At 44.0% G+C, this 72,089-nt stretch overlaps 1 protein-coding gene and 1 non-coding gene across 4 annotated transcripts; one reads left to right on the plus strand and one right to left on the minus strand.

Annotated features, from left to right (window-relative positions):
- Nucleotides 1-3,119: 3,119 nt before the first annotated feature.
- Smyd2 (SET and MYND domain containing 2) lies at nucleotides 3,120-52,757 on the minus strand. Of its 3 annotated transcripts, XM_048356999.1 has the most exons (13): nucleotides 52,492-52,757; nucleotides 30,414-30,477; nucleotides 20,975-21,085; nucleotides 18,665-18,725; nucleotides 18,145-18,153; nucleotides 17,875-17,999; nucleotides 13,530-13,597; nucleotides 10,405-10,507; nucleotides 8,375-8,485; nucleotides 7,586-7,706; nucleotides 6,494-6,668; nucleotides 4,528-4,636; nucleotides 3,120-3,547 (listed from the first exon to the last, which is right to left on the minus strand). In XM_048356999.1, exons 1-13 carry the CDS (start codon nucleotides 52,662-52,664, stop codon nucleotides 3,467-3,469), a joined length of 1,311 nt encoding a protein of 436 aa, XP_048212956.1. In that variant the 5' UTR covers nucleotides 52,665-52,757; the 3' UTR covers nucleotides 3,120-3,466. The 3 variants fall into 3 exon arrangements, with proteins under 3 accessions (XP_048212956.1, XP_048212957.1, XP_048212958.1); XM_048357000.1 differs by lacking the exon at nucleotides 18,145-18,153; XM_048357001.1 differs by lacking the exon at nucleotides 30,414-30,477 and having other exon boundaries at nucleotides 52,492-52,717.
- Nucleotides 52,758-68,221: 15,464 nt separating this feature from the next.
- Nucleotides 68,222-68,329, plus strand: LOC125360344. Its single transcript, XR_007212729.1, has one exon. It is a non-coding gene; the product is annotated as a U6 spliceosomal RNA (small nuclear RNA).
- Nucleotides 68,330-72,089: the final 3,760 nt, after the last annotated feature.

Here is a 72,089-nt window from a genome sequence, read left to right on the forward strand (position 1 = left end):
AAGATTGTGCCGGTCAGACCCACTCTCACTTCATTATCTCCAGTTAACCACCAGAAAACCAGAAGTGGCACTATAGCCCAAAGTTGGTAGAGTGCTAGCTTTGTGCAAAGAAAGCTCAGGGACAGTGCCCAGGTCCTGAGTTCAAGCCCCACAACAACAACAACAAAAAAGTTGAACAAGAGGGATTTGTCAGGAAAATCGGAATACAGAAGGCTGAGCCCTAAGCAAATACTAAACTTTTTGCCATACAATCATAATCAAGAGCATGTTCACTGCACCAGACTATATAGCTGGATGGAATGAAGGAAAGCAAAAACCCAGCCAAGTCTTAGGAGAAAGCCTGTGTTGCTATTCTGAGTCACAGGAGTCAGTAAATGATGCAAAACAAGGGAGCAATGATGACAAGTTGTTCAAAGAGAGCAACTTGATACCTTATTATTAAACGATTACAGATATATCAAAGTCTTATTTTTAAAAGTTTGGTTCATTAAAGATGAAAAATCATCTGCCTTTGCACAAGTGTGAAAAAGGATAACCAGGGTAAAAATCATTTTCAATAATGCCCCTCCCTCTACACTGCACGAATAAATTGTGGAAAACATGGGTAGATAATGGCCATTGTGGTATCTTAGAAAAGATATTGGGTCCTTGGTCCTCTGGTACACAGCTCTTAAAACCCCTGGAATTTCCTAAGTCATAAACATGGTAGGAGCTCCTTTTGTTCTAAGCAAGCACTGCACACTGAGCTCCAATGGCTGCCCTACTTCTTTTGCTGTAATGAAGCCACTCTTGGCAGACCCCTGGAGAGCTTTAGATGGAAGCTTAGAACTCCCCCCGCCCCACCCCACCTTCTGGAGCTGGATTTAATGGCCAATTGCCAGTGATTAATCCATCACGTTTACGTAATTAACCTCTTAAGTTCCCAACCAATGGGGTTGGGAGAACATCTGACTTGAGCATGTGGTAGGAAGGAGGTCCATCATCACCTCTATACGGTAGCCCAGAGCTCTTGTGCTCAGGACTCTACCAGGCCTCCCTGCGTCCTCTAAACGGCTAGTATTAAATTGAATTACTTCCTGGAGTTCTGAGAGCCACTGAATGATGAGTCACAAAGGGAGATGTGAAATGGAAACATCAGTCCGAAAAACGGGGTTCTGTCATGGTGACTTGCTAGAAGCAGCAAGGGGGTTCTTGTGGGACAAAGCCCCCAAACCCACTGCTGGATACCCACTCTGGGTTAAATGCAAGACACATGGTACCCAAGGAGTGAGAGAAGTGGCTGGTGAGCCCCCCACCCCAACATCTCAGGCATGAATTCGTGGAAAGTCATTTCTTTTTTTTTTTGCCAGTCCTGGGCCTTGAACTCAGGGCCTGAGCACTGTCCCTGGCTTCTTTTGCTCAAGACTAGCACTCTGCCACTTGAGCTACAGCGCCACTTCTGGCCATTTTTTATATATGTGGTGCTGGGGAATCGAACCCAGGGCTTCAGGCATACAAGGCAAGCACTGTTGCCACTAGGCCATATTCCCAGCCCCGAAAGTCATTTCTGTATATAACTAGAGTGCTCAACCTTGCTAATAAATGCACATGAAACATTATTTTACAGGTATAGACTGATGGAAAAAAAATTCTAATGATGATAGAGTCCTATGAAGAAAATAAACATCAGCTTGTTTGAAGGGAATATGACTACATTTATTCAAAAACTGGTTAAAATTCAGTCTGATCCTGAAAGTACGTTTTTAGGCATCTTAAGTCCCCCTCCCCCTACACCAGCACACATCAGCATTATATGTTTAAAGATACACTGCGGTGTGGTAATAACACCAACCTGGGTAGCAACATGTCCGTAAAGAGGAGACATGCGAGTAAACTATGGCCTGTGTATGGGATGCACTATGCTGCCTCTAAAAGGAATAAGGAAACTATCGAAGTGGGAGCATGAAAACATACCCACATGGCTACCTTGGAGCAGCAAGGCCACCTCCATGTGGGTGGTGCCTTTGTGGAACAGGTGTGGAAAACACTAGAATCTCATCAAACTGTTCACAGTGGCTTCACCACCAGAGTGCAGGCGAGGAAGGGCAGCCCTTTTATTTAGGAATGCATTGTTGGAATGAACCGAGGGCAGATTCTGTAACACCTCTAAGGATGGGGAAGTAGCATCAGCACCCCTGAGGCTCGGCCACAGAATTGTCCGTGTGTATCCTTCAAGCATTCAGCTCCTGGCCCCAGGACGTAGTCTCTGTCTTTTCTGTGCACTGGAGAAATACAGTGTTTTACATACAGTAAATGGCTTATTGGATATACTAGAGAATGCATTTTACCGGTTACCTTTCACTGCGTGTAGGGGAGAGGGTGACGAGAGGAAAATGCCGGGTTATGACAACTGAAGTAGAAATTCCACCAGGCTTGACTTTCTGTCTCATCGGGGAAGCTCTTCTGTTTGGAGCACAGAACACTTTTCTAAGGAAGCACCCCCGACCTGGGCGGTGCTGGGCCCTGGCATAGCACAGTGGCTGCCAAAGCCCTTCCCCAAGTTGCTGGTGCCTGGGCTGCAGGGCTGCAAGCACTGGGTTTCCACCGGCCCTGTGGGTAGAGATCAGTGTTTGCTCACAACACTGGGTTGGTAAGGGACTTTTTTTTCCTTCCTCAAGCTTACTCTGGAGTCTTTCCAAAAAAGGAGAGCACTGCCCAGAACCACGGATGGAATGAGAGATGGGAAGGCGGCTCTCCAGCTGGGGAGATGCACCGAGAGCCAGGGGGAGACCGCAAATGGACATGTCCTCCTGCCAGGTCAGCAGGCTGCTCTCCACCACTGACCTTGCTTTCCTTCTGGTACTTTCCCTCTTCCTGCTTTCTTCCTCCACACACTCTCCCTGGAGAGCCACGGGGCTCACTGAATGAGGGAGGCCAGGTGTAACTGCCACTCAAAGCTGGCTCCCGCCACCACACAGAAATCCGCCTCACAAAGCCACGTATGGTGGCGCATGACTGTAATTCCGCCACTTGGGAAGATCAGAGTTAGAAAGAGGCCAGCCTGGGCTATGTAGTGAGATGGTCTCTAAAATTAGAAAAGAAAAAAAACACCTAATGGCAGACAGAAGAAAACACGGACCTCAAGTACTGTATGTCTTTTATTCTCTTTCATCATTCAAGTTTGCTCCAATATTTTTGTAATGACAATAGGCATGAAAGGAAAAGAATTGCATTTTAAAACTTGATCTGCCCAAATCATATAAGATGTAAAAACCATGCCATTACCTCTTAGAAAAATAACATAAAGCATTCAAAATAACTTAATGTTAAGGCTGAAGATTAAGATCAACCTCCATGTGTGCAAGGCAGGAGTGCAAGAGGAATTTCATTCCAGTGAGTCTGTAGAAATGCTGGAGTACGCAGAGGACTGGAAGGAAGCCCTCGGTCCTGGCAGGTTTCAGGGTGAAAGCGGGCACACTGCATAGTTTCAGTGGCTTTCGATTTCCTGTTTGATCTCGGAAATGTATGGGTGATCTTTGCCGTGAGCGACTTCCATGATTGCAAGAGCCTAGGGAGAGAGACAAATGGCCATGAGCCTACATCCTCTCCATCTTGACGCCGTGGAATCCCAACGGGCCCTCCCTGCTCTACGGCACAGGGCACACGCAGGCGTTTAAAGCCTTGTTCATCCCCAGTCTGGCTTTTGACAAACAAGGAGACATAAAGTATCTGTAACCAGCTATCATCCAGTGTCTTTGGCCGAGTACAACTTTCTGCCAACATATCCAAGGCGTAGACACAATGCAGAGAAAAATGACTTTGTGGCATTCTTTCCCCCACTGTTCTACATGTTTCTAGACCAACCTATGCTTTTCAACTATGATCTAACTGGCTACATTTCTCTCCACCTCACTAAGACAATGAAGGTGTTATTATAGGTGATAAGTTCAATGGTTTAAACAGGAACTTCTATGTTTAACTCTCGTTTCTGTCCTGCATGAATAGGGGAGGCGGGTGGAAGGATGCAACCTAGAAAGACCTCTTTTTCAAGGCAGGCCCACCATATACCCTGGGCTCCTTCCTTCACCCACTTGGGCCTTACGTTCTTCCCCACAGAAGTCTATCTCATTATAGTGATCATCGTAGGACCTACAGCAGACCTTGATAAATGATGATTATTAAATCCACCACAGAAACCGCCCACACTCCCTCCTAACACAGCCACAATCCATATTCCCAACTCTCTGATTCCACAAATGGCTGGGCATTGTAATTCTGAATCCTACGGTATAAACGGAGAATTCGCCATCATAGTCTCCTGGCCCAGCCAGCTGCCTCCTTGCATTTCCATGGCAATACCAGGGAAGGGGAGGGGAGGGGATTCAAGCAGTGGAGAGTCAACACCCCTCCTCCCTGGCCAAGGGATGGGCCAGCCCGATCGGGCCCCCTGCCTTAGCCCACCCTTCCCTGCAGAATGCACTCCTATGTGCTGTATTCCCCAGGCTCTCTCCCAAGCCCTTGCCTCCCAGCCTGGAACCCCAACTGTACCTTCTTCAAGGCTTTCTCTCCAGCAGCTTTTTTTTCTAGGCCCATGTACAGCCTGCCCAGCTTGAGCCACATGGAGGCCACGTTGAGGGAGTACACAGGGTAGTGCTTGCTGGAAGAAGGAGAGAGAGCACGCGGCCCTGTCAGAGGCTTCCCACCCCCTGCTCTGCAGGCCAGGGCTCATGACCAAGCTCTTCAAAGAAGCCAACCCCGCTTCCGCCAACCCAACCCCGCCAGGTCCTGGCAGAGTGAGGAGGGGTCAGAATGCCTCACTAGCAGAGAGCCCACCCACGTTTGTAGTTTGTGTCGGGGGGGTGGGGGAAGACATCAAAACTGCTGGAGAAATTCTATTTTATGAAAACGTAGCAATGTTTTATATATAGACCTAGTCCTGATTTTTCTATTTCAGGTGTACTCAAACGAAGGTACTAGGAAAACGTCTTTTAAAATAAACACCCTTTTTATGAAGGCAGCAAGGAGGCCTGTCTCCTTCCATCAGAGATAGTCAGTACCCACAAACACACAGACAGCTTTCTATCACACCTATGATACAAATTGCATTTAGCAAAACTGTATGCTCTTTGAAGCCAGTATCTTCTAGAATGTTCTGTATAAAGGGCTATGTATCTTGTAGGATTTCTTTCTCTGCCATGACTGATGGAGTCGGCTTAACAAAGAGCCATTTGTCTTGGAGCAGGATCCAGCTTATGAGAGGGTGTGTGTGTGTGTGTGTGTGTGTGTGTGTGTGTGTGTGTGTGTAGAGATGTTTGTTACAGCTAGCCTGATCAACGCTGTCTAGGAGATATGTTCTAGCTGAGTTGCTGGGAGCGCTGTGCTCCTGGAGGAAGCCGGAGGACCAGGGGCCTCTAGAAGGTCACATCTGGCTCACTGAGGAACGGTTTAGCACAGCTAGTCCCTGCTGGACAAAAGGCCACTGGGTGAGACACTCTCTGTCTCTTCCTCTATGTCTCAGAGGGAGGTATGACCGAGACCAGCGTACTTCCTAACCCATTCCTGGACCTCTGAGGGAAGGCTGAGATGATCTCCAATTTATTGCCTTCTGTTTCCAAGAGCCGGCTTCCCCTTCGGCTCCCCCTGCTGGCTATTCAGCACACCGTGGGGTAAATGGAAGGCAGAGTGGGAAGCAGAAATTCAGACTTGACAGCAACTTTGCAGTCCCGGCTTAAAAGGTGAGCTTCTCAAACGCATCAGAAATGCGTGGGCGGTTGATATTACACAGGGATTTCTGGGCCCAATTCCCCAAGATCTTAATTCATGTGGTGGGGCAGACGCTACGCATGCACATGTCCAGGCCTTTGGGAATGTTCCAGGGATGGGAAGCACCCCATCCCAGCCCAGAGGCAAAGGGAGACAGCAGCCCCTCTTCCTCCTCACCTTCAGGCGCAGTAACACCCCGCAAGGCATTCCCCTGTGGCCCCAAGTCATTATTTCTACAAGCTAAAATCCATCTTGGTTTACTCGAGCCCAGAGAGGCTTTCAATACCCTCGGCAGCCCACCGTCCTGGAGTCTCAGCGGAATGCAATGTGGGAGTGCAATTTGAAAGAGCCAAAGAAAAGGATGGTGTGAGCGGTGATGGAAACACAGGGTTTTGAGCCTGTGGAAGCGGCGGATGGGAAAGGAAGCAAACCGGTAGCCTTTGAATACTGGCGGGAATTAAGTGGAATGGAGACAGGCCCTGGATGGGCCTCGCCTCCGTATCCCCCTGCATTACCTCAATCTCCATCCTGGGCTGTCCCCTTGGGGTGGCATGGGGTACCAGCGTGGATCAGCAGGGCAGCTCCTGCTCTTACACCTCGACATGGGGGTGCCCAGGAGCAGCAGCCGTTCTTGGCCAGTTCCAACACGGGACAGGAGGACAATGAAGCCACTTGTGCACATCCCGACCCTCTCACTCCCATCCCTGGTTCCACCCCATGCCAGGAGGCATGGAACAGCCATGGCAATCACCTGTAGGGCTTAATGATCTTCTGTCCGTATCTCAGGGCCCCTTCCCAGTCCTGCATGTACAAGCAGACGCCCATGGCCTGGTACATCATGTGTAGCATGTACACGTTGCTGTCCTCAAACACAGAGCTCATCTTCTCCTGGCTGAGCTCGCAGATCTCCAGCAGCTCACTAGGGGGTGCTGTGGTGTCAAGGAAGTGACTGGCAGGTCCCAAGAGGGGTACAAGGGGCACCACCACCAGCTCCACCCATTCTCCCACGCCATGGCAAAGTCCGTTACAGAAGAGGAAAAGGAATCGCCATTTTCTCACAGAAACAAACTAGCCCTCACCTGCTGCGCAGAACTGAAGCATTTAGCCACAAGGAACAGATGCTCCGTCCCGATATGAACAATGGTAACTAGAACCCCGGGTTCTCAGACATCTAATAACACCGAGATCCTCACCCACACTGGAACCCTGAGATCAGGGATGGCAGGCTGGTAAGGAAGCCGTGCCCAGCACAGCAAAATTCACAAGTCTCCATTTCTTTCCTTCTTCTCCCCTTTCTCTCTTCTGTGAAATCCTTTCTTAGGCTACTGAAACACTATGTCATTATCACTTCCTTTCACTGGTTTGTAGTTCTTCCTTCTGAGGTACAAATCCAATCCCTTTTCACATGCTAAGGCAATGTAGTGGTTATGGATAAGCGTGCTGGTAATCAGCAGAGCTGGAACAAAAATCCCAGCTACTGCCATCATTAGCGGTGTCCGGTGAGCAGGACACCCATGGGTGCATTCATTCCCTCGTGTGCCGGATGGCGCCCCTACTCAGTAGTCAGGACCACGCAGAGCACTCGCGCTTTATGAGCAGAGTTATCACAAGCAAGGCTCTTGTTGCTGTGCCTGGCCCAGAGTAAAATACTCAGTAAATGAGGGCTTCCTACGCAGACAGGAACAAAAGACACCAACCCCACTGGGGGAACTAACTCAGCTCATCTTCACACATTCCCCAGGAGACCTTTTCCTTCGCTCTGCAGCTTCTTCACCCCATCTGCCTCCTGCTCCCTCTTCCCAACTTCCTGCCACCTCGTCGGGTGGAAAGGTGGAAAGGATATACTTGTAGTGTTTGGCCCTCCGGAACTCCTCGATGACGTTGCGTGCGTACCTGACCATGTCCCGGATGGCTTCTGCCTTTGGGGGCTCGTTGAGTTTCCGCACCTCCACCTTGGCCTTGTCCTAAAGGAAGTGTGCATGGGTGTCAGGTGCCACCTCCAGTGCAGATCTCTCCAGGGGTGCCTCTGCAGAGGCAGGGGCTGCTCACGCCGGAGGCCAAGTGAGGAGGGGCGGCCCCGCCAGCCAGGTGAGTGATGCCAGAAGAAACTCCCCCTTGCACAGTTCTCTTCCTTTCGTCTCCCTCCCCTTTCTCTCCCTCCCTCCCTCGTTTTCTTTCACTTGGGATTGAGTCCAGGTTCCTTGAACTTGCAGGGCAAGGATTCAAGTACTCCTCAAGCTTCACCCCCAGAAATTGTATTTTTGAGACAACGTCTTGCTAACTTTGCCTGGGTTGGTTGGCCTCAAACTTGTGATCCTCATGTCTCTACCTCCCAAGTAGCTGGGATTACAGGTATGTATTACCATGCCAGCTTGGGCAGTTAGTTCTTTTTGAAGTTGGCAGAATCTCCTACTTGTACAGTGTTCTGGGAATGCTTTCCCCAGCTATCGAGGAGCAGATCTGGGCAGAGACTGGTCTAACAGGATTCTTTCTGGCTGTCTTTGTACGGAGGACTAGAAGGATCAAAATTCCCTTCTGTAAGAGGACACATTCTCTGAGCCAGGAGAGCTCACTGTACAGCAGCAACCTGGAGCAGATGCAGCCCATGCCGGGGGCCCCTGAGTGAACTGACCTTGTCTTTGGTGGTGCACTCCTGGCACTCACACGTAAAGAAGTAGGAGTCTCTTAACCGGTCATTCCTGTCTTCTGTTGGGTACAGGAGGTCGATATAGCTGGTAAACACCTAGGGGCCCAAGAAGGCAAAGCTTCAGTCTGCTGTAGAAAACAATAGTGACCATCACGTCGCTAGGAAATACACCATGTCTTACTGGTGGCCCCGTCAGGTTCTACCATTGTTGGTTTTTATCACGGGGTCTGGAGCACACGGGGAGGGCAGCACCCAGATGTCCACCATCCCCCCACGGGGACAGCACTGGCTGCTCAACTTGCAGAATTAGTCATGCGTCTGCCCAAACAGATGGATTTCACAAAGCCATCAAGTGCACTAGTGACCTCCGGCCCTATCAGGCAGGAACCAAAGCCCAGCTCTTGGGGCTGCAGAGAAGGTCAAGGTCTCCCCAGCCGCCAGGGCAGGACGGGGCATGCCACAGCTCATTCAGACAACCCCAAGGGATAGTTCCTTCCTCTTTGCAGGGCAAATCACCTCCAAAGTACTGACTTCCCCAAACCAAGGTCACCACACTGGAGGCCTGTGAGCAGGCAGAAGCAGCAGCTGACATGGTCTTGCATGTGGCTATACAGAGTGAGCGGGATTTCTCTGAAATTACTGATGGGCGCAGTGCAACAAGCAAACAGTTCCAGAAGATGGCGACAGAGGCCACTCCAGGCTCACTGTTCCTGGCTCAAACTAAGCCTGTCCAGGAGTCAGGGGTTCCTGATGGGTATATTCGACCTAATTGTTTTCCTAAGCAGGCATGGGGTAATCTCCCGGCACTGCGAAACCTAGACAGTCTGGTTCCCAATAGGATACCTTCATCGTGGCGCATTTAGAAAAAGACAGAAAAGCCATCTTGCCTTGGCTGTGGACTTGTTAATACCTTCCAGCATTCATCCTTTAGCACACCCACCATTACTGGAAAAAATTCAAAATATCTAGACATGTACCTTAAAATAGCATTGCAAGTAAAATGAAATAAAAACCAAAAATATGTGACTACTGTTGCTAACAATGCACGGGCGTGCTAGGGATTTTGCTTAAGAACATGGGTCATCCCTACAGCAATCCCGCAGGCAGACAGACTTCTCACAGAGACCTCTTATAAAAAGGTCACTCGCCCATACATGGGACAGGAAAGGGGGGGGGGGGAGCAGGCGATGGAATGCCTGGCTGTCTCCACACGCCTAAGTTAAGGAGGGAGGCTTGGTAGTGTCTTTTGCCCAGTGGCTGCCTCAATTCTCCCATCAAGACAATTCATCTGACCACCTGCATTCCATTCCTCAAAAGTAAACCACAAGTGCCAATGCGGAAGCCAGGCCGCCGCTTCTTTTTCAGACAATACTTTGGACCTTTCCCTGGGGCAGAGGGGGGACAGATAGGCAGGAATTTGAAAGTCAGTTGTCTGAAAACAAGGATTCGCAGAATCTAAAGAGAATCATTAATTTCCAATCTAGTCATTTTGACTGCTTCCTTTCTCTAGGCACCTCTTTAAATCTTGGCTAACGATGATGTAACTTGACTGTACCCCTTGCCTGTACCCCTTGCCTGTTCCTTCTTGACTGAAGAAGGAAATGGCTAGCACCCAAGAGAAGCCCCAGCTTGGGATTTCCATCCCTGACCATGAATGCCTGGAGGGGATAAACATACGGGCACCACTCACTGACACTACATGGGTCTGTCTGTGCCACCTTTTCATTGTTGTTGTTAGTGGTGATTACGGGGCTTAAACTCAGGGCCTAGGCACTGTCCCTGAGCTCTTGTGCTCAAGGCTGGTGCTCTGCCCTTTTGAGCCACAGCACCACTTCTGGTTTTCTGGTGGTTAACTGGAGATAGTAGTCTCAGGGACTTTCCTACCCAGCTGGCTTTGAAATGCAGTCCTCAGATCTTTCTCTCCCGAGTAGCTAGGATTACAGGCAGGAGCCTCCAGCATCCAGTACCTGCATGACCGTTTGTGACAACTTGTGCTCAGGACACGACACACTCACCTCTTCTCCTGGGTGGATTTCCTGCACAGCCCTTACTTCCGCCAGGGTTCCCTTGTAGGTCACAATGACATTGGGGCAACAGCTATGATTCATCAGTGCCACACTGTCAATCAGAAGAGACAGAAGAGAATACCCTTTTTTTTTTTTTTTAAATGACATCAGGGATGGGGAGCCTTTTCCTTGACAAGGACCATGTGGATATTCATCATTTGTGGGCAATGTGAAATTATCTATTTAGGCAGAAAGGCTGAAAGGAACCAACAAGAAGCATGTACGTCTGTTCTGCCATATAGCAGATGACCTCTTGGTTCTTCTACAGCCTGCAGAATGGAAGTTCCTCACTTCTAGCTGAGCTGGAGAAATTGAATTTTCCTAAGGTTTTGTTTTTTTTCTTTGACTGGTCCTAGGGCTTAAAATCTGGGCCTGGGTGCTGCCCCTGAATTTCTTTTGCTCAAGGCTAACACTCTACAGCTTGAGCCACAGCCCTACTTCTGGCTTTTTCTGAGTAGTTTATTGAAGATAAGAGTCTCAAGGACTTTCCTTCCCAGGCTGGCTTCAAACCATGATCTTCAGATCCTGCCTCCTGGGTAGCTAGGATTATAGGCGCGAGCCACCAGTGCCTGGCTTTTGTAAGACTTTAAAAGATACATATAGCCAGCTTAAACTGTGCTGACAAGTTGTTCTGCAATGCATTTATAATACCCAACACTTTTAATCACACTAAAAAGCGAAATCCATAATTCAAAACAATGTCTAAGCTAAAAGCAAAACCACATGATAATAAAAACAAAAAAGCCCTCCATACATATTCCTTCCTGGTAGATTCAGGACTCAAATCCCAACCCCTACAGCTAACTACCACTCCACTGTACACGCTACAAGACAAATGGCTTGCGGCGCGCAAGCAGGCTTTCTGTCTAAGTGGCTTGTCCCTCCCACGTGTGCGTTCTTCAGATGTGGAGAGATGCCAGCTGCGGAGTGAGGGAGAGCTTGTGAACCCTGGAGGGCCCTGGAGACGCCTGTTTGAGTCTCTCTGCACCTCAATTTCCTCATCTGGAAAATTGGGACATTATTGCTCCTGCTGCTCACTGTCTGCTTTTCAGGGACAACGAGAAGGAGAGAGAGAGAGAGGGGAGAGAGAGAGAGGGGAGAGAGAGATTCGCCTATGCGAGGTGCTTTGAGCTTTCTGATTATATCAAGGTCAAAGTTCTGAGAACAGAAATTTCTAAACTACAGGGAAAGAGTGCTTGATCTCTGAAAATACTGCCTTTGAAATCACAATGCCGATATGATTTCAGCCCAAGGGGATTTTTTTTTCCCCAATTAAAACTGCCCAGAAACTGGGGCTCATGCTCCTGTGGGTACAGGGAGACATAAGTACTGCTGTTTGGATGGCCAGTGCTACCTGCCTGACCCTTTAGAGACCAGAATGCTTTTCGTGCTTGTCCTAAGAATGTGGGGGAAAAGGAAAAAGAAGGGGGGTGGGGAATGATTGCATAGATGGGTGAGGATGAAGATGTTCTGCCTGGGGGTGGTAAGTCCCCGTCAGTGGTTTCCTCTCCCCACTGCTTGCCAGAGGTCTGCGTGAAGTGTGTGGTGAGCCTTGTGCCTGGGACAGACAAGGAGCCAGTTACTGGTCATGTGGTCTTCTCCTCGGGGAGAGACCATCCTCCTTGCACACTTACTCCAGCTCCTTGACAGTGAGACCTGGGCCTCAGGACATCCATTAAAACCAAAGGCAAGGAGACAGTGCATATTACAGGAGAGGTAGATTTCTAGAATCAACGTATGCAAGAAGGATTAGGTACTCCATTTCTCCATAAACTCCTGTGAAATCTCTGCAAGAAAGCGGGTGGGATGCAGTAAGGCAGAGCTTACCACAAGTCCTGTTCCTGGATTTGCCATTCCCTTTACTCCCGCAGGAGAGCTGACACCCCCAGCACCACCCCTCTTAGGATGAAAGTCTTTCCAACACCGAAAGCACAGACAACACTGGAGTTTGTTTCACTACTGAAATTGTAGAGCTGAGCTTTCTTCTCAGGGACCCAAGGCCCTTCCTTTTTAGTCTTTCCTTTTCCTCATGGCAAAAGTCTAAAGAATCTCACCCCAAAGGCACTTGTTATAGGAATTCAGACTGCAAGATGACAACACTTTGGCCTCAGGGAAAAGAAGATGGCTTTTAGTTACTCTGGTCCAAGTAAGCCTGTGGCAGCTGCTCAAGAGACGCTGATGAGCCGGTGCCTGGAGCCTGGCAGCTCAAAACACGTGCGGCAGGAGAAAGGGCACGGCTGCAGCGGACACGTGTGAATGGGAGCTGTGCCGTTACTCCTCGTGCTGAAGCGTGACATCCGTGACCCCTACAGGACAGTACATACTGTAGTGTATACTGAGCACTCTTCCTGCTCACAGAATTCATCTACAGTGTGGATTTCTTCAGGGTCCAGAAGGGCTTCCCTGCTCCATCTGTGAAGCAAGGGCCCCGGGTTGCAGAACCAAATCATTCTGTAAACCCTCCCCATTCCAACAGGAAGACAAGGGCAAGCCACTCCTGGCAATCCACGAAAGAGCCATGAAGAGCTCTGTCCATGGGCTAAAGAAAAAGACAGTTTCAAGGGAGACCAAGCTAAAGGAGAGAATTATGTGAGGAAAAATGTCAAAGAACCATTAGATTTTTCTAGTGAAATGTGTTTTTTTTTTGAACCAGCAGTATTCAAAAAGGAGAGTTGACAAGATGCCCATACGGTCTCTACCAAGCCCATGGGTATTCTTGGGTAGCAATTAAGGTCTCGGTTTGAGCCGAAGAAACCCAAAGATTTCCAGAAGCGGCAACCCGCAGAAAGCACATCTCTCAGCAGGGCAGTGCCTCTGCCCACCATCAAATATCCCTTAGTAACAGCTCTCTGCCTAGCAGGACTCAACGGCAACGGTTCTCTTAACTACTGCCTTTGGATTCTTAAGTGGAGGGGGAATATTTTGAAATCTGGCAGATTAAAAAGCTATCTTAATTTACTTGGAGTTTCATGTCTGCCACATGCAGATCAGTGGGTTATGTAAAAATTAAAAAAAGGAGCTCAAATTACTGTTACAAGTACAAAGGACAGAAATGGAAGTCAAATTCAACCTACTCAGGAAATATCGCTGATCCTAAATGAGAAAGTTCTTCGTCTTCAATGGTGAAGCCATTGCAGTTAACCTGTAATGACAAAGAGGACAAAAATGGTCAGCGAGGGCTTCCTTCCAGGTGGAAGTCATGAACTGTAACTCTTCACAATGAACTAGGAGGATGTTCCAGTTCACTTCCAACGTCTCAAAACCTTGTGTGTGGCCCTAGTAACTTTTGTTCCAACCAAGTTTACTCTGAATTCCTATGTGTCAATAAAGAACTCAATGATGACATTGTTTCCTCTGGCTGTTCTTGGTAAGTTCCAGACTCAGAATCTTCATATCTAGAAAATGAATCTGAGGCCAGAAAGAAATCTTGGCTGGTCTAGAGTCTCAAAGATGAAGACCCCAGCTCACCTTAGGAGGCTGAAATGACTTTCACCTCCCTTCCTCCCTCCCACACCATGAGACTCAGCGCTGCACCACCTCAGCCAACAGACATGTGTGACATGAGCACTGCCGAGCACTGTATGGACAGCTTCATCTCTGCAAAGTTTCACACTAGCATCATGGTAACAACCCATTTTACAGAGGGAGAAATGAAGGCTGAGGGCCAGTGTAGTGTGTGGCAGAGAAGGACTAGAATCCATATTAGACACCCTGACAATGAAGCCTGGCTTCACACTGTACTGTGTTTCTTCTAAGAGTGATTATTAGATCTACTATGTCTCTAATGTGGTAATTGTACATAAAATTAAAGAGCCATTGGCAAAGGCTTGGGAATCTTGGGTATCCACTGAAGTAGGGCTATGATAGGTTTTACACACAGAAGGGGGAGTAGAAGAACCTTGGAGGAAGAGGGAGAGGGAGAGAGAAAAGAGAGGGAGAAGGAAGAGAAAGAGAGAAAGAGAAATGGGGGATGGGAGAGTATTATAGGTTAGTACAATTACCCCTAAAAGCTAGGGCAATTCGAAGACCTCGTACCCTATTTTGTTGTGTTAAGTATCCTGACCAATTCTGTCTTTCTGGTACATATCAAATACCACCAACCAACATAAGGCAGGAGTAAATTAGGATTTTCATTTATTCAACACATTTATTAGCGTATGAACTAAGTGACCACTTAACTGGTCAAGGCACTATCTTCCCCCAGATGCTAACAAGCCTTGGCAGTGTCTGATACCCACAAAGGACAATAAATGTGTGCAAAGAGAACAAATGAAAGACTTTAGCAAAATGGAAACAGATCTAGGGACATCTGGGGGTGGGATCCTTGCGCTTTGCTTTCAGCCCCCTCCACTGCAGCAAGCCTGACCGGCGCAGGCTGCGACACCAGGACCTTCTGGCCTGACGGTTCTCTGACCACTGGTCCCTTTATACCTTTTCCACACCCGCTTATTGCAGAAGAGGGAGTGCGTTTCTTCCTAAGTATCATTACTGCTCCTTCTGGGGAGGCAGCGATGGTGTTTAAGCCAAATTGCATAGCAATTTTCCTGCCAGCTTTCCTTCCCTTCACAGCTATCCCCAGGGAAGGAAAGGGAACTTGCATGTTAAGAAAGATGCATGGGCCACTGTCTTCTTTTTTCAAGTCAAATCAGGCGTGAGTAAGTGCCTTGCTAAAGCTATTCTCATAATTAGCATTTAGACTAGATGTAGGCTGCACACCAAAAATACACTTCCCGGCCACGCATATGTTCTGATGATGAAAACACACCTCCATGCTGTTGAACGGTGCAGTCACCATGGCGGCCAGCCGCCGCAGGACTGCAGGTCAGCCTTGGCGGCCTCCTCTGACCACGCGGAGGAGCCGGTTAGAGGGAGATGAGAAGCTGAGTGGGGCTGGACTTCATTGGAGTTACAGAATGCCACTTTTTAACTTCAGAGATGAAAAGAATAGTGTGTGTGTGTGTGTGTGTGTGTGTGTGTGTGTGTGTATCCACATGTCCAGTTGTCTTAAAATACTTAAGAGAAGTCCACATGTCTTAAAATACTTAAGAGAAGTCAATTCTTCAGATTTCCACTACCACTCAAACCACCATCTCAGGATGCTAGAGAAAACATGGTGGAAACCCAGGCCAATGAAAATCCAGAAGGCTTTCCATCGCTTCTACTTTAACATTCAATTCAAAGCCTTATTCCTTTTTACAAGGAACAGCAATTATTTTCTAATTAGAACAGTGGCATAGTTGAAGTATATCAACATAATGTCTATAAAAGAATTCATGAACTGTTAACAACGGTTCCCTTAGGGACTGAAGTGAGCAGAAGAAAGGAAAAGACTTCTTTGCTTTTTTTTGCTTCTAAGTTTGGTTTTAGTTGAATTTTGTTTTTTGGTGGGGTTGGGGGGTTTGGGGGTGGGGGCAGAGTGGTGGACTGCACTGGGATTTGAACTCGGCCTTACAGTTGCCCAGTTTTCTAGCTTGGCTGGTATTCTACCACCTAAACTATGCTTCTAGCTCAGCTTTTTGCTGGTTATTTTTTGAAATAAAGTCTAGCAGACTTTCTGCTCAGCTGGCTTTGCACTGAGATCTTCTACCTCTCAGTCTCCCCATTGGCTAGGATTATAGGTGTGAGCTACTGGTACTCAGCAGTTTTGTGTGTTTTTTTTAAGTTAGACATCCTTTGTAGAAAATCCATGTAATGACCAGTGGAAAAGCAAAAATTTTCCACAATTCAGAAGACAACCTGTGAACTTCTATGGAATCTTTAACATGTACGTAAACTTTTTTTTTCTTTTTTTCTGGCCAGTCCTGGGCCTTGGACTCAGGGGCTGAGCACTGTCCCTGGCTTCTTTTTGCTCAAGGCTAGCACTCTGCCACTTGAGCCACAGCGCCACTTCTGGCCATTTTCTGTATATGTGGTGCTGGGGAATCGAACCCAGGGCTTCATGTATACGAGGCGAGCACTCTTGCCACTAGGCCATATCCCCAGCCCACGTAAACTTTCTTATCACACACTTTTTTCTCCTGCTAACATGCCCTCCTGCCCCAAGCAGCCATTGAAATTAACCTATGTAACCTTCTACCACACAGCAATGACCTAAGTTATCTAAGCAAATTCCTTCTTCCCCCTTCCCTCCCTCCCTCCGGGTGTTGAAGGGAACCCTGTAATAGATCATTTACATAGCAACCTCTGTCTGTTGTCGCTGATGATTTCCTTGGGATGGAATACAGGAAATGAAGGACAGGGTCCAAGGGTACACTGGTGAGGCATGTCGTCTTCTACTTTATGACAGAAAATGTAAGCAGCCCTGGCTTTTAATCCCTCTAGAGACTATGTGTTCTAGAGCAAAAGAGAACACAGCCATGTGCGCCATGTATCAGTAGTCCAGTCCTCGCCTCGCTGAGATGCCCTTCAACCAGATGCCTCACTTCAAGAGGAACGCGCTTGACTGCTTGAGGGAAAGAGGCCTAAGGTGTCAAGTGGGGCCACGAAGGGCAGCCCTGGAGATAATAGGAAGCTGTGCACCCCACTGAGTCCTGACCACAGCATCCTTTCCCCTTGTCCTAGCTGGGCCCAAACTTAACCTTTCTTATGGTATGTTACAGTGGTCAATTAGCAATCACTGCCAAGTTTGTTTTTGTTTTACAAGCTCTTCTAATTTATTTATTTATTTTTACACCTGACTTTGAAAAACCTGGGCTTTTTACAATTCCTGAGTAACCATTAGGAAAGACTTGAGGGCATAGGCCCATCAGGACTCCTCTCTGTCCTTCTTAGGCATTAGACAGAGGTTCTCTCCCAAAGTACCTACAAATTCTCTGATGTATCAGTTCAGCCTTATTAGGAGAACGAACTCAGAGCAGGGCAATTTCTACCAGGGTGGCAAGATTTCAGAGAGGAGGAGCTGGGAATGTGGCTTAGCGGTAGAGTGCTTGCCTAGCAAGCATGAAGCCCTGAGTTCGATTCCTCAGCACCACATACACAGAAAAAGCCAAAAGTGGCGCTGTGGCTCAAGTGGTAGAGTGCTAGCCTTGAGCAAAAAGAAGCTCAAGGACAGCTCCCAAGCCCTGAGTTCAAGCCCTAGGACTGGAAAAAAAAAAGATTTCAGAGAGGAAAAGTGAAATTCAACCTGAAATTCAACTTCATTCGGTTATTTGCAAAGAGCTGAGCAATGGGTGCCTCAGAACCAGGGCACTGGCAGCATGACTTTGTTTCCATGAAAACTGTGAGGCAAATAAACATCCTCCCCTCCAGCCCCCGGTGAGGGTGGGCTCAGAGAAGACCACCATCTATCTGCCCAGGTCACCTAGCAAGGTTTGCTATTATGTAGGTGTCCTCCGATGCTTTTGATTGAGGACCCGCTGAGGGGAGGGCCTTGGAGAGAGAAAAGCTAAAGCATTACCCGACACTGCCAGGCATTCCTACCTGTGCGAAGAGCACTATGAGGGTGCTGTGGCTGGGGAATTCGAGGTGCTTGGAGTAGAACTGATGGAGGGCAGCAATGTCACTCTGAATCAAGTCTTTCTTCTCATTGTCTAGCTTATCCAGATCTATGGATAAAAGACCCATTATTCACCATGTAGAAAACACTCAATTGCCAACTGCATCTATTTCTTTCATAAATGGCACAGTGGCGGGGGGGGCGGGGGAACAACCCAACATGTAGGGTCCCACAGAACATGTTTTCCCTCTCACCTGGTTGATCTAACAAATGTTGGAGAAAGAACAGCACACTCTCTTCTCCCTTCCTCCAACAATCGGAAGGCACCCATGACATGAAATATCATGTGGTCATTAGCAGTGAGGTCAGGAATAAGAGGTATTGACCGCTAATCACGGTCTGATCAAATCCCCACCCATTACCCCCAACTTGGCCTTAGGATCTGTGTCATGATCAAGCAACTAGACACCCCTGATTTAATGTCTTTCAGTAGGGGCATCAGCTGTTTCCAAGACTGCAATTCAGCAAAAATCCAAAAATATTCAGCATGCAAGGGAGCCAGAAGACACGACTCAGGATCCAGCTCTTAATCACTTCCTAATAAACCTGTCAGCTCAAGAGGAAAAAAAAAGTGTTTTTCAAAATAGCATACAAGTCAAAATAACACCATCCATACTCAAAGTAAATAAATGATCCTTTCCTTTCTTCACCTTGCCTAATCTACCTTAAATTTGTGACTAAAGTAACTGCCCTGCTGTTCACAGAAAGACTTACGTGATTCAAACTCCTTCACAGCTAACAGTTGCTCCGAAGGTGTTCTTTCTGGGTGGATTTTCTAGTAATTGGGGAAGAAATCACAAAGACAGACATGTTAACAACTAGCCTGAAAGGAAGTGCTTTTGCTTTCACGTCCACATGAAGAAGGCGACAGTTTTCAAGGAAGAAAGCTACCCAAGGAGTCTACCACCCCAGGCTCTGAGAATGCCCAACATTCCAAGCACAGAGCTCTTTGAAAAGGCTTTTCAAAGTGTCCACTGCATTTCTGACACCCTGAGAATACTAGGCACACAGTAGGCTCAGCAATGCTTATTATGGGAGAGAACAGGCCAGAAAACAACTTTTTTGGGGGTCCTTACTTAAAAGGATCAAATCTACAGACAAACCATCCTATTTATTATTTCTCCTTCTAAAAAGGAACAAAATCCAACCCCCATCCATTTTACACTTCCTTTAAGCATAGGCTAAAATGATCTCAAATTCCGTGTTTCAAAAAGAACACTTTTGGTTGTGTCTGTGAGCCCAGATTCACTTTAAACGTGTTGCTGGCTTTGTTCTAGACGCCCCAAGAGGAGCTAACAATAGTAAACCTGCTAGGCTTTGAGAACATGAATAAACTTGGTGTTGACAAGAGTTCAAACACAGCGCTCAGGAGCTGGCCCAAGGCCTCGTCTTTGTAATCTGGCTATTCAATTTGGGGATACAGGTGGTCTCGCAGGGTGTTCTCACCTCCCTAGTTAACATGTTAAGCTTCCCCTTGGTAGTTTGGTAGCCTGTCTCCCCTAATCCTTTGCAAGCTACTGGAATACAAATGGTCTGGTTTTTTTTAATCACCAAGTCCTATAGAGATGAAAAGATGGCTAGGTAACTTTTCATTTAATAGACTATTTAGTAGTGTAGTAATTATAATAAAAGCTGAATGAAACGAGTGTAAACTCATCATAGCATTCAGACGGGTACCCCTCCTGGGGTCAAAAATCTTTCAATCATTCTTTTGTAGAGCAGAAATCTTCCATTCATGGATGGAAGATTAATAAGTCTTCTTGCCCAGGGAAGCATTTCATTCAGGAAAGCTCACCAGCTTCTTCTGAATTTCTGTAAAGAATTCTACCAATAACACCAGTAACTTGGGGGAAATGAAGAAGACCCAGAAGTTTTTGGTCTGATTCTGAAATGTGCACAATTTGATACATTTAATGGCTATTTACCCTGCTACCTCATGTAGTCATACCATTCCTCTGTATCCTTTTTTCGCCCCCATCAACTGCTGTGCATAAACTTAAAACTAACTTTTTAATTAAGGAGTGAAAGTTAACCTCCTACAGGAAAAATGATTCTGATCTCTCAGTGTCACTCCACCTTTACCCTTGAATGGCTCCGATTACACTGAGCTGAAGATTCGACTTGGATCTATTTATTTATTTATTTATTTAGCGGCATCTGTCCGGACTGAACACAGTCAGATGATGACCTCAGAATCTGAGAATGTTCTACTCCTGTTTACATACCCAGCATCCTAATTCGGTCTGGGGACAGGCAGATGGTAAATCATTACACCACACTCAGGTTTGAGAAAACAGACCAATTTGAGCAGGGTAGGAGCTGGTAGGTGTAAGGAAGATTCAGGTGGATGAAGCTCTGACAGGAAGGTGTTTAAAGCACGGAGGCTTGCCACCAATGTCTCCTCCTGGGGCATCTTTATTTTCTGTCTTCTTTCCCCTTAGCCTCTTCCCCAGCCCTCTGCCTCCATCTCTAGTTTCCACTCTCTTGTCTTAGCATTTGCTACTCCCTGGTTGTCCCCTCTGCTTCCTTGCCTGTCCCTGCACAGAAGTGAGGAGACAGAGGACAATACCACACAGAAAAGGTGACAAAGTAGATCTCTATGTTAGGAAGAAAGAGGAGAAAATCTCAAAGCTTCTCAGACCAACCTGGCCCTCTAGGCAGCTCCTAATTTTTTTTTTTTGGGGGGGGGGTGTCAAATTTTTCATGCTGTGAAGTTATAATCATCTTTTTATGTAAAGTAATTTCAAAAACAAAAAGAGCACTGCATTTAACAATAGTCATGCTTATGTTCTTGGTCTGGCGTAAGCCACATGCTACTGGACACAAACAAAAACAAAACAAAACAAAAAACAAGTTTTTTGCACAGAGTGCTATCTTACCCCATCCACAGGGATGTGACAAGAAATGGGAGTCCAAGAACATTTACCAAGATGTGAACATTCACGCTCAGTTATTCATTGTTCTGACATCTAAAGAAAATTAAATGGCCTTTCCCTTGCCAACTGAACACTTCTGCTTCCTCACCTGTTTGGCCAGAATCCTTGCTGTTAGTCTTACAGTCTCCGAGGGACTCCAGTTTTCCCCAAAAACCACCATTGGCGTACATTCCAGCTTGTGCATGGGCCAATCTTCTTTCTGGGAAGATTTTTAAAACTTATCAAATACAAACACATAGTGGAAGAAAGTATGGGAAGAGAGGATGTAGTACAAGTGCCCCTTAGTTAAGGTCAAGGGAAGTCTGTTTCCTTTTGGAAAATGCTAAGACATTCTCATAAAAGCTAGTTAGGTTAACATCTTTTAAGGGAGACAGGACAGTGTAAACTTCACTCAGGCCTGGACATGGTGGTTGAGATGAGAAAATGTGCTTTGTGTTTTTACAGCAAGCACCACATGTCTTTCTGCCGACCCTCATTATTCCACACAACACGTACACCTTCCCATTATCTGTGCAAGCTGTCAGGAGGGGGGCGAGGGACTGAGCTCGGGCCACTGATCTGGCTCTGCTCTCCATACAGTCCCATTCTGCCGTTCTCAGGGCAAATAACTGATAGGTGGCTTGTCCCCTTTTCCAGGTGATAAAAAAAAAGAAAGAAAGAAAGAAAAGAGCAAACACAATGAGGGCTTTGTCAAGGGCCCTCAAAGTGTCTGGTAACGGCAACTATGGAGAACATAGAGATATGGACTGCTCAGATTCATTTGATTACAACCCCCCTCTCTCCTCCAAAGCCCTGTTTCGTTCTGCCACTTGTCTTGGAGCTCTCCTGCCCTGGATGGAAAGGTGGAGGGTGTGATCTCATTGCTAGAATGGTGCTGGTGCTAGCCACTGGGACTGGGAAGGTGGAGGGGACAATGGGTGTGTTAAGACAAAAGAAGCAAGTGCTCTAAGCAGAGGAAGCAAACGATGCCAAGGCTGGTGATGGGGGTAAGATGATCGAAAACTCACCGGGGGTCACAAAAGTCATCGCCGACTTTGATTTTTACAAAATCAAATGATGAGGTGAGAGCTGCTGAGTGGATTCAAGAGAGAAATGGAAGGTCGGAAGGCCAGAGAAGTGTGTGGAGGTTTATAGGGCTGAAGGGTTGAGGGAAGTACATTACTGATGTTATAAATACACTGTGGAACCCTCAGACACTCTCCCATGCACTATACACTTGGATACTGTCCTGCTCTGCCTTCAGCCTCTACCTGCTCAACAACAGCAAGCCCATTCTTACAGATGCTCAAGAGTCACTCCCGACACTGCACTCACTAACACGCCAAGTCGATCCTGCCCTCAGTTGCCCCGATTACCTCCAAGATGACAGCCACTGCCTGAGCCCCACACGGGGCTCAAGAGAATGGGTGGAGGGATCCAGTCCTAGATTCAGTATAGAGAAGAAAAAAGATAGCATCCTAGAGGCGACCTGTGAGCGACGTGTGAGGCCACAGGTGACAGGAGCTCCCCACGGCTCCCCCCAGCCCCACACCCCCCTCCATGCTCTCCTAGGCCATGGCAGCATCCTTGCTGCTCCCAGAAGACATGATTTTTGACCTTGCTGCAAGACCTTTTGCCCTTAAACGACTTCCATACTATGCTCCTTTTTCTTGCCCTCTGCTGCTTCTCAGTACTTCTCACCATGGCAGGTGACATGTGCATCAGACTTCTGGTTCAGTGTCTGTGTCCATCCCCTCCCCCCCACACACTCATACACCATTAAAAGGGAAGAACTCAGTCTGTTGTGGTCATGGCTGTAACTCCAGGACACCTATACCGTGCCTGACATTACTGGGCCCTCTGCCGCTGCCTCCACTCCCCATCACAAGAAGGAAAGGCACACAGTATCACTAATGATTTAGTGCTGTGCTTGGCACACCCCCCCCCCCCCGTGGCTCAAGTTCTATGCCAAGATGTATCACCGAGTTAAATAACACCATGCCAAATATAACTGAGAGCAGGGAGAGAAAGAAATGACAAGATATGCCCAAGGGAGCAGAGGATCTGTTTTTAGCCAAAGCTGAGCACAGGGAGGAGGCATGGAGGTGGTGGGCACAGGTTGGTCCAGCTCCCCAAGGTAAGCGGCTTCCTTCCTAGCTACAATGCAGAGGCCTTGGACACCGAGAGGACCAGGCCCTACGGGGCTCAAACACAGAGGGGCAAGGAACAACTGCAGGCAAGTGCCCACTACAACCAACCCCAAGAACTCTACACAAAGTCCAGTTGAAGACACGTCTCTATCCTTCAAGGGTCTTTAAGCTACTAGTTTTCTTCAAGTTACTGGTGGTGCTTGATATTTACCAACAACAATGAATTCTTGGGAGACTGAAATTACATAATAACATTTACTAATAGTATCTATGAATCTAATGCAGCTTAAGTCAATATCAACATAATATGTAACACTGACTTTTACCATGCAAATGTCATGGAAGGGAAGGGTCTCACACTTCAGTGAATGCTCTGAAGACCAGGAGAAGATCAGCAGATGGGAAACAAGCATTCTTATCCAGCTCCGCAGCTATGGCAGGCCCCGCCAGCCCCTTAATCCCTCTGCACCTGTCTCCTTAGCTGTAAATAACATGATCCCTAAGTTACTTAACAGGTCCAGAATTCTGAGTCTATGATTTTACACCTTCTGGCAGTGATGCTCAGACACAAAGCCTGAAGACTACTAACTATTGTAGGACTTTTAAATGAAGATAACCAGGCACTCATGCAAACATGAAAAGGGTCTTGTGAAGACGTGGTAAGCTAACCTACAAAAAGGAATTAAAACACTGTCTAGTGCATAGTGCAGGATCCACAAGCTTTGGTAATTTTTCATTTGCTGGTTTACACAGTCATTCAACCACTGAGCCTAAAGGCAGGAATGGAGGACTTGGTCTGACTTTAAAAAGATTATGGCCATGTTAGGAGCACAAGGTTGAAAGTAAGAGCATTTATAATTAGATAGAGCCTCCACACAGCAGTTAAACCAGAATGCTGGATACATTCCAGCGAATATAGGATCGTGTAAAGTTACACCAAGGGAGATAAAATAATAATAGTAGTAGTAGCAGTAGTAGTAGTAATACTGTCTCATTTTCATTTGTGATGAAAATAATATATGGATGAAGGGAAGAAGGAAAGAGGTGTATCACAAATGTACTTCTCGGCTCTATTATTAGGAAAGAAAATAAAGAGGGAAATATTTGGTAGAAATATAAGTTTAAAACAAAAACAAAAAACACTGGATGGTTTATTAACTGGGATGCAACCCAGAGCCTCGTACATGCTAACCAAATGCTCCACCACTGAGACACACACCCCATCCCTATGTGAACATATTTTGATACTGTCTCTTCTATGACAGCGAGGTTCCTCAGAGCCCAGAGAAGGTAATAAGGCAACTTGCCCAAATTTTAACCATAAAAATGATGAACACTCATACTGAGCAATTTTTAAGAAACAAAAATCAAACGCAGGTACACCACATGAATAAGAATCTATCTTGCTAATTAGCAGTTTGGGTATTTTTTTACTGGTAGTTTTGTTGTACAGAGACTTTGCAACTTTTTTTCTGATGAATGTATAAATGATTGTGTATTTAAATACATTCTCTTTTTTTCAAATTTTTATTATCAAACTGATGTACAGAGAAGTTACAGTTTCATATGTTAGGCATTGAAATGCATTCTCTTTAAAAAATTATTTTTTTATTATCTTTAAGTAGTTATACAAAGCAGTTGGCCATTCAGCAAAGCAGGTTATGAATATAATGCATCTTGATTAATGTCACCCCTTTCAACATTCTCCCCATCCCTCCCCTCCCGACTCACCCTCACATTTCTACATTTTGTAGAATATTATGCAGTGGATTTTATGACTACTCCCTGCCTCCTTTATTTGTCTTCTTTATGACTTTTAAAATAATTATGTTTATCTAAAGCTACTGTTTTTTTTTCAAAATTCAAACAATCACTCTTGCCAGTTGCAATCCTTATAAAATTATATGTATAATAGGATCTCTCTTCTAGAAAAATAACATACATCTACATGAACAGAAAGATTCAGAAAGACATGTACTAATGCAGGTGGTTTACTAGTAATTTTCTCTCAGGGAATAAGATTTTCATTCTGTTCTTCCTTTAGACTGTTCTGACTTTTCTACAATGAGCACAGATTGTTGGTGTGATAAATGTAAGCAATCAGATCTATTTAAATTAAGACGTAGCTCTTTCTTTCTTTTTGATACCGATGGTTCTCTTTTTAAACATCTGACTCACTTTCAGCCACGATAGGACTGTGTGTGAACAAAAATGTTTCAGGATGCATAAAGAGTTGTGAAATTATTTCCTGGTACACTAGCATTTCCAACTCTGGAAGGGAAGAAATTATTATGGCTCCTTGCGTTCTGTTAAGCAGAGGCTATTGTGTCTTCCTGGATAAGGTAAGGCAGGGTTCATTATGAAATGCTCTTTTCTAACTCCAGCACTGGTGTTTCTACTGTCCTAATAGAGCTTCCAGAGCTCACAGTCTACCACCTGCACATGTGTATATGCAATTTCTTAAAATGTGGAATTGGAAGAAAATGCCACAGGACTTCTGCTTTGCACATCTGTTACCTCCAAGAGGAGAAATGGAGTCGGGTAGACACTGACTATCTTGCAGGAAGAGGACCATAAGTGTTGAACCGCACCCCCCAACCTCCCGGCCCTGCACAGGAGCTTTGCTTTCTATTCATAACAAAGAAGTAATGGATGTACTCTGTCATTCACACATACTTCTTCTTACTGGTCATGTTGAGCAATCAGACAAACGAGTAGCCCAGGTTTAGAATGCTTCACCTGACTGGGTGAAGACTCCACAGTGAGCTCAACCAGGAATGACCCAAGGACTTTGGTTCCATTCACCGGGTACCCAGAACAATGCCAAGATTCCCCAAGCACTGGTTCAGCAGTTCTGACACTTCAGTTCTATAAAATACGTAACAAATGTCTAGAACTTTGACACATCTTTCACTACATGCTCTCCACATGTGCTTTAAACACACACACACACACACACACACACACACACTATCACGGCAGGTCTTTCTCTACTTTCAGAAGCATACTTATAACCTGTCACTTCCACAACATAGTTTTTTCCTCCATATTTCAGGTCAAGAAAAATCTACCAGACAGTCTGACCACACAGTGATGATTGCGCCACACAAAAACTTATTTCTAAAACCGTTCTCCTTGAATATGTCATGGTACAATTTAAAGAAGTCTGAATGAATAGTAGATTTGGTTTTCTGGGCATATTTATAAAAATAAATATCGTTCATTAAAACACACAGCTTGTGAAATAACAAGCCTAACTAAAAAGGAGTTTCTTTGCCTTTTATATTTCCTCCTATCACCTTTTCATGCACCATCAATTAAAATCTTTCCTCTGGCATCATCCCACTGAGCCAAGTGAACTAAGAGGGAAGAAAACTGAACAAGACAGACCAACTGTAGCAAACAAAGCACAATCCTAACCACTGAAGACAGGGGGATGTGGGAGGACACATATGGCAAGGAGGATGCAGAAGACCCCTTTCTCAAGAGAAAGAGGATGCTCCAAGAACAGTGGACACTCATAGGGAGGTTTGGACCAGGAACACAACAATGGATAGGGCCCTTCCTGTTCACATCCATAAAAGCAACTTTGCTTTCTCTGATGCATTCCCACAGTGCCTCTCCTTCCCTAGAGGACCTCCAGAACCCACAAGCACACTGCTGTCTAGTGGGAGAGGGCTTCTACCATAGTGTGTAAAGAGTCACCTGGATTCTGACATTGTTGACTTTGGGCAGGTCACCCAACCATTTCACACTACATTCTTATCTACTGGTAGGATGGACCAGCCAGTCTGAATGTTAATCCCACTACCTGCAGAATGCAAGTGGGTGGTGCTTTCCTTTGAGCCCTAGGCAATAAGACCCAGGCAATGAGCAATAGTGCCAGGCTTTCTTCAGCAGGAAATCTCTCTATTACCTTCCTCGTCTCTGCTCTTGTTGGTGCCATACTTTATTATCCTTCAGCAGAGGCCCCATGCTAAGCTCATCCAAACATACCCCTGCATGGTGCCCTGAATACATCTTTATCTTGATTTCTTCCTAAATGAAGGTTCTATAGTAACTTACTCAGAGTTCAGACTCATTGTACTCATTGTACAGTAAGACTAATGCACCCAATGTATAGCATTAGTACCCTTGAGTTCTTAGAAGCCAGCCTTTCTCTTAGACCAGAAAACAGGCTCCTTAAAATCAAAAGTATAGTGTTGCCTTGATTCTTCGAAGAAAGCTAAGCTTCTGTCCAGCCTGAATTTGTAAAATTCCACCTTACTGTCGAAAGCCCTTGAACTGCCCTTCATTTCCAGATACTCAACTGTATTAAGTCCTATGCCCAGACTACTTGATTGTACTACACTGCCCTACACACATTTCTTTCTTTAGTACAAAAGACTGGAAAACACTTCCCTCAGCAGTAGGAGATGAGAGAAAACTGAAACTTAGGGTAGATGCGGCACACCACTTCTAGAAACAAGATCTGTGTCATCATTTGCCACCCAGAGTGGACTCTGGTCACGAGATAGAACAGAGGAAAACAGAGCTGTGCTCCCAGGGTCCGGTGCCCTGAAATCGAGTGCAAGACCAGGAGTGAGAACTCTCCATCAGGAGGCAATCTTGGCCTGCCACCTCTGAACAGTACTATCTCTCCAAGTCTGTCCTCAGTCCTGGGGATCCTCACCACCAAGAAACTGTCTTATTACAGAGTGAGTGAGTACTTTTACCCTTTGTCTTCAGGGGCAGACCTTGCAGACGACTGAAAGTGCTCACTGTAAAGCAACCAACAAGCGTTCTGGCACATGCAAGTTGTGAGGTATTGGTTAAGTGAGCCTCCCCCAAAGAAGGGCCTCCCCGGTCACATGCTCACAGAGCAGGTGTCTGAGTCTATAGACCAACTAGTACCTAGGGAACCCTAATGAGTACCTTGCAATGCCAACTTGGACCATACCGATTCATCAAAACCTTGCCACACGTACTGAGACCTAATGAAACACAGCTCAGCGGTGTGCCTGGGAGACCCAGAGGCATGGCTGCGTGCCACACATTCTGAGGTTGTACAGTAATGAACCGGTTCTCAGTTCCTCAGAGTAGTTCAGACTCATTGCACAATAAGCCTAACTCACCTAATATATATCATTAGTAGCCCTAAGTTCTTAGAAAGGGGGAGGGGGAGGGGGAAATGAGAGAGGAGGTAACAAATTGTACAAGAAATGTACCCACTGCTTTACGTATGAAACTGTAACCCCTCTGTGCATCACTATGACAATAAATAATTATTTAGAAAAAAAGAGCAATAAAAAAGTAAGTTACTATTAAAAAAAGAAGAAGCCAGCCTCTCTCAGGCCAAGGAAACAAGCTCCTTAAAATAAAAAGTATAGCCAGGCGCTGGTGGCTCACGCCTGTAATCCTAGCTACTCAGGAGGCTGAGATCTGAGGATCTCAGTTCAAAGCCAATCCTGAGCAAGAAAATCCTGTGAAACTCTTATTTCCATTTAAGCACCAGAAAACCAAAAGTGGCACTGTGGCTCAAGTGGCAGAGAGCTAGCCTTGAGCTGAAGAGCCCAGACCCAAAGTTCAAGCCCTGTGAACAACAACAACAACAAAGCAAATGTATACTGTTATCTTTATTCTTTGTAGAAAACTAAGCTTCCATCCAGCCTGAATTTGTAAAATTCCACTTTACTGAGGGCTCTGACACTGATATTTATAACTCCTCACATCTGTTCGGTTCATATAGGATTTTCATTTCTGCCCTATCACTCGTCAAGATTGACATCACTGTCCTCAGTTTCCATTTGGAGAAACCGCATCTCGGGGTTCTCCTGTGATTTGCCAAACTCACAGAATTGGCAAGGGGGCAGGGGGCAGGGCCCACTCTGGAACCTGCTTCTTGGCCATGGCCTCTCAGTATTTGAGGTTCTACCATGTGAACTGTATCTGGTTTACTGTGCTTGCATCCCTTCTTGCAAAGAAGGCATCCTCCTCCCAACACTCAACACAAGCCCCGTTGGTGTGGTCAGTGTCACACGGGCTGAGCTCCTGGAAGGCCTGCGGTGGGAGATACTGGCAGGACACAGTCTCTTGAGTTAAAGGAGACCGAACTTCCCAAGGCCATGCCTCTGCTGTCCCTTGAGACACGGCCAGTACTACTCCCAGTGCTAAGTAGCGCACATAGCAAGGTGACAGGGTTAGCAGAGGCAGAGGCGGTGGGGCTGGAGGAGTTGGGGGTGCAAGACACTGGTACAGGAAGGAGAAAACAGAGAGGAGCAGACAGAGAGAAAAGCTTCCCTGCCATGAAGAACCACCTGCATTTCCTAAGGTGTAGTAATACGTTTTGTTTTTGTTGTTTTAGGAAGGGGGGGGGGGAGTCGTGGGGCTTGAACTCAAGGCCTGAACGCTGTCCCTGAGCTTTTTCACTCAAGGTTTGCATTCTACTGCTTTGAGCCACTTCCGGTTTTCTGATAGTTAATTGGAGATAAGAATCTCATGGACTTAACTGCCCAGGCTAGCTTTGAACTCTAATCCTCAGATCTCAGCCTCTTGAGTAGCTAGGATTACTGGCATGAACTACTAGCACCCGGCTAGTAATAAGTTTTTAAACAAGAAAATAGCCAGGGACAGTATAGAGGCCAAAGAAATTTTTTTAATGTACATATATATAACATAAAAGACTTCAAAAGTTTACAAAATAGAATACATCTTCTGCAAAACACATAATCATTTTGTGTGACTAGGGTTTTCTAACTGGCTTGGGATACAGCATTACACCATTTTTGGCCCCTCTAAAGGCCAACTTATGGTTCCTCTAACATCTGCGTCCCTCACTGTCCCCCTTCTCCCATTGAGGGATGCAGGTAAGATCTGCCCATCCCACCCAGCCTGCTTCCTGGGCCCTCAACTCTCATCTGCTTCTGAAGCTCTGGCTCGTTCAAGTTCACAGCAGCTGGCTGCTTATCCTTGGAAAGGTCGTGCCAGGAGCTCCCCTGAATATAACTCTAACTAAGCTGGTCTCAAACCGCCCAAGAGTACTTGCTGCACTAGGGATCTCTAAACTTTCAGACCGGTGGCAACATTTGAAACTCTCAGTGTTTTCCCGGTTTCTGTTCATCTTAGCTCTACTGTCCATCTATTGCTGGCGTCCTAGGGAGGAAATGTCAACCTTGGTGACATTCTTTCCCCCCTCCTTTCCCCTTTCCCTGCACCTCATTTCTGGTCTCACATGTTACTCAAACTGTGAATGCTGTTGCTTGGCTACCTGTCCACTCTGGGGCAGTGTGTCGACACACGGGGTATGCCCCACCAGGGGTGTGGGGAGACAATGCCATTCAATGACAAGAATGAGAGGACACTGGGGTCCCCATTTTGAAGGACAGAGAGGCCCTCCCTGCCAGCTGGCCCAGGACCTACCTGACATTCCGCATTGCAGTAAAATGCCTGCTTGCATCTTCCACATTTCGACAATCCTTCTTTCCTTAAAAACAGAAAGGGTACGGTAGTGGCGAGAGGCACAGAGATGCAAGACAGTACATTAGATCATGCAGTCACCGAAGACACCCGAGCAGGTGCAGAGCCATGATTCTCCTTACCTTACTCTCCACATAATGGCATCTTCCCCAACAACACTGAAACCAGATTAATCCCTTATAGGGGGATGAGTTGGTTAGAGAAACATGCACCCTATGCTTACCAAGAATCCCCAGTGTGAATGAAGGACACTGTCCAAAGAGTCCCAGCACATGTGCTCTGACTCATGACCCCTGGTCTTGAGACTACATGGCTGCTAATGTCACCCATATCACTATTGGTTAGCTTGGAGAAGGTCATATCCTTCTCCGTCTTGTCTCATCTCTTAGCAAGCCATGTTGTAGCCTAAGTCCATGAAGATGGAGCCTGAGGGCATACCTACCCTACCTACCCCAGTGAAAACACCATATGAGGAAGAGAATGCAGAAGGCCATACCATTCAAATGTTGTTCGGAAAGCTCAACTTAAAAATAGTGCAGCCCTAGCTGGGTGCCAGTGGCTCCTGCCTATAATCCTAGTGACTCGGGATGATGAGATCTAAAGATTGAAGTTCGAAGACAGCCTGAGCAAAAAAGTCTATGAGACACAATTAACCAGCAAAAAGCCAGAAGTAGAGCTATGGCTCAAGTGATGGAGCACTCAACCGCCCTAGTACCACATACCACCCCTGACACACACACACACACACACACACACACACACACACACACACACACACACACACATACACACAAATTAAAATAGAAATGATGCGCGGGCTGGGGATATGGCCTAGTGGCAAGAGTGCCTGCCTCATACACATGAGGTCCTGGGTTCGATTCCCCAGCACCACATATACAGAAAATGGCCAGAAGTGGCGCTGTGGCTCAAGTGGCAGAGTGCTAGCCTTGAGCAAAAAGAAGCCAGGGACAGTGCTCAAGCCCTGAGTCCAAGTCCCAGGACTGGCTAAGTGAAATGAACTCCATTTTATGGAAATGATTGTTATATCACAGTTGTAACTACTTTCAACATCCCATGTGTATCTGTAGTTTATACTGTTGATGATGTTCTTGTATCACCTTCCTGTGGTTGTACCTACACTATCTCTGTAATCTTATCTGAGTATATTGGAAACCGTGTATACTGGTATTAGAATTAGGAAATTGAGAGGGAATACCAAAATTGAAAGACCAAGGGTAAATTAAGAGAAACAACAACAAAAGCAATACTTGCAAAACTGTATAGTGTAAGCGAACTGAATACCTCAGGGGGGGAAAGGGGGAGGGGAGAGGGGGGTATGAGGGACAAGGTAACAAACAGTACAAGAAATGTATCCAATGCCTAACGTATGAAACTGTAACCTCTCTGTACATCAGTTTTATAATAAAAAAGTTAAAAAAAATAGAAATGATGCAACCCATTAGGCAGTGGTATGTTCTAGAATCCAGTATTTTTTACTGGATCTGGTTCCTGTAACACATTTACCTTCTGTGAGTACAAGTGAGTGGCTAGCCGCCTCTGTATAATTTAGTCATTTTGGCGTGGTGATTGCTATATTATTTTCTTGCTTCCCTGTTCAAAAAAAGCAACATGAGTATGGCTTTCCATGTTTTGGGTACTAATTTGTGTGTTGTGTGAGACACAAGCCAGTGCTCTTCCAAAAACTGTGAAGCCACTGACTACACCCTGCTTATACACCACCCAGCTCTGAACTTGCCTGTGAAGTCAGAGTGTCATCTGAATAAACTACTAACCGCCCCCTCCCCCAAAATCTGGCCTTTCCAGGGGCTTTCTTCCTGCTGTGAGGGGGGCAGGGAGGCCTCTACTTTCTCAGCAGCCCCGGGTTTGCTGGCTGACATTTTATCACAGACATGTCACAACTTCCCACTGTGGAATCCTCCCCGCTTCTTGTCAGCAGGCGGGTGGTAGTCACCACACTCCCACGGATCGAGCGATCCCAACACGCGACTGCTGGTGCCACGCACACAGGCTGGCAGCCCTCGTGACAGCCCTGGGATCCCAAGACGCAGACTGAAGAGTGTGTGGAAAGAAAACACACATCTTGGGGCTGTGGCATAAATAAATATTCCCAGTCCACACGCAGGAACCCACTAATTTAGAATTGGAGCTTGGGTGATCCTCCAGGGTGACTCTGATGGGAACCCCCTCCCCCCACTACACTCTGTGTTTTGGAATATGAAAGAAACAAGGCCCATGGCAGCTGGCCACCTGCGTATCATCCCCAGACAGCACGGGTCAGAGGTACACTCAACAACAGCCGTGACACGTCAGCACATGCCCAGTGACATAGCCAGCGAAGAAATGCCAAGAGGATCGCAAGGAAAGACCAGCCAAGCCAGGCAGAGAGCTTTCAACTCTAGAAGAAATGAGTGAGGGAACGAATAATGGTGAGGAGATGCCACTTCCTAGACATGTCAACATGAAATGGGCATTTCATTCATTTCCTGGTGTTTTCATAGGGAGATTAGTTTAGCGATCTCTTTATATTTGACTAGAGCCATTAACTTCCTCGCCTCGGTAATATTTCAAAGCCACATGAGCTGTCTAAGTCATCCTCTGACCACTGAAGAGCCTCTGGAGACACATGGGGAAGATTGTGACACTAACACATTCAGAATACAAGACCAGGTGTGGTGGCTGACACGTGTACTCCTAGCTATTTAGGAGGTCAAGATCTGAGGATCACAGTTTGAAGCCAGCCCAGACAGAAAAGTTTTTTTGTTTTTTTTTGTTTTTGCCAGTCCTGGGGCTTGAATTCAGGGCCTGAGCACTATTCTTGGCTTCTTTTTTGCTCAAGGCTGGCACTCTACCACTTGAGCCATAGCATTGCTTCCAGATTTTTCTGTTTATATGGTACAAGGATGCTAGGCAAGCACTCTACCGGTAAGCCACATTCCTAGCCCAGGACAGGAAAGTCTGTGAGACTCTTATCTCCAATTAACCACCCAGCAAAGCGGAAGTAGTGCTGTGGCTCAAAGTGTTTAGTGCACTACCTAGACAGCACCCAAGCCCTGAGTTCAAGTCCCATGACTGACGATAGATAGGCAGGCAAATAAACAAATAAAATAATAACAGCTGGGTGCAGTGACTCACACCTGCGATCCTAGCTACTCAAGAGATTGACAGCTAAGGATCAAGGTTTGGAGGCAGCGCCGCTGCAAATCTGAGACTCTTTCTCCAGTTAATCAACAAAAAGCTGGAAGTGGAGCTGTGGCTCAAGTGGTGTAATGCCAACTTGAGCTAAAAACTAAGGGGACAGCACTAGGGCTGAGTTCAAGCTCTAGTATCAGCACTATATATCTATAGCTTCATCTATATCTACATCTATACCTTTTAATAGCATCAAAGAAAGTAAGAATTATACAAATCGTCTTGTAAAGTCACTTTAAATCCAAGCCTTGTTTATAGCTTCAACCAAACATGTCATGGAGAAAGTGGGAGGAAAAAGCAGCTAGGCAGGAGCTCTAATGGGATTTCATTGAAAATAATCCATCTCCCCAAGGCCACCTATTAGATCCAGCTAGTCATCAAGTCCATCAGCCACAAACAACAAAGACGCACTCCAGCGTTGGCAAAATGGTACCTGCTTTCTACTGTCCCTCATGGTGGTTCTCAAGTGGGGAGTCCACAGACTGCCGGGGTTTCAGAGACTCCTTCAGGGAGCTGATGAGGTCAACACTCTTTTTGAAATAATATCATGACATTGCCTGCTTTCTCTGTGTTATCTCAGCACTCAACACCGCAGACATGTAAGGGGGTAAAGGAGCTTGGGTCCCTTAGCAGAACTCAAAGCAGCAGCACCCACTATCCCAGGACTCTCTTCCTTCGGTGATGTTCGTGTGCAGCAGGAAGGCAAGCCAATGTGTCACAAGAAAGTCTCTGCTGCAGCCCAGAAGTATTTATTAGCTCAATTCTTGCCAATAATTTTGATGCTCAGCAATGAAAGAGGAAGAATGCAGAGGGCATAGCTGCATTCAGAACACCAGCACAATAGCATTCTCCTTGGAAAAGCACTTATGCGACCACTGGCACTGAACACCAAAGTAGCTTTTTTTTTTTTTCTAGGAATGCCCTCTTTTTTACTTGAAAGAAAAGCTTTAGACAAACTGTTGTTATTCTGACTTGAACATTTGGCAGATACACCATTGAAAAGAAGGAAGGGAGCCTATCACTTCCAGGAAAATGTTCTTTACTGCCAATGATAAAAATCAGAGCTTTCCAGCAAAAATTAAAATTTTGGAAAACATATATCTGCCACCCTGTTCGGATGGGACTGGCGGTGATATCAGGCACTGTGATGTTTTTAAATACAGTCTGATGAACTCAGTCAACTTTGGGAAGATCTGTTATTTAGTGATACAATATTTTCCAAATGACCAATTATGATATTTAAATTGAGTCATAGGGGCTGGGAATATGGCCTAGTGGCAAGAGTGCTTGCTTTGTATACATGAAGCCCTGGGTTCTATTCCCCAGCACCAAGTATATAGAAAACAGCTAGAAGTGGTACGGTGGCTCAAGTGGCAGAGTGCTAGCCTTGAGCAAAGAGAAGCCAGAGACGGTGCTCAGGCCATGAGTCCAAAGCCAAGGACTGGCAGAAAATACAAAATAAATAACTACTTATTAAAAAAAAAAAAAGTGAGTCATGGCTAAAAGGATCATTCAAAACAGCCAAGGAGTAGGGTATGGTTCAATGGTAAAGCACTTGCCTAGCATGCATGAGGTCCTGAGTTCAGTGCCCAGTAAGCCAAAGTACAAGTTAAAACAATAGATTTTGTTGAAAACTTGCACACATTTATGTGGAACAAAGCTTAGAAAGATGAGAACTATAGATTTGAATAGAAATTTATCCTCGCGTGGTAGAGGGAAATTTTTGGTGTTATAATTTCTCTCTTCATTTATTGGTGTTGGACTTTAATCATTTGAAATGTATTTCTGTACCACAATGTAAGCTTCAATAAAAAATTTGCTTAATTGTCTAGAAAAAAAACAAAAAAACAATAGATTTACATAATGGAGTACAAAGTTCCCTGAATGATTGCACATTACAACTTTAAGATAATATCACTTAGTGAGTTTGAATGTTCAATCAAAGAAGATTAGACACATCTAATCAGAAAGACTATTGAAATACCATTCCCTGTCCAGTTACACATTTTGGATTCCTTTTCGATTACATAAGTTGGATCTTTGCCTCATTCTTCAAACAAAGCAACATAGTACCACAGACTACTTTCAGAAGCATCTCTGAGAATACAACTGCAGTCAATAAATACAGACATTAAAACATTTGCAAAAATGTAAAACAATACCACCATTCTCACAAATACATTTTTGCTAGCAAGCTTCTCTCAAAAAATCCCTATGTTAAGAATAATGGGGCTGGGAATATGGCCCAGTGGCAAGAGTGCTCGCCTCACATACATGAAGCCCTGGGTTCGATTCCCCAGCACCACATATATAGAAAATGGCCAAAAGTGGCGCTGTGGCTCAAGTGGCAGAGTGCTAGCCTTGAGCAAAAAGAAGCCAGGGACAGTGCTCTGGCCCTGAGTCCAAGGCCCAGGACTGGCAAAAAAAAAAAATAAATAAATAATGGTTTTCATAGCCAAGACATAGAATCAGCCTCAATTCCCCTCAGTGGATGAGTGGATAAAGAAAATGTGTGTGTGGGGGTGTGTGGTGTGTGTGTCTGTATGTGTGTGTGTGTGTGTGTATGCATAACAGTATATGCTTCCATCAGAAAGAAGGTACTGCACCATTCACAAGGAAATGGAAAGACTTGGAAAAAATTGTATTAAGTGAAGTAAGCAGACCCAAAGAAACATAGATTACACGGTTTTCCTCAATTGTTGTAATTAGATTGTGCCTATAAATCTACAAGTAAACACAATGGATGATAAGAAATGAAAAATTACACTTGGACATGATAAATTTTACAGGACTCCAAACATTCACACAGTGAAACAAAGGAAAGTATTCTTAGGAGAGGATCACAAAGACTCAACAGGTATGTTCATATGATCATATAAAATAATGTTTATCAAAATGAACTCCAAGAACTAGAAACAAGAGGTTGTTTTTTTTTTAATTTGCTTTTTGTTTGTTTTCTCCTTTGTCACTATTTTTTATTTCTGTACCTTTTGTCTTGTATGTGAGTTTGTTTGGGGGAGGGTAAGGGAGAGCACAGAAATGGTAAGACAAAGGGTAAACAAATGGAACTGTGATACTCACTAGACACTATGTTGACAATTAACTATGCAACTTCAGGGGGGTGGTCAGGAGAAAAAACTGGGAGGAAATGAGTGAAGACGTTCAAAAATAAATGTACTCATACCTGACTTATGTAACTGTAACCTCTCTGTATATCACCTTTACAATAATCATAAAAATATATTTAACAAAGAACAAGCTTTTTATCATTTAAAAATGAATGAAAACTTAAAATATTTTTCAGTTTTGATTTCAAATATGATAAAGACTACTAATTATGACTAATGAAAAAGGGCTCTTTGTAGTATTCAATCTTTAAATATGAAGGGGACCTGAGACCAAAAGATGGCTGTTCTAGCTAAATAATCGCATTAGATCTATGAAGAGATTACTGATTTCTACTTTGAAGGAAAATAAGGTGGGCCTTAGAGGTGAAATAACTAAGCTAACATCGTCAGCAAATATGTAGCAGAATCTGAACTCACATTTTTGTCACCAACATTTTGTCACTAAAGGACCCCTATCCAGGCAAAGAGACTATATCAAGCAAAGAAAAACTATGTGTCTGGATAAACTGAGGAGAATGACAAAATAAGGGAGAAGCATTCTTTCCTCGGGTGTGCCTAAGCTCCCAGTGCTCTGGTAAGGTCGCTTGGCATCAAAGACGTGGAGGAGGCTAGGTACTGGCGACTCATGCTACTGAGGAGGCTGAGGTCTGAGGATCATGGTCTGGAACCAGTTTGAGCAGAAAACTACATGAGACTCTCACCCCCAATTAACAATCAAAAAGCCAGATGTGGAAGTATGGCTCAAGTGGTAGAGTACAGGCTTTGAGCAAAAAAGCCAAGCAAGAGCATGAGGTCCTGAGTTCAAGCCCCAGTATCAGAGTATCCCCCTCACACACACACACAAACACAGTGCACGAATCCCCCCCCCCACACACACACACATGAGTCAATCAGTGGGGTAGGACACAGAATCACTTCAAAATGACCTCCTACAAAAAGGTTGTCTCAACCAACTGTAACACAGGAATCCGTTTCAGGGGAAAGAGAGTGCTGAAAAAAAAGACTCTGCTAGCTTCTGGGCAAAGAAGGTCCTTATGATTCACTATGGAAAGCTAACCTGTCCCTCACACAGAGGAACTGCACAGGTCCAGGATCCTAGTGCTAGAATGAAGAACTGGCAAGCTTCACTTGGCTCTGGGGATGATTTTGTCATAAGCATGCTCATCAAATCAACTTTCTGCTTGTATATGAATTTCCTTAACCCACAGCCTCCTGGGCCTGCCTGTCTTTTCAGAGTGGAGAAGCAGAAAAGTTAAAAGTTCTGATAACAAATAACATTCGACTCCACTTTGATCTATTTTGGTCCAGATGAGGTGGAGTAGGGTGGGGCTCTGAGCCAGATCTGAATTATCTGGACAGGTGCTCAGTTCTTTCCATAGCTGGGGAGAGACGTAAACTCTTCAGAAGACTCATGGTCATGGCAGAGATTCAACCCACAATTTGCTAAGCAGGTACTGTATGGGTGTACGTGCTTGGGAGGGGAGGAGAAAGGGAGAGGGAGAGAGAGAGAGAGAGAGAGAGAGAGAGAGAGAGAGAGAGAGAGAGAGAGAGAGAGAGAGAGAGAGAGAGAGAACAAACTTCACCATAGCACCACATAAGTCACACAGAATAAACTCTGTGCTAAAGAAGACGGACCACGAAACTTTCCTTTGCAGTATAACCTGACCAGAATTGTCCAGGAGGTAGAAAGATTGTGCCCAATGAAAGAAAGCAAAGATCCCCTAAAATAAGCTGAATTTAAAAGATAGAACTTGAGGCAAGTTAAGAGTGAATCAATCCTAAATGCTCATGCGGGTCCTCAATTTTGGCTACCTGGGTACGGCCCCTCAATTTCCTGGTAAAGGTCTGTGCCAGCCTCTGCATTGGCAATTCTAAGCTCCTCAGAATGCTTCCAGAACGTGGAGCCATCCATCTCTGGTAATGCAGCTGGATTGAGAGGCTTAGTACGTGCAGAATTTCCGGGATTGTGTTAAAGCACTCAGCAAGACAGACTGGTTTTGATGTGACTCTTAAGAATGAACGGCATCCACAGGATGTATCAGGTTGTGTAGCTAATCTTGGGAAACGCTACTGTAAAGTACCCAGACTAGTATTCTAGAAGCTATGTCCAAGTTTTAAGAAAAAAACCCCTTGGCTTTCACCCCTCTTCCTGATTCCCACTTCATGATTGAGGATGAACAGAATGGGCTATTCTTTCTCACCTCCTAATCTCAAATCCTCTTGGTTTTTGTGTTTTGTTTTTTTGTGCTTGATGTACAAAGTGATGATGGGCAAGTTTCTTATTGTTTCTGAACCTCAATTTCTTCCACTGCATAAGCAAAGCACAATTCATACTTCCTAACTCTGCCATGAGAGTTAAACAAGAAACACAAGCAAAAGGGTTGAATCTGCTGCTTAGGACACCACAAATATCTAATCATTGTTGTGTACTACTACTGCATTTTTAATTAGCCTTTGTGCTCTTTAAAAAAATTAAAAGTGATGTGAACTACTGAGATACTTTCAGTACAATGTACTCAGACTCAGGGCTGGAGGATTTATGTTTCTGAAGCCTTCGCTTTATGGGCAAATCTCTACCCTGCTGTGAATAGAGGGGCTCTTTGAACTTAAGAAATGGATCTAGCCACAAAGGGGAAAAAGAAATGTTAAAAAAAAATGCAAGTACTTGATTATTAGTGACTGGAGCAGGACTTAGATGACACACACCTGTCATTTTCTCTTGGAGGAGATGCGCACAGTGATTAACTTCCGCTTTTTAAAAATCAGAAGGCATGAAGATCAACAAGTTAGAAGGGTAATTAACAAGTCCTGCTACTTAACGCGTTGCCGCAGGTGCTGTTGGTCTAGATAAAAAGAATTTGATTCTATAAGCTCCCTACTTTCTGCTACTGAAATGAATGCTTAGTGGGTTTCACCATGAAAGAAAATGATCCTGGCATGCAGGGGGCTCGCAATAACAATTACTTTTAACTAACGGTGACAGAAGAAGTGACAAGCATGCTCTTCCGAACACAGGCAGCCCCAGCCAAATGAAAAAGAGCAAAGGGGGTGTGGGGGGGGGGAGCCCAGCAGTAATCTCACTTCCCCATAGGCTGAAATAAGACAATCAGAAACAAAGTTAGCCTCTCACCCAGCAAGGGTGGTCACACTAGCAAGAAATAAAAATTGGAGGAATTGTGGCAGAACCCTATTATAACCCTGGTCAGGGGACAAGGATAATGCACAGGTGACGGGTTTTTGTGTAACAGTGAAAGATGCTCTACACACCACTTTAATCCACAACGTACAGTGAGACAGGACCCACGTGCAGCAGGGGGCTTCTTTCCCAGAGCTGTGCTGAACCTGCGCCTCGGCACCAGCTTTGTTCTGAGGCTTGTTAAAAGTTAGAGCCCGCGTCCTCCTCCAGGGGAGGCAGGAAATATTTAGGGCAGGAAGGTAGCAATTAATAGGTTTTCCCAACTATTGGAATTAAAGCATGACTTACAAGGTGGAGACCAGGCTCAGCGGAATGGCCATGAAAGACAAGAATGACATTGTTTTAGGATGTGTCTTAATGCAGGCTCTGGCTGAGATGAAATTTATCTATAAAAGAAAAGAACTCACAAAGCTTGTAGAAAGAAATATTTAAGCACTGGAACCGTGAACATTAACTCCTTTCAGCCATGGGTGATCACTCTACCCAAATGTCATTGTAAAAGGCCCTGGCCAATATTAGAAACAGTTAAACCTTGATTAAAGGATGAAAGAATGCACTTCTACATTTTCATGCTTTCCTCTGGAAACGTGTCTTTTTTTTTTTTTTTAAGGGGTAGGAAGAGATGAAACTCTGGGCCTCCAAGGTTAAGTGTTCTGCTGCTTGAACAATGGCCACGCCCCAATCCTTACTTTTAGTTTGTTTTTCAAATAGGGTCTCATGCTTTCGCTGGCCATCCTAGCCAGACCCATCCCCCTCCTCATCAGCAACTTGACCTCTGCCTTCCAAGCAGCTGGAATGTCAGGCAAAGGTCACCATGCCCAATGCATGCCTTAACGTTTATGCAAGTTCAGAAAACCACTTCTTTGCTACTTTCACAGTTACTTCTGTAAAAACCTACTGGCAATGGAGCAGTCAAAAAGAAACAACTAAAGCCTTTGTTCCTCATTCAGTATTTTCATAACTTTTTCTTATACCAAGTAACATCCACCATTATATTGAACACTACAGTAAATCGTGTCACCCTTAGTATTTTGAAATAAACATCAATATTTTTAGTTTTATTTATGATTGCTATTGTTCTAACTGGTAGAGAGGCATTTGACCATGTACCGAAGAAAACGGGAACACCAAAATAACATACATTTAACTATTTTAAAACGTAGAACACTGCCAAGGATACTTTTCGATAAAACTGTCTGTCCACAAAGTGAAAACAGAACCTAGGAGATATATCTTCGTAACTTAAGTGTTCAATGGAAGCTAGCTCCTTGAATGCGGACAGTTCTTTGCAGTCAAATCTGAGTACTAACTCCTGGCCCCAGAGAGATTCTGTTGTAACCCTCACAAGAAAATGGATCTTTGAAATTCCTTAGAGAAGAATTTTAAAAGTTAACACTCTCTTGCCTCCTTTGTTTTATTTTCCTGTCTACAGGAACTGTATTCTGAACTGTTCCTGAAAGTGGTGTAATCTCACCTGTAATCTCAGCCCCCACCCCCAGATGGTGAAGGCAGGAGGATCATGAGTTCAAGGCCAGCCTGGACCACATAGCAAGTTCCAGGCCAGCCTGGAGTATACAGCAACACCTTCTCTCAAACCAAAGAAAACAAAAATATAACAACAACAAAAGAAAACAGAAAAAGAAATAAATCACAAATCTGTTGCAGTAAAGTATCCCTAATTGTGGACTTCACTTTGAAAACTCAAATTTACCAGATATGGTTTGCACAGACTTAACAGAAATTTTTCTTTCAAGCCTTATCAATTCCATTTATATTCTGCATGAAGAACAGTTTAACACTTGCCCCTAAGGCAGTAAGGAAATAATGTAAACCAACATAGCCAATTTCTAGTATTATTTTCTATGTGCAAAGTGTTGTACTAACTTCTGAGGAACTGATTGAGAGCAAGACAGAAGGCTTCCACTCTACTCCGTACCTAGAAAATTATTTCAGTAGTTGGTGTCTTAGAAGGTCTGACCATGCGCTAAAATCAATTAAATACTGGAGCAACTTAGTAGAGGGTTTCTAGGTCCTTACCTTATTAACCTAAATGTTCTTGAATAAATTCTGAAGTTGTTGTGGTGGTAGGTTTTGTTTTTGTTTTTTGTTGATCATGGGGCTTGAACTCTGGGTCTGGGCGCTGTCCCTGAGCTGTTTTGCTCAAGGCTAGCCACAGCTCCACTTGCAGTTTTATGGTGGCTAACTGGAGGTAACAGTCTCATGAACTTTCTTGCCCAGGCTGGCTTTGAACCTTGATCCTCAGATCTCAGCCTCCTGAGTAGCTAAGATTACAGGAGTGGGCCACTAGCATCCGGGTCTGTTCCTTTTTTAAAGATGTTTTTGGAAATGTTTACCCAACAAGCATGGGTAGGCTACATTTAATGGCATCCCAAAATATGTCTACCCAAAGCACCTGCTATTTTAATACAATGTAGTGTACCACATAGGAGCTGCTTTTGAGCAGGGTATTGGTGGCTCATGGTTGTAATCCTAGTTTTTCAGAAGGCTAAGATCTGAGAATGGCAGTTTAAAGCTAACCTATGTCTCCAACAAACTACCTCAGAAAAGCTAGAAGTGAGGCTGTGGCTCAAGTGGTAAGAGTGTTAGCCTTGAGCAAAAGAAGCTTAGAGACAGCACCCAGGCTCTAAGTTCAAGCCCCAAGCCTGGCAAGGAAAAGAAGGGAGGGAGGGGAGGGGAGGGGAGGGGAGGGGAGGGGAGGGGAGGTGGAGAGGGAGAGGGAGAGGGAGAGGGAGAAGAGTCCAGAGCTGGGAATGTGGCTTAGTGGTAGAATGCTTGCCTAGCATGAAAGAAGCCCTGGGTTCTATTCCTCAGCAACATATAAACAGAAAAAGGCTGGAAATGGCACTGTGGCTCATGTAGTAGAGTGCTAGCCTTGACCAAAAGGAAGCCAGGGACAATGCTCAGGCCCTGAGTTCAAGCCCCAGGACTGGCAAAAGAAAAGAAAAGTAGGAAGGGAGGGAGGGAAGAAGGGGAGAAAACAGTAGAGAAGGGGGATGAATGGATGGAGGGAGGGAGGCAGGAAACTGCTTTTGCTAAAAAAAAAAAAAGTACTGACTTCTCACTTGTGTCTGAAAGTTAACTGGGAGCAGCATAAAAAGCCTGGAATCTCTGCCTCTATTTTCTAACTATGTTCTTTGTTCTGAACAGCTATGACACAGCCACCCAGGAAGGGTATGACTGATGGATAACATCTTTCTTTCTTCCTTCTTTCTTTCTTTCTTTCTTTCTTGCTTGCTTGCTTGCTTGCTTGCTTGCTTGCTTGCCAGTCCTGGGGCTTAAACTCAGGGCCTGAGCACTGTTCCTAGCTTCTTTTTGCTCAAGGCTAGCACTCTACCACTTGAGCCACAGCGCCACTTCTGGCTTTTTCTATATTATGTGGTGCCAAGGAATCGAATCCCGGGCTTCATATATATCAGGCAAGCACTTTACCACTAGGCCATATTCCCAGCCCAGGATAACATCTTGTGACAAGAACTGGAACTGACCACCCAGGCTACCAGTGACTTTGTAACAGTGACCAGGCCTTGCCTGACCAATCTTGATATGATAGATCAACTGGTCCACATCTCTGACCATTGAATCACACTCGTGATCAGGGCCTTTCACCCTCTACCTCCTACGTGCACACAAGTCTTCCTCTACTTCAACCTAAAGCTTGTATTTGTACCCCAACAATGGGCCAAAATGTTTACCTCTTCCTACAGTATGACTGTGCCACATAATAAACCTCCTTTCTCTGCTTAGCATTGCTACTTGGTATATTAAGGAGAATGGCTAGAGTTGGCACATGAAACCCTGGGCATTGGTCTCAGACCTAAAACTCCAGATTACAGAAGAAATGCTACCATTTCGTTCTACCTAAGAATGACCTCATCAGAGTTCATTTCCTGTGTGCATGTCATCACCCAGGGTGCTGTGGTTAAACACTCTAATTAGTAGATTGCTCCTCATGACACACATGGATTACTAGTTTTCCATGAATAAAATATCCAGTTTCCCAATCTTCCATAAAACATTGGCTAAACCCTAACGAAGTTCAAGGGAGTAAAACAAGGACAAATAAAATAATGATGAGTAAAATAATGGAATTTCACACCTTCCCAGTGCTTTCTAGCGGGTAAATAATCCAGTAGGTGCTCCAGGGTGGGGAGGAAAGTGTGTGTGTGTGTGTGTGTGTGTGTGTGTGTACAGGCACATGCACACATGTGCTAGTTCTGGGGTGTGAACTCAACACCTCACAATCTTGCTTAGCTTTATTGCTCAAGCCTAGCTCTACTTCCGGCTTTTTGATGGTTAATTGGAGGTAAGAGTCTCATGGACTTTCCTGCCTGGGCTGGCTTCCAAATACAACCCTCAGATCTCAACCTTCTGAGTAGCTAGGATTACAGGTAGTGAGCCACCATGCCAGGCTTCAATGTTTTTTAATAAATCACAAAAAGAATGAAAGAAAACAAGGGTTCTTATTCTCAGGGAGATTACTGCTGGCCCTGGCATGTAATTGCACTCCTCATGCCTCTGGGTATGAAAGGTTGTTTCAGTGTGAACAGCAACAATCAGAAAGCTGTAGACCAATGGAGCTGACAGGTAAGAGATTTTTCATGTGACAAATGGAGCAGCGATGGTTGTACAGACATCACCACAAGGAGAAATATCACCAAAACACGAGCCAGCCCCCACATCCCTAAAGAGCCCTTCTTAAGTTCCTCCTGTCTAGGAACAGTTCACTTTGCTACAGATTTTCCGATAACTCCTATAACATGCCCAGATATAAAAGTCCTTAAGATTTTTATTTGGTTTGGATGAAAACCTACATCATGTTGGGCAGCCAGATTTCTTTTCTTGTACCTTCTCAGGACAGGTTTAAGTCTGCAAGCCTGACTGTGAAACTCACTTTTCAAGCAAGCATCCTTGTCTCCTCTCTGGTGACTCCAGTCCCCGGGGGAGCTACAGTTTTCTGCATCAGTGTCCCAACAGACACAACAGTGTCAGATTCACTATGGCGAACATTCATTCCAGTCTCGAGGGACTATACACTTGCCAAAAATAAGCACCTGCTCTTTAACCCAATCTATTTTAATAATGTAATGACAAACTTCTACTTAGTCATCTGCAATGTTAAGCTTCACACCTAAGAATCACTAGATTTGATGCTAATAAATTGGCAAGTTCTACATTATTTCTAAATGTCTGATTGAAAAGTCTGAGGGACACAGCTGGACTCTTAGCACATGCATGCCTTAGAAAGATAAGTTGTTTCCTGAACCTTCAAGACTGACTTTTTTATTTTGTATTATTTTCCTGCTGAATTGCATATTCCTGTCCTTCAGAGCAGTCTTGAAGAGATCTGATTGCCTTCTGTTCTATTGTGTCCCTGTGAACGCCTTTGCAATTGAAAAGGAGGCCGTGGAGGGTGGCAGGAACAGAGTCAGCAGAAGTTATACAAAGTGAGGTGTGTGGCTTTGTGACTGGTGGAAGCGCTAATGAGGCCAAGGTCATGGGTTCGGGCCTGAAAAAGCAGGCACTTCAGTCGATTCTGCCAGAGAACTGCACCCTAAACTACTGCAGATTTCCGTGAAATCCAAAGATGTGAGGGTTAGAAACGTGGTTAGCGTGTGCAGTCCCTGAGAAACTAAAGAAACCTCAGCGTTCCAAGCTTCCCATCAGCCCAGGGCAAACCCCTGGCCATAAGAAAACCACTGAGCAGCTGGAAGACTAGACAAGGGGTGGTCGAAACATGGTCAAGTACAAGTAGGATGCCTTGTTCTATGTCTGATTAGTTCTCCTGATGCTCACTCATACACACACACACACACACACACACACACACACACACACAACACACATACTTCATTGAATACATGGAGACAAACCCACAGGCAGGGCAGTCTGAAAGAAGATATGGGATTAAAAAGAAGAAAAAAAAATCAGACTTGCCCTGCATGCATACCTGTCAAAGCAGCCACTGAACAAGAAGGTTCAAATCCAGATATAGAGTTCAGTTCAATTGTTTGATGAGGTATTCTTTATAAAGGATGTTTGTAATTATTGACTGCCCCCCACAGTGAGGCATAAATAAGGTGTTCTAGTACTGTAATTGTTTCTCTCCTTTTTCCCTTATTAAGCAGGTATATCACTGATATCATTGGGCGCCCCTGGCTCATGCCTATAGTCCTAACATCTCAGGAGTCTGAGATCTGAGAATTGTGGTTCAAAGCCAGCCCAAGCAGGAAAGTCTGTGAGACTCTTATCTCCAAATAACTATCAGAAAGCCAAAAGTGGTGCTGTCGCTCAAAGTGGTAGAGTGCTAGCCTTGAGCAGAAACGCTCATGGACAGCTCCCAGGCCCTGAGTTCAATCCCCACAACCAACCAAAAACAAAAAAACAACCCCCCCCCAAACCCCACTGATATCATGAGCAATTGTTTACTCTCAACATGTTTTAAACTATTACAAACCTACAAAAGGACTAAAGAGGCAAGTTTTAAAAAAATATTTTATTATGTAATTAGTAGGTAAAAAGAAATCAATTGAATCAATTGAATTTCAAAGTTTTAGAAAGTAATATATTAAGCTGTTTAATTACCTAATAATGAGAAGAGAGGGAAGCAAAAGATTCCATCAGCTCAAGAAGCTGTCAGAGATTAAGTCTCCAGTGAACCCCACAGTAGGTTCAGGCCAAAGAGAGCACAGACAGGAAGGTCTCACTTCGCTGTCTACCCACCATTAGAAACAGCAAAATAAGAACTTACATGTAAATGATTTATGAGCTGCAACAGCAGTATGATTCAAAGGAAAGTCACTGTGTATGGATGGGATGGTTACATTTTGTTTTTCCTCAAGAGGAATTTTTTTTAGGGGTGGGAGGAGGGCAGTCCTGGGGCTTGAACTCAAAGCCTGGGCACTATCCCCGAGTTTCTTTTGCTCAAGGCTAGAAATCTACCACTTGAGCCATAGCGCAACTTCCAGCCTTTCTGTTGATATGGTACTGAGGTATTGAACCCAGGGCTTCATGCATGCTAGGCCAGCACTCTACCACTAAGCCACAATCCCAGCCCAAATATTTTACTTATTTATTTTTTATGTGGTACCAAGGAATCGAACCAAGGGCCTTACATATGCTAGACAAGCACTCTACCCCTAAGCCACATTCCCAGCTTCTGCTTTGGGGAAGAAAAGGCGATAGCTGGTCCTTTTAACTCCTCCCACTTGACTTTCACTTCAACATATCCAGTTCCTGTTCTCTTTTGTCTGAAAACTGAGGAATTCTGTTCCCCACATGTGAGAATTACACCTACTTGGTTCCTGGTATAGTGAAGTCTTAAAGGGCAGATACTTTCCTAGCTGGAAGCACCAAGCTGAACAGTAGGAGAGTGGAATCAAGATGTCTGTGCTGTGGGAAATTCTACCTTCTTCCATTTTTCTTTACAAACATTTGTTTAATCTCATATTTAAAAGATGGCACTAGCTAGGCTTGTGGTCTACCACTTCAGTCACACTTCCAGCCCAGGATTTTGCTGGTTATTTTTATTTTTTTGGCCAGTCCTGGGCCTTGGACTCAGGGCCTGAGCACCATCCCTGGCTTCTTCCCGCTCAAGGCTAGCACTCCGCCACCTGAGCCACAGCGCCCCTTCTGGCCGTTTTCCATATATGTGGTGCTGGGGAATTGAACCGAGAGCTTCATGTGTAGGAGGCAAGCACTCTTGCCACTAGGCCATATTCCCAGCCCTTGCTGGTTATTTTTGAGATAAGAGTCTCACAGATTTTTCTTCTGTCTGGGCTGGCTTTGAACCTCGATCCTCCTCTAGAGTAGCTAAGATTACAGGTGTAAGCCAATAGCACCTGGCTGACGAAGGTTCTTTTTTTTTGTTGTTAAAGAAGCTTTATCAATGTACACGTATTGTAGCATTGTCATTCAGTATTCACAACACTGAAAATGGACCCTAAGTCCCAATTATCATCTTAGGGGACCCAAAATGGAGAAATGTTCATTTTGCCTTTGGATTAGTGGTGATTACAGAGGTCAACAACTTTCTGTATATCCTTCCCACTATAAGTATGTCCCTCCGATTGCAATATTTTATCACATGATCCAGTGATGTTTGCCATATTTGGCCAGCAAAGGCAATCAGACAAGACCAAAATGATTTTGACATTTACTATGAGAGTTGTGTTGAAAGCCAGATGTCTCTCTACTTTAGCTTGGTAGGGTTAGGGTGGGTATTAGAATACACAACTCGCCGATAAAGGAACATGGAAGGCTAAAAACAACCATCCAGAAGGATTGAGCCAGAATTCAAACCTAGCCAATAGGCCCAATAGGCTTTGAACTATTAAAAATGACAACACATCATCAGATAGCTAGCTAGTACTCTTTCATGTGACTTTTTTGAGGAAATCTGTTTTAACCTTAACTACTCATTAAAAATAAATGAATCTAAACGGAAAAGGGGACCCCTTCTTAGTAATGTGTCCAACTGCTCATTTAGAAAGCATGGTAATTTGAGAGCATCTAGTGCAACTTCAGAGAACTTTAAGAACATCATCAGGATTTCATGGTCTTTAACTAGCGATGAAGATCCACTGAAGATTGTTTTCCCAGCTTGGTAAAGTACTAGAAAATATAAGACAAATAGTGGAAGAGAATAAATCTGGAGCCATTAGGAAAAGAGTTTTCATAAGTACTTATAACAGGATACCTGAATCATGTATTTTTGTTGTTTGTTTTTGCACACATGAACAGTGGAGTTTTTTTTAATGTCTTTAAGAGAACCAGACAAAATAGAAATTCACAGAAACTGGGTTCTAACAGCTGTTTCAAGTGAACCTTTCTGACTTCCCCCATGCTCAGAAAAATGATCAAGGAACAACACTGTGTTTGTCTTTTCCTGAGCTACAGGAGGCATCTGAGGAACCAGAGGCTGGATGAATATTGAAATGGAGCCTGGGCTCTAGCCATTCTCCCTTTCTGAGGCTCATAACATTAAGTGTTAAAATACTGCCAATTCTCAGTTTGAAATATGATGTCTCTACTTATCCTTTAAAAACTCTCTGGAAAAAGTTGATTAATAACCAAAGTACATATGCATGTATGTGTGTATGTACAATGTACCTGAGAGAGACAACTCTCCAACAGTGATAGCCCCCAACAGAAATCATTTATATGTTTAGGATTTGCCTTCTAGAAGCTCAGGCAAACCCCCAAACCAAGAAAGTGTGATACAACTTTTCATTCCCAGAAACAAATTTTGGAAATTACCTGTGAGAATTTGCTTTTGTAGACAGCTAAGAAATTCCCATTGCTTTTCCTTTTTGAAAAATAAATTTTTTTTTAATCACGTGGCATGAAATCAGGGCCTGGGCACTGTCCTTGAGCTCTTTTGCTCAAGACTAGTGCTCTATTACATTGAGCCACAGCTCCAATGCCAGTTTTCTCATGGTTAACATGGACTTTCCAGCCCAGGCTGGCTTTAAACCTTGATCCTCAGATCTCAGCCTACTGAAAAGTTAAGATTACAGGCATGATCCACCAGTGCTTGGCATCCAATTGCTTTTCAATGTACAGAATACACATATACCTGAAGACATGTTTTTTTTCCCAACAAAATAAGTTCAATTCTGATGCAATCAATATGACATGGATCATCCCAAATGGCTCATTTATTGGAAGCAATACTGTTCATATTACATTTCAGGTGCAAGAAAGGATACCGGATAGTCTTCGGGGCCAGAGAGAAGATGTTGACTGCAAGCAATCTTATTTGTAGAATTCTACTCCTATGCCTTTGAGGGCCCATGGAGTCGAGTCATATATGTGTTCCCCAAACACATTTGGACAAATTTGTTCTAGATCATACACAAATCGTTGTCAAAGGAGCCTGGGCTAAATCTATTAGAATGTTTTTTTTATGTTTTTATTATAAAACTGATGTACAGAGAGGTTACAGTTTCACACGTTAGGCATTGGATACATTTCTTGTACTGTTTGTTACCTTGTCCCTCATACCCCCCTCCCCCCTCCCCTTGTCCCCCCCTGAGGTGTTCAGTTCACTTACACCAAACAGTTTTGCAAGTATTGCTTTTGTTGTTGTTTCTCGTATTTTACCCTTTGTCTCTCAATTTTGGTATTCCCTTTGAATTTCCTAATTCTAATACCAGTACACACTGTTTCCCATACACTCAGATAAGATTACAGAGATAGTGTAGATACAATCACAAGAAGGTGATACACGAACATCATCAATAGTAGAAACTACAGATACACATGGGATGTTGAAAGTAGTTTCAACTCTGATATAACAATCATTTTCATAAAATGGAGTTCATTTCACTTAACATCATCTTATGGGATCATAAGGGTATAGCTATTGGGCTCTTGTGATCCTCTGTTGTGTCTATTAGAATGTTTTAACCACGAATTCTGAGCTAATCAGTTATACTAGCAATGAAATAAGACACAAAGTTACTTCTATATGCATGGGTCTCAGGAGTATTATTCCTTGGGTGTTATTTTGGTTGACTTCAAAGGACATTTTGGGAAGAGAAAATCAAGTTTGAGTGCTGATCCAATCTAAGCTAAGCAGAATAGGGTGGGATGTGCATGGGGCAGCTCTAGAACGGGGCCTACATCAAGTTAGCGATATTAATGGATTTTGATCTGAAAAATGGAAGAACAAGGTGGGTAGCAAATATCAGTCACATATGGCAGAACTGACTGTACATTGATAAAGGTTGGTGTGCAAGTGTGTGTGCCAAACTGAAGCAGCTCTCAGTTCCTCTTCTCCTTCCTGGACCCAAAGGTTTGATCTTTAATGCAGTGGAAAAGGAGATGGACACCATCTCCTGAGTACCTACTATGTGTCTGGCAAGCACATTCTGCTCTCAGGAGCAGAGAGCCTTCTAGGAATCCCCAGGATCCCTGACAGAGGCTCCTCCTGTGCTGGGTGACCTTCTTTGCTCCTGCCACTGCAGACACCCACGCTGATGCAGACTCCCAGCCACAGTGAGGCTCGGAAGATCAAGGGACCAGTCTCAGCAGCCTTTTTAACTTTGGGAAAACCCAATGCTCACTTCACTCAAACGTCGCAAAGTGGTGCCATGACCCTTTAGCTCTTGGCTCACCAATTCAAAGAACCACATCACATACAGCCCTTCCGCTGCCCACGGCATGATTCTGTGTCTAGTTTCTTTCCAGGTCGTCCCCCCCTCCCCCCAAGCGGAAGACTGTTCTAGCAGGGAGTCTGGACAAGATTACTATAATATTCAGCCTTTGTCCCTTCCTTTGCTGTCTTACTGCAGAATGTGGCACTCAGGTCTGGGAGATCCAGTGCCGAGATGTGTGATGGACTTGAGATCCATTCTCAAGAGTGACCTGCAGGACCTCAGGTTACTTAATCTTGGCCCGAAATCTCCATTTCAAAGGTGAAGAAGAAACAGGTTCAAAGAGAGTAAAGCAGGGCCCTTCCTCAGAGGGCAGTGGAGGGCCTGCAACAAACTTAACTCCATCATCACTGCCCAGCTGGGAAAGCTGGGCGGCAATGACATTAGGTTTCACCCCCTAATTCATGATGTCAATGCATACCTACACTTAACTCTTTGGGTTTTAGGTTTTTCATCAGCAAAATGAAGGGACGCAAGATTGGATGGGTGTTGTTGTTTTTTTTAATATGCCTTTCAGTTCTGATGCTATCTTAAGACTTGGTGTAATACATGCAGGAGAACGCATACATATGTCATGGGTAACAACACGGACATGGATGGATGGGTGGATGGATGGATAGATGGATGCATACAAAGTGAACATAATAGCTTATAACTGAATATCGTTTCAGTTTTGCCTAATCTCCCCAACAACCACGTTTTCCTAATGCTAAACAGGTCTCACCACAGAACACCCCTCAGGACTCTGGGTACCCCCACTGGCTTCTTTCCCAATACCCAGGGCAGATAGAAAGAAGGGGAAGGGAGTGTCACTTGACTTCACCTCAGTATTCCATTTCTTTGGGCGGAAAAGGGCCAATCGGAGGCCGGGCTGAGGCTGCGGGGAGGCGTTCGGGATGGGGGCAGGACGCACAGGTGACTGCGGTGCTGAAGTCCGGGCCCCCGCGGCCGGTGCCCCCCAGTGGGCAGCGCTGCCCACGCTTGGGGCGAGCTTGGCGCCCGGCCCACGTGGGAGGGCAGGAAGCCGCATTCGGGTTTGGCACCTTTGGGGCCGGCGACTGTGCCCAGGCGCGGGGCGGGGAGTGCGGCGGGAACTCGGCTCCTTTCCGCAGGCGCACGTGGCCCGGCGGGGGCGGGGGGGGCGGGATCGGCGCGGCCCGGGCGCCCCTCCCCACGCCCCCGACCCCCCGCCGACCCCGCCGGCGGCGCTAGGACCCCGCGCGGGCCGCTCACTTCCTCGGCCGCGGCCGGCCGCCGCCCCGGATCCCGCCCGCCGCCGCCCGCCCGCCCGCCGCTCGCCCGCCGCCTACCTGGCGAAGCAGAGCTCGCAGTGGTTGCCCCGCTCGTTGACCGTGAGCACGTAGGCGTAGGCCGGGCAGGAGAAGAGCAAGTCCCCCACCTGGAAGGGCCGCAGCGCCCGCAGTCCCCGGCCTTTGCCCGGGCTGCAGAAGCGCTCCAGGCCGCCGTGGCCCTCGGCCCGCATGGCGGCAGCGACCGGGGCGGCGGAGGGGCGCGCGGCGCCGTTGTGCCCGAGCGCGGCGCCCCGCGAGCTGTTATTGGAGACGCGTCACCCCGAGCCGCGGGGGGGGCGGGGTGGGAAGCGCCCGCGCCCCGGAAGGGACGGCCCCGCCCGGACGCGCGCTCCGGGAGGGGGGCTGCCCTCTCCCCGGCCCTCCCCCTCCCGGCCGCCCCCCTCTGCCCCTCCCCCTCCCCGCCTCTTCCCGCCGGGCCGCCACGCGGAAGTCGCCGCCACGCGTCCCGCTCCCCCCCCCCCCGGCCCGCCCAGGTGTCCCCGGGCCTAGGCTGGACCGCACCGTCGCCCTGGCCCAGGGTGGTGACGCGCCCCCCGCCAAGAGATGGGCCCGCCACCATCGCGCAGCCCAGGCCTCCTCCGCCCCGGTCGCGGACCCTGGGCGAGGATTCCTCCGGGGAGCCCCGCAGGGACGCGGACGGAAGGGGAGCCGCGACGGGGGCCGGGGGTGCAGGGGAGGGGGTGGGGGAGAGCTCTCTGGGCTTTGCAGACCGTCCTGAGGGGAGCGGAGTTCGGCTCCCCGCACCCCCCCCACCGCCCACCCCGCACCCCCCCACCGCCCACCCCCCCGGTGGGAGCGGAAACGCCGCGGCCCAGCCCCGCCGGCCCTGCGCGGCGCGGGACGCAGGGAGCACCCCGCCTTCAAGGAACTTGGCCTGGGCCGGACCACCAAGTGTGATTCCCGGGAAAGTCACTTCGGGTAGGAGTCACACGGAGGAGGCAAACTCCAGAAAGTTGTAAGAACAATGCCTGACGTGTGGATCCTGATCGCCGCAAGCGAGCCCACTTCCCATATCTTCTTGCGTGGGGCAGGAGAGAAACTGGGGGCAAGAGGAGAGAGGGTGACAAGATCGTTTATTAGGAAAGAAATGTGGCAGAGAAAGAGATCTTGTGGCATTGACAAGCCAGAGAAAACTGAAAGCTTGGCTTAAACATCTTCCATGCGTAGAGACTGGCTGGTTTAAATAGAAAAAAGAACTAGGGGGTAAGGGACAAAGATATACCTAGTTGAACAAGAGTCACCCTTCTATGTGTCCTCTGGCTGGCCGTTATCTAAATTCTAGTTTTCCCAGGTTCTGGAGAAATTATCTCTATCATCACTTAGGAGTAACAAATCATTCTCATTGTTTCTCCTGAGCCTGGGTGCAGCCTGGTAATCACCGTAGGTAATCATTCCCTTTTGCTGGGATCTGTGAGTTTCCTCAGAGTTTACAAGTTTCTGTATGCACACCAACCTAGGCGAGTTGTGGAGATACTGTTGGATTCTGTGTTTTTTTTTTTTTAAACATTCTGATTTCTGGGGAAGTGGGAAGTCTCCCCAGCACAAAGATGAAAAAGATTGACATGGAAGTCCACAAATCTGCTTTGCACTGCAGTACAAAACTTGGTGTTTGAAGGATTTGTTGTACAAAGCAGTCTGCTTGTTTACTTTGTATTGCCCGTAGGTTAGCTGGCTTTTCCAGGTGAGCTGTGGCAGACTTCATGACCTGGGTGGCAGTGCCTGTCATATGAGAACACTGGAAAAGCAGCCTTCTCATTTCAGAAAAATCCCAGTGTTGAACTTAGGTGACTCAAGATGGGGAAATGATCAGTGAAGCAATAGGCATGAATTTAGGAGCTTGGGTTAGGACGAATACTGTGTTTAAAATAAACAGCCAAGGGAATGGCAACCACTCAGCCGGGGCAGACCGATGACAGCAGTCTTCAGGCAGCTCATTCTTGTCACTCTGCCACTCTGCATTCTCACATTCCCTCAAAGAGGCTTCACACTGCCAGGGGACATCCGTCCTTTGCACGCCTTCTGCCCCATGACCTGGAAAGAAAGGGTTTTTTTTTTTTTTATGGTTATTCTGCCTCCATGAAATGCAGAAGAACTAATGAAGAATGTTCCCTTTGCTTAATTTCTCTTACCTAAAATATGATGTAATTCATGAGTCAAATATCCTTCCAGCTACAGATTTACACATGGAAGAAATAGCTCTAGCCTAGGGAAATAAAGCTCTCACAAAGAAAGACCAGCCAGGAATGTGCACCCTGCATGAAGGTGCTCCACTTACTGAGTACTTAGTGGTTTTAGAGGGGGGAAAAACATCAGCAGCCCTGTAAACCTTTATTAAATAGCAGAATACCAGCATTTAAGAATATTAAGTCCTACCCCTGTAAACATTATCTGTGGTTTAAAGGAGCCTTGGGGATTTCTTAAATTAAGGCTAGGAGCAATGGGAGGATCCTGAATGCCCTCAGTGCAGTCCCAAGGGCCTTGAAGACAGAAGGAAATTTGACTAGAGGCAACAACATGACCCACCCAGGGAGGCAGAGATTGGATGGATGTGGTGATAAGCCAAGGAATGCTAACCAGAAAGAAAGAAGCTTGGACTTTGCTTTGGAGCCTCTGCAGAGATCTCAGCAGGGTTTTCAGCCCAGTGATCCTGAGTTCAGACCTCAGAACCTTGAGAGGGTGCATACCTGCTGGTCTAAGCCATCTCACTTTGGGCCATTTGTCAGGGCATCCATGGGAAAGCAAAACAAAGTATCCAACAGTATCATTTCAATACTGAGTCAACAAAATACAGTTGAGACCTTTCATCAGGACCTGGCATTTTAACTCCTAGGAGGAAAAGACTATACAGAGGAAAAGAGACTACTGGTGCAAATTCACTGGGATAGCAGAGAATTTGACAATCCAAGAAACTATTTTTATTGCATTTAGCAAACATTTACAGAGCTGGGACTGTGTACCAGAAACACTTTTAAAATATAGTCTCATTTAATCCCTCTGTTGGCATGTATAGATGATGGCCAGATGTTAAATTATTTGTCCTAGGCTGGGTGTGTAGCTCAGTGGTAAAGTGCTCACCTAGCACATTCAAAACTCTGGATTCAACATCAACATCCAGCAACACTTCCCCTGCCCCCAAATTACTTGTCCACATAAAGCCAGGATGTATGTGTGATGGTGAGGGTAAGCCCTGGGCCACTGCACCGTGCTGCTTCCCTACTCGACCAGGCCACACACAGCCTTGGGCTGAGGAAGTCTTTGTCCTAAGGGTTACTAGGCAGGAATAGGTGGACCTTATGATAGAGCCATGTGCGCAGGGTTTAGATTGCATTGTTTGGGACTGTGGGCTTAACAGAACAATTGTAGATGCACAGTCAGATCTCTGCTTTAGAAGGGTCATTTTTGTGACCTGAGTAGTTAATAACTTAGAAGGGTATAGAAGAAGGAGAGGAGAAAGAGAAACGGAGAGGTTCCTGGCCTTGAAAGGGTGGCGACCGTGGTGATGGAGAAAAGGAATAGGAAGGAGAAGAACTTTTCATTAACAAGACCTTGTGATTGAGATGGATGGACGGAAAAGAGAACAGGAATATGAATCATAGACATGCTCTAAGACAACTGACAATCACGTCCTTCCCATCTTTCAAACTCATGACCCACTCAAGTTTACTTCCTCTCCACCTCCAGTCTGGGGTTTATTCTATACATAAGCTCTTAACTATTTCTTCCATCTTTGTATTTCTTGCTTTATTCCCTTCCTCTCCCATGCCCAAGCTCTTTATCTGTTAAAGCCTCACATCTGGATTAGCATAAAGCCTCCTCCATAGTATGGTGGGGTCAGAGTGTGAGACTTCAATGAAAGCTCAGATATTCCAAGACCTGCCTTTCAGCCAGTGGCACCGACTCAGGAGAAATGATACTGTAGAATGGCAGTGCAGATCAGTACCTTTCCCAAAGCCTAATTTTAGGATTGCAAATATCCAAGGTGTTAGGGACTCAGGGCTCCATCGTAATTAAGTCATATGATGCAGGAGAAAAGACTCCTGTTTAGTAAAGATTCTCCAGGACTAGAGTAAGAGAGAACTGGAAGGAACAGCAAGAGGAAAATGGTCTTTTTTCTAAGAAAAGATCATGAGCCATAGTCGCCTTCTAGACAAAGCTATGGAGAAGTGGATTGCCTAAGTAAACTCCTATCCTCATAAGGAGAGTCACAACACAGGTCACCGCGTCTTAGTTGCACATAGACCCCAGAATCCCATATGTGGTAGAAATAGAGGCAAGGGAGAAATGACTAAAGCCTTTCAAAAGTCTCCTATGGGAAGTAGGCAATGACTTCCCATTACTCAGAGGAACCTAAGGAAGCGTGAGCCATCTGCCATGATTTGAAATACTTGTGGTTCCCTACCAAATTCCTACTGAAATCCTATCCCACCCAAGGTGGCAGAATTAAGAGATGGGGCTTTTTGAAACTGATGGAGGATTAGTGCCCATATATAAAGGAAGCTTAAAGGAGTTTCTGTGGACTCTTCTGCCATAGGAGGCTTCAGCCAGAAGGTGCTGTGATTAAGAGATGGGCCCTTATAAATCTTGGACTGTCCAGACTACAGAGCTGTGAGCAACAATGGAGGCCTTTTGTTATAGCAGCCACAGAAGACTAAGTACACAAGCACTATGAGGAAGACAAGGGACACTTGGAATAGGTATGGGCTGATGACCAGGAACCAGGCATTTCCACCCCTACCAACCCCTTCATGGTTTAACATGAGGAGCCACCAGAATGCAAGAGGCCAAGAAATGGACCCGGAAGACACTTCATCATTCAAGGAAGATAAAACATAATGGAAAATGTCACCATTTCTTCTTCTGCTGCTGCTTCTTCTTTTATTATTATTATTAATTGCTGTTGTAAAGGTGATATACACAGAGATTATAGTTCCATAAATCAGGTAATGAGTACATTTTTTTTAACAGTGTCATCTCTTCACTCATTTTTCCCAGTTATTCACTCCTGATCCTCCTTCCCCACAAGTTCATTTTCAATGTAGTGTCTAGTGAGTATTACTGTTAGATTTGTTCACCCTTTGTCCCACCATTTCTGTGCTTTCCCTTACCCTCCCCAAAACAGATAACCTTACATGTGAAAAATACAGAAATTTAAAAAAAAAACAGTGACAAAGGAGAAAAAAGTACAAAATAACAAAAAAAACCTCTGTTTCCATTTTTTGAAGTTCATTTTGATAAATATTGTTTTATATGATCATACACACATAGCTATTGAGCCTTTGTGATCCTCTCCTAAGAAAATCCTCCTCTGGTTTCACAGTGTGAATGTCTAGAGTCTTGCATTATTTATCATGTGCAAGTGTAGTTTTTTTGCCTTTACCATCCAGAATGTTTACTCATGTAGATTTATAGGCACATTCTAATTACAATGAATGAGGAGAACCATGCAACCTATGTTTCTTTGGATCTGACCTACTTTGCTTAATGTGATTTCTTCCAAGTCTTTCCATTTCCTTGCAAATGGTACAATATCATTCTTATGGAAACATAGAATTCCGTTATATATATATGTGTGTGTGTGTATGTATATATATATATATATATATATATACACAGATGTGTGTATATATATACCACATTTTCTCGATCCATGTTTCCGCTGTGGGGCATCTGGGCTGATCCCATATCTTGGCTATGATAAACAATGCTTCAGTGAATATGATTGTGCTGTTAACTTCAGTGTGGCCTTGCTTGTGTCACACCTTCTTAAGCAGGTAAATTTATAGATGAGTTTCATGAACCATCTCTCCCTATTCTATAGGCACCAAACACAATCTATAGACATCAAACACATTGTCTTCAAATAGTTGCTTTAATAGCCACCCTTTATGTTGAAGACATTCCAATTGCCTCTGATTGTCTATTTCATCAAGGCCATGTTTTTTTTAGTTCTAAAACTCAACTTCTCTTACTTAGCTTGAATTGTAGTTTCTCTGGGGAGCTTTCTCCAATTTTTGTTTCCATAGCAATCACTACTTTCTAAAATAAGTCTTGCCCGTATTGTATTGGCACATATTTGCTCACTTTCATACATATATACATGAATATAGTAGGGTAGTTTTGTTTCATAATCTCCTCAGTGGGTAGCTTGATATCCACTATGTTCTGTGTTAGAAGAGTCTGCAAATTTTGTTGAGTAACGGCAGGAATGAAAGAGCTAGTGAAGTTTTCATAGGTACGGACATTGGATTTTACCAATATGTGACAGTGGAATGTGAAATAACTCAGACTTTGTTATACCATATCCAAAGAAAGAATGAACAATTCTAAATAGGCAAATGTGGGAAGTCCTTAAAGAGATGACATCTCTTTTGATCAGAATCCATATTCCAAGGTTATCAACAATTATAAAAGTGATGAGAGCTGGTGTCAGTGGCTCACACCTGTAATCCTATCTACTCCAGAGGCTGAGACCTGAGGATTGTAGTCTGAAGCTAGCCAGTGTAGGAAAGTCCATGAGGTTCTTACTCCAATTAACCATCAAGAAGTTGGAAGTGGAGCTATGGCTCAAAAGGCAGAGCATGATCCTTGAGTGAAAAAGCTAAAGGACAGTGCCCAGGTCCAGAGTTCAAGCCCAAGTACAAGCGTGCGCGCGCACACACACACACACACACACACACACAGAGGTGAGAGTTTTTGATGTTGTTTTAGACCAAAGATTGTGGTTTCCTGATCACAGGGTTCTAAGGGCCAGCTTGAAATGCCTGTGAATGCAAAGGGTTAAAGGCATTGTGGTCTGCTTTGTTGTCTTGCTGGTCAGGAAGGTATGGACCTGAGCAGAAATAGCTTTTGCTTCCAGACTGAGCTACAGCAAGCGTCAGATCACCCTCATGCATAATTCACAGTCCAACACCAGCATCTCAGCTGCATTGCAGCTCCCCGCCCCCCCCCCACCCCCGGTCACAGTTACCCTAGAAGAAACTATTTATATCAGGGAGATGAGTAAGAAAACCAGAGAAATGGTAGATATGTAATTATTGGAGGGGCAAGTAGACCAGTTCTTAAACTGTCACCGCTCCATGTTCTCTTGCATTTGAGAAAGGAAATAAACATAAATAAAAGAATGAACAAATAATAGAGCTTACGCTGATTTGTCCTCACCATTCGGGTAATAACAGTTCTAACCAGATACTGATAACTGTAAAGAAAATACAACAAAGACTAGGGAGTAGGCTCCATTACTGACATGTCTAAACCTGAATGAGACTTGAAAACATCAGATTTTTTTTCCTCTGGCAAGTGTCATTACTTTTTTCTCAATCCATTAAAAAAGAAGCAGAAAAATGCTAAATGTAGCAAAGCTCAGACATCTTGAGTATTTCTTTCTTCTAAAGCACAACAAACAACTTTCTTATTTTTGGGGAGGCAGTGTCATCTAGTGGCTAGAAGCAGGGGGCTGGGTACAGAGCTTGACTTTGTTTCCAAAGGCTCAAGATCTTGAGCTACTCAGAGGAAGCCTGTGCCCCTTCAGAAAAATCACACTGATTTTATTAAAGAGCAGGAAAATTCCATAAAATGAAAAGGTGAAATATGGGATGTGAAGATTCAAAGCCTTATTCTACTTGTTTCATTCTATTTCTTCAAACCTTACCTAGAATTTGAATATAACGATATTTATTTCTCTTATATGAGGGAAGAAAAATACAAGCGGAAAAAGTAAATCTCTGCAAGAAAGACTCCATGTAAAAACTAAACACAGCCAGGGGTCAGCAATTCACCCAAAAAACGGAACCTAGTCAAATATTGCCATCTTTACAAGGAACAGATTCAAAACTTAAAAACTATCTTTGACTTATTTTTTTTTAAATTCCTGATTAGAGTTAAATGTATGGTATTTGGCAAATCATTAAGATAAACATGACATGTTTTCTCAAGCTTACTTATTATTTGAATTGTTTTGGAGGGTCTACAGAAGTCAAAGGAACATTTTTATCAGAATAGATTCCTAGAGAACTTGGGTATTTATTTTACTGTCATACTTTGGAGATGTAGCACTTTGAATTTAGCCAGTGAAACATTTTTTTCTTGCATTGGGTGTTATATTTCCTTTCCTGCAAGCTATGTTCCTGTCTTTAAGCCTTAAAATACCTGAGATCAAGACATTCAAAGCTAGAACGTCTTTTTTAAATGGTGGCAGTTGTAGATAATATTCTTTTCAATATTCTAGGCAAAATAAAAATTGTCCATCCATACAGATACCATCACCTTTTAAAAAACGTTGTACTAGTCTTTAGATTTTTAGATGCATAAATGATATGACTGGCACGATAGTGTCATTACAGAGTGTACTCTGAATTATCCCTTAATAGAGATTGTGAGTCTTCAAATCAGTTATATAAGATCTTCAGAATTAATGACAGCTTGATTTATTTTAGGTCTCCATAAGAGATGCTAGTGTATATCAATACCCACTTATATATCAGACTGCTGTGGATCAAGAAAGATAAAGCTACCAGACTTATGCCTGTAAGTCTAGCTACTCGGGAGGCTGAGATCTGAGGATCATGGTTCAAAGCCAGCCTGGGCAGGAAAGTCCTTGAGACTCTTCTCTCCAACTCTCCCCACACACACACACACACACACACACACACACACACACACACAAAGGCATAGGGACAGCACCAAGACCGAGACCCTTAGTTCAAGCCCCAGGTCTGGCAAAATTAAAAAAAAGAAAAAAAAAGAGGAAAGAAATATAAAGCCACATTGAATGCAGATGTATCATTTCTTTAAAGTCCTTTAAAATTTTATTTCCATCAATATCTCATTATTTTTATAAAAGAGATTAAGTATTGTTGTTTTATAGCATCATATAAAACAAACAATTATTTATGTAGCTTATTAAGTCCTTTTTTTTAAAGCACAAATGACTTATATTATGTAGAGTACAAAGAAAACAAACTATGGGGGGAAAAGCATAAGGCCACTGGTTTTCATTGCCATGTAAGAAATATGTTTTCATTTAATACAGTTTGGAAAACACACGTTTGCCCCGTGGTTGCCAGGTGAAGTTCCTGTTCTGCAGTCTTTGAAATCCCTCTCTATATACATATAGATACTTTATAATAAAATGGGTGGTCTGAAAACTGGTCTTAGATTCTACATGTTATTTTGTAACCTACCTTTTCCAAGTGCAAGAGCTTGTAAATCTCTTCTAATGACATTAAATACTTTTTCTGTAGCATTTGAATGGCATCACAGAGTGTCATATATTTAACTACTTCATTGTTGGATATTACCAACTTCCATTTTAAAAAATTTTAACACTGAAGTGAATATTTTGTCAAGTTAAAGCTCTAGTTACTGTTTTGAATAACTTATTAGACTAATTGCTAAAATAGAATCCTTGGGTAAAGTATATACAACATGATAAAGTTTGATATATTGCATGGAATTTAGGTACAAGATGCAATATATGTATTTATTTGCATATGTACAGCCCATGAAGAAAATGAAAAATAATTTCAATTTGTCATACATTACCCCTTCCATTTCATTCCTTTTATTTAAAAATTTATTTATTCATTTATTTATTTTTTGATTAGTGTTTGGGCTTGAACTCTGTGTCTAGGCACTGTCCCTGAGCAATTTGACTCAAGGCTAGAGTCCCAACATTTTGAGCTATAACTCCACTTCTGTTTTTTGTTGTTGTTGTTGTTGTTGTTTTTTTTCTTGTGTTGATCCTAAAGCTTGAACTCAGGGCCTGGGTGCTGTCCTTGAGCTTGTGTGCTCAAGGTTAGCAATCTACCACTTGAGCCACAGCTCCACTTCTGAATTTTGGTGTTTAATTGCCTTTCCTACTAGGTCTGGCTTCGAATTACAATCCTTAGATCTCAGTCTCCTGAGTAGCTAGGATTCCACATGTGAGCCATTGGTATCTGGTTCATTGTGTTTAGAAAAAAATAATAACAGCTAATACTGAGACATCTTGGCTAAAATCCTCAAACTTTGGATAAAGAGGCGGTATGTACCATCTTTATTCTAGACTTTTTTTTTTTTGCTAGCCCTGGCGCTTGGACTCAGGGCCTGAGCACTGTTCCTGGCTTCTTTTTGCTCAAGGCTAGCACTCTGCCACAGCACCACTTCTGGCCTTTTCTATACATGTGGTGCTTAGGAATCAAACCCAGAGCTTTATGTACACAAGGCAAGCACTCTTGCCACTAGGCCATATTCCTAGCCCTTCATTCTAGACTTGAAGAGACTCAACTTGAAGACATTCCATGTGCTATTCACAGTCTGATTTAACCTGGACAAAACACTTAGTCTTGGACTCAAATGCTGTCCTCTCCCAGAGGCTCTGGGGGATGTAGGTTATTCGTTAGGTAGCCAAGTCATGGGGCTGGGAATGTGGCTTAGCGGTAGAGTGCTGGCCTAGATAGCCAAGTCACATTTGAGAGTTCCAGTGCTAAGAATTTAAATAGACTCTAATATTTAAAAAAATAATTGTGTGTTTAAAATGCTTAGCTCAGAAACATTTTCTAGAAGGTTAGGTTATTATTCTTAATCTTATCTCAATATCCAACTGTGCTGTATAGCTCCACTGATGACTGCTTGTACTTATTTATTTAAATGAAAATTTCCTTTCCTAGCTAGTTAAGGGACTCACTGTACAAATAAATAATAATAATAATAATAATAATAATAATAATGTAAAGTCCATCACCAAAATATAATTGCCATTAACTTTTTGGTATCTAACTGTGTCATCTTTTGTATATTCATTAATACTTTATAGGATTGCTTATGTATAAAGACAGCATATAGAAGTTCATTCTGTCCTTTAATCTGGTATTTTTCCACTTGTAATAAATGACACCTTTTAATATCAATATCATATCGTAATGTAATGGCTACATGATCTTTTATTGTACCATAGTTAATGCCCAGCTTATAGATATTAGGAGAGCTTGGAATTTTTAACCATTCTTAAGAATACCACAATAAACAATCTTATAAATATTTGTTTAAATATCTCTAAAAAAATAAACCTCTTTTGTTTTTGGAAATCATACAGGTGCTATTACTCCCTAGAGTACCCTAATGTACACACATAATAAGCAAATCTTTACTAAATGCTTACCAACTATGCTAGAATTAATATTTTAATGGCTCTGAAATTCTTCCAGGAAAAAAAAGGAACCCATTTGAGCTTTGCTTAATTAAAGTGTTTTTGTTTGTTTTTTATTTTTGTTGTACTGGGCGTCCTCTACCACTTGAGCTGTATTCCTAGCATTCCTTGACCCCTCTCTGGTTTTAATAGACTAGCTACTAGCATTTCACTAGTCTAATCTGAAGGAGAATTTGGAAAATGGTATTCTATTTTCTGTTTATTAAAAGCTATTCATTAAATATTGGTTCTTATCAGACACATTACTAGGAACCCTAAAAAAAAATCTTGAGAATTATTTAAAGGAAAGATATGTCCTAGGTACTTCAGAAGTTAAACTTTTGATATAAACTGCCACGTTAGCTTTCAGAGGATCTAGTGTCTGGATTTGAGTATTTTGGTGAGAACAAAGGAAAGTTTATTTTGCTGAAATGAGATTCATATCATTAGAACAAAAGAGACAGGGGGTTAGGAAAGGAAAATGTGGGACAAAGCTTTTGGCTCAATGGATTTTTGTGGTAGGTGTAAAGGTGGGAATTCTAAGGGCAGGAAAAGAACAGACTGAGCAGGGGACACTGCTAGAGAGAGTGGAAATGATTGTGAGGAATTATGGAGGAAGATTACAAAGCCTATACAGCCACCTGTGAAGTAATTAAAAGACGGTATTTGCTAGAAAAAGAACACAAAAATCCTATTCAGAATGCATAAAAACCAGCTGGACAGCGGGGAGAGAAGAAAAATGCAATAAAATAATAGTGTTTGAATTGGGTTCTTAGTCCCCTCCTCCATTTTCTGATTATCATTTTCAGTTTTTTTTAAATTTAAAACATATTATGACATTGAAAAGAAAAGAAATACTAAAGGATCAGACAAAATTAGGAGAAGAGAGGCTTATAGAGGAGGAGGAAGATGGTGGTTGAGTTGAACAAAGGCAACAAATAGATTAAAGAGAGTAGAGATGGAGGGAGAACAGTGCATTTGGCCTGGAGGAGATCGTTAATGGCTCAAGCACTGGGAAGTGGACAAAAGCCCGGCTGCAGTGGGGTCAGATGAGAGAACCAGAGAAGAATAAATTTTTTAGGACCTACGATCATAATAATTCACTTACAAGTTCCCCCCGCCGGCCACTATTACTTTACTTCTGGTTTTTTATCACATTGGGATTTTTGCCTGTATCAATTCTCTCTCTCTTTCTCCCCCCCTCCTCTCTCTCTTTCTTTCTTTCTTTGCAGTGGATAAATGAAAACCTCAGGGGGAAAAAAGAAATCCTATAAGTAAGTTTCTTTGCCCTTATTTTTGAACTGAAAAATAAAGAAATATCAAGTTCTCTTTCTGAGTCTTTCTAGGTGCCAGAAATCCTGCCAGAGAAATCTTAATAATATACTCTATACATGCTGTTTAAAAACAGAAAACCTTGCCACCCAAGGTCACTTCAGATGCCTTTTTTGCCTCAATGATTTGTGTATATTTTATCCATAAAAGACAAATTATTATGAAAGGCTATGAAATATAGATTTAAGAAACCCATAGAACAAAGTGCATTCTTTGCTCTTTGAATTTCTTAAAATTAAGTTCTTAAGACTCCTGCTGCTTACCTTCAAACAAGCCACCTTGAAACTACTCTATGAAACCGGGTTAAAGGACGAACCAAAGAGTTTCACTTATTTTTTTTTAAAGCACATAGGAGAGAGAACATTGCCCATTCACGTCTTCTAGTATCCATAGTTGTTAGCTAAATTGAATGCCTGTGGTGGGTCTCACCGGGCACAGAGTAGAAGGCTCTTTATATTACAACTCAGTCGGGAGCATTGATTCCCTTGTAATTAAGGGCAAAGGTCCAGCCAGCCATGTGATTGGAAGCAATTATGTGGATTATTCCACTCCCTCAACATTTCTCAAGAGTTTGTGTATTTGTAATTTTATGTTTGTCTGAACTCCCAATTATAGCCCCCATGGTTGCTCTTGATGCAGTAGGTCCATCCTCTAGTTAAAATAATCAACACTGAAACAAGACTTAACTATACACTACCCACTGTTTTATGCTCTGTATGGGGTGTCACTGCATCCATCCTTTCTGAATTCTATGAGAGTTAGGATTTAAGTCACTGTTCCTCAGAAACAGACACTGAGATAAGCTTCAGATATGAGAGACAGATCCTTGTGGTGGTCCCAGGAGAAACCAAAAAAGAAAAAAATAAAATAAAAAGGGAAGGAGGACTAGGAAAGGGAAGCAGATGGATGATAGTCTACTCCCAGCCAAGTCCTTCAGGTGAAAGTTCAGCAGGGCCTCATAGCCCAGTGCTCTCTCCATGGGCCTGCAGAGGGGGCCCTGGCTTGCATCTCCTGCACAGCCAGTGATTGATGCCTTCAGGGTGTGTGTGTGTGTGTGTGTGTGTGTGTGTGAGAGAGAGAGAGAGAGAGAGAGACAGACAGACAGACAGACAGTATGTTGAGTGCTGTCCCTTAGCTTTTTCACTCAAGGCTACTCTACCACTTGAGCCACAGCTCTACTTCCAGCTTTATTGGTGGTTAGAGATACGAGTTTCATAGATGTACCTGTCCAGGTTGGCTTTGAACTGCCATCCTCAGATCTCAGCCTCCTGAGTAACTAGGATCACCAGTCTTGGCTTGCTCTGCCATTAAAAAAAAAAAAATATATATATATGTATATAAATACATATATATGTGTATATATATGTGTATATATGTATATATATGTATATATATGTATGTATATATATGTGTATACATATGTATATATATATACATATATATATAGCCAAAGTAATGTACAGAGGGGTTACAGTTTCATATGTAAGGCAATGAGTATATTTCTTATTAAACTTATTACCTCCTCCTTTGTTTTTCTCCCACCTTTCTCCCCTCCCCTGTTTTGCTTTGCCATTTTAAAAGCACCCGCCCCCCAGCCACTGGTAATAGCTGAACTGTAAGGGGAACTTGGAGTTATCATGTCAAGAAGAAACATTCGCAAAAATGGTTTTAAAGTTGGTATGAAATTGTAGATGTTTGGAAACTTTCAAAAGTAAGCAGTTGAGGCCAGGCAGTAACGTATTCTGTTCTGTACTGAAATGATGGCACTCCCTGCGCAGGGGGGTGCTGGCATTGGCAACGACTCCATCATTAAGCCACACTCAATATTCAGCTGCTTGCTAAGAATTGCTGGAGTTAGGTGGGGCAAGCCTCATGTTACCATGGTTTGAATGAGGTGAACCATTAGTGTGATATATTTAGTGTTCAGAAACAGCTAAATGTAAGATTAGCTTTATTACCAAAAAGATAAGTGCATGCTGTTATTACTCATTGCCTATTTGCTTCATGTCCCGAAGTAAACAGTCTCAAACCAATTTAGTCTATTGAGTCAAGCTGACCTCCAATCTTGTTTATGGTTTATGGGCAGGAGTGACTCAGGAGAGTTCACTTACAAAGGAGTCAAGAGCGTCGCTGGGGCTTCTGCTGCCCTCTAGAGGCAGGCCAGATCAAGACAGCTCATCAGCTCCCCAAACCACGAAAATCCCCAAATCATGAACATTTCCCAACCAAAGCCAACGATAGTTACTCCATACTCAGAAAATATATCAAGGACCTGCCCTGTGTTTCTCAAACTCCATCCCAGCCAATGAATCCTAGTGTTAAGGTTGTTTTACAACTATAAATAGAGCCAACACTTTCAAAGTCTTTGCCACATGCTAGTTGAAATTCTCTATTTCTCATCTATCTGGACTTAATTTCCACGACAGCTCTGTAAAGGCGGGTAGTATGATCATCTCCACATATAAATAGTGGGGTAGAGGCAAGGATCTGCTAAGTTCTTCTCATAGATCATGAGTAGTAGGGATGGATTTGAATCCATAAAGGTCTAGCTGCATGGTACCATTTCTTCCCCCCCCCCCCTTTATTGTCAAAGTGAAGTACAGAGGAGTTACAGTTTCATATGTAAGACAGTGAGTACATTTCTTGTTCAAGCATGATACCACTTCTCCCCCCCCCATTGTCAAAGTGAAGTACAGAGTGGTTACAGTTTCATATGTAAGACAGTGAGTACATTTCTTGTTCAACTTGTTACCTGCTCCCTCATTCCCTCCTCCATTCCCCCCTCCCGCCTCCCCGCTTCCCTGCCATGAGTTGTACAGTTGGTTTACACCAAATGGTTCTGTAAGTATTGCTTTTGGTATCATTTGTCTTTTTATCATTTGTCTCTCGATTTTGATATTCCCTTTCCCTTCCCTGGTTCTGTTCCGTTGCCTTGTTGTTTTTCTGGTCTTTTATAGGTTTTTTTCCCCCCCAGAGCTGAGGACCGAACTTGGGGCCTTGTGCTTGCCAGGCACTCTTCCGCTGAGCTAAATCCCCGGCCCCCCCTTCACTAGGTCTAATACACGTATAAACAGTATCCAGGGTACTCCGATGAGATACAGTTCCACTTCTTTTGTAGCTATTAAGGCATACATTAGAAGTTAAATTTTTAGATATAAGTTTTGCTTAAGAACCAGTTTTAGTCTGGTAATGGGAAAAATGGTCTACAGACAATTTGAAAATGTCAGTGTTGTGCATACTTTGGCAGCACATATACAAAAATCGGAGCAAAATAGAGAAGATTAGCATATCCCATGAACAAGGATCACACACACAGACACACACACACACACACAAATTAAGAAATGCAATGTTATGATAAGGAGAAAGAGGAGGAGGATAAAAAAAGAAGAGGAGGATGGAGAAAAAGAGAACTATTCTGCAGACAAAGCAACTAAGAATAATTCGCTGTCCATGACTGGATATAAAAAATAAAGGTATAAATAACATTATGGGGAATTTGGGAAATCTGAATGTGGCCTGCCAATTAGATAATGTTAATATTAAATTTCTTTAGCATAATTCTTTTCTTTGTGGTTAGACAAGATTATTTTCTTGTTCATAATTAATATTCAGTAAAGTGTGTAGGGAGTAAAAATGTCATGGTACAGAAAATCATGATCAAATTGTCCAAGGAAAGAAAAATAAAAATATTAGTGAGAAAAAGGGAAAAATACAGGAAAATGTTAAAAGCTGAGAAGATAGGTAAGGGGTAGGTGATATTCATGATGCTATTTTTTTATTATTAAATTTTATTGACAAGGTGTTGTGCAAAAGGGGTGTAGTTACATAATAGGGCAGTGAATAATTTCTTGTGATATCTTACACCCTGGTTTTTCTTTCCCTTCCCTAGATCAGGTAGGCATATACAATATCCAGTGTACCAAAATCATATACAGTAACCACGTAGGGTACGCCAAAGGAAATTCACCTAGAACTTTAAATGTAATGTCAGCAATAGAATCCTCCTGTGTCCTTCTCTTGGAGTTGTTTTTGCTTATCCTCGTCTTATATGATTATGTGTATATAGCTGTTGAGCTATTGTGATCCACTGAGAGGTCTATTCTAGACCTTTTTATGTTTAGTAGTTGTTTGGTTTTAGATACATAATATAAGGTTGCTGACCCAAACCTGTGGAAATCCCATTTGAAAAGAAGTTTGTTGTTTTGCAGACCTAGTCTCTACTGTCTCCCCCACACTCTCCCCCGCCCCCGCCGCCACCCTAACAGTCATATATCAAGGAGACCATGCCCCTTTGTTCTCTGTGTTCTAGGCTTGTCTCGTTCAACATTATTTGTTCAAGTTCTGACCATTTCCCTGCGAATACCAATATTTTATCATTTCTAATCGCTTTGTAGTATTCCATTGTGTATAGGTACCACATTTTTTGGACTTGATGCTATTTTTGAAGCTTTTTATTTTTCTTCTAGGTTTGAAATTTTTAGAGGAAAAATAAGCTTCCTCTCAAAATCAGAATCAATTATGGATCCAGATATGGGCCTGGACCGTGCATTGTGGGGACAGGTGGGAGAAGTGTATCCAGGTAGAAATCCAGGAGAAGCTGGGAAACGTGTGGACAGGTGCTCCTGAGATGTACAGTCAGATATATATATATATATATATATATATTCCTGCCTATTCAGATGTTAAAGCTTATTAACTAATGTTGTTCCATTAGTACTAAGCTCTATATACATCAGTACACATTTAGAAAGTATTCAACTCCACTCAATGGACAAATGATACACAATATAAAGCCTTTTATAAAACAATGAAGTCTAATTTAGCCTTGGAGTTATTCCACTTTTGTCATTACTGGAGAAGTTACATATAGGAATCTCTCTTCCCTTGTTATTTAGTAAGGAAGCGTTGGCCCTGTTCTAGATACTGAGAAAGATGTTGAGATAAACTGGTGAAAAAGATCAAGGTGCCTGAATCTTGGTCATTTTTCTTCTGGTGGCATAAGCAGAGAGGGAATAGAAATGGATTCGAAGGTGACCATTTCCTAGGAAAAGGAGAAAAAGGGAACAGCAAAGCTGCAATGGGGACAGGTAGGTGGCTGCAAAACAAAGAGATTGCGATTTTAAACACAATCCTGAGAGTAGGTTTCAGTCTCAGGAGCCTTCAGGGGACCTGCAAGGAAAGTGAAAGGGAGGTTAGCACAGAGGACCTAAGTTAGGTGAGGGCCAGCCCAGAGTGCTGTGAAGACAACAGACAGCACCAGGGAAAGACTAGAAAGCGTGAAACCAGGAAAGAGGTACAGGATATGCCCACAGAAGTCATTACAGGATATTTTATTTTTATTTTTTTAAGTCAATACTAGGTCTTAAACTCAAGGCCTTGTACTCTGGCTTGGATTTTTTTTTTTCTTTCCTCTTCCACTTGAACCACACCTCTACTTCCAGTTTTTTTCCCTGGGTAGTTGGAGATAAGAGTCTTGGATTTGCCTGCCCAGGATGGCTTTGAACCCTCGTCCTCAGATCTTCAGCCTCACCAGCACCTGGCTGAGACTTTTGTTTAAATGCTGCACAGAATAGAACGCCATTGGAAGATTTCAAGTGAAAGAGTAATGTGATGACTTAATATTTAAAACAGTAGTGGGACCAATCTGAGGACAGTTATCCATTAGGAGGCAGTGGCAGTAATCCAAGCAAGAAGGGATGGAGTCCGTCCAGGCCAGAAGAATTGGTAACAGAGAGATGTGACTGCAGTAAGGATATATTTGGATGGCAGAAAAGTCCACAGGATAATAATGCTGCTGACTTGGATGTGGTATCTAAGGAAAGACACAAGTCCCGGTTTGTGTTCTGAAGCATGGAGGAAGATGGGTTATCACCACTGAGACCAGGAGACTAGCTAGAGAAGATTTTGAAGGAAAAGATTAGCAGTTGAGTTTTAACCAGTCTGATTTGGGTTCTCTATGAGACATCTAGTGGAGTTGTCATCAAGGCAATTGGAAAGATGGGGAGAGATGGAGGGGGGTTCCACTGAGGTATGTTGTATGTGTATGTGGAGGCATTATAGTGGAACCCTTTTATATAATTAATATACCCTGATTTAAAAAATGAGGGGAAAAATGAAGGTAGTTGGATACAGAAGTCCCAAGTTTGGACTAGAAATTGAAACTGGTCCTAAGGGCCTTATTAGTGATCTCTAAAGCCATGAATGAGGCTAGACAAGGTAAGACTATCCCGTGACATGTTCCTGTTGTATGTGTTTATACTCTCTGTACTTCGTATTTTGCTTAGAAAATTATTACACAGCCCCAAATAAAAGGGGAAACTGACAGTTATCTAAATTGCCTCAGATCATCCAATGATTGCATTTGCACAATATATTAATTTTCCTCAGTTATCTGGCTTGATTTTTCTACAAGCCTCTGCATTATTCAGTTTGAAGACAGCTACATTTTGAGCTGCTTTACCCCAGTATTGTTTAATCAATAATATATTAGTCTTTGGGACAGTAAAATTTAAAAATGCTTTGATGTGAGTCTCTACAAGGTAGCCTCCTCATCTGTGTTTACTTTCTGAATTAAAGTCAATGTTGTTGAAAGATGACAGTCCTGCCTTCTGGTTTTAGAGCTGATGACTTGACAGGTCTCATTTTGGTGATTGCAAAAGTGCCTTTTCAAAGGTGTGCTCAAGTGATGTCCTTATTAATCAAGCACTGAAAGAAGAGGAAGCTCTCTCCCTAGGTGAGAGAGTTGTTGTTTTGTCTAACAATAACTACAAAAAAAAAAACCCACCAGTGAAACCAGGTGTGGTGGTACATGCCTATAAGCCCAGCACGTTTGGGAGGTGGAATCAGTAGATAGATGAGCTTGAGGTCAGTCTGGGCTGTATAGCAAAACCCTCTTTCAATAAACAAACAAACAAAAATACAAACCAGAAAAATTGTTGATGACAAGGAGCTCATTCAAGTGCAAATACATCACCAAGGTAAATGCATTTTATCGGTAATATTTGGATTATAATGTCAGAACCATTTTAACCCTTGTTCTCACTGGAAATATAAACAAGCTGAGAGCATTCATTCCTTCTCACCTGTTGTCATGAAC

This window comes from Perognathus longimembris, chromosome 11 (assembly GCF_023159225.1).
Source record: "Perognathus longimembris pacificus isolate PPM17 chromosome 11, ASM2315922v1, whole genome shotgun sequence".
NCBI lineage: Eukaryota > Metazoa > Chordata > Mammalia > Rodentia > Heteromyidae > Perognathus > Perognathus longimembris.

What these genes read in the sequence shown, in the direction of transcription:
- Smyd2 (XM_048356999.1), bottom strand. Translation starts at nt 52,664, where the DNA reads ATGCGGGCCGAGGGCCACGGCGGCCTGGAGCGCTTCTGCAGCCCGGGC. An exon ending in ACTGCAATGCGGAATGTCAG is followed by an intron (nt 21,086 to 30,413) that starts GTAGGTCCTGGG and finishes AAATCTTCCCAG; the next exon opens with AAAGAAGATTGGCCCATGCA. An exon ending in CAAGGATTCTGGCCAAACAG is followed by an intron (nt 18,726 to 20,974) that starts GTGAGGAAGCAG and finishes CCCAATTACTAG; the next exon opens with AAAATCCACCCAGAAAGAAC.